General features: G+C 44.2%; 7 protein-coding genes across 7 annotated transcripts; 4 read left to right on the top strand and 3 right to left on the bottom strand.

The window, feature by feature from the left end:
* Positions 1–19617: 19617 nt before the first annotated feature.
* Positions 19618–19941, top strand: LOC306941920 (BET1 homolog; the record flags this gene model as incomplete). Its single annotated transcript, XM_079527558.1, has 1 exon — positions 19618–19941. The coding sequence occupies one exon, from the start codon at positions 19618–19620 to the stop codon at positions 19939–19941; it is 324 nt and encodes a 107-aa protein (XP_079383684.1).
* A 6286-nt stretch (positions 19942–26227) lies between these two features.
* LOC306942240 (electron transfer flavoprotein-ubiquinone oxidoreductase, mitochondrial-like) lies at positions 26228–28099 on the bottom strand (the record flags this gene model as incomplete). The annotated part of the gene is made up of 1 exon (XM_079528028.1): positions 26228–28099. The coding sequence occupies one exon, from the start codon at positions 28097–28099 to the stop codon at positions 26228–26230; it is 1872 nt and encodes a 623-aa protein (XP_079384154.1).
* A 598-nt stretch (positions 28100–28697) lies between these two features.
* LOC306941919 (superoxide dismutase [Mn], mitochondrial-like) lies at positions 28698–29381 on the bottom strand (the record flags this gene model as incomplete). The annotated part of the gene is made up of 1 exon (XM_079527557.1): positions 28698–29381. The coding sequence occupies one exon, from the start codon at positions 29379–29381 to the stop codon at positions 28698–28700; it is 684 nt and encodes a 227-aa protein (XP_079383683.1).
* Positions 29382–29735: 354 nt separating this feature from the next.
* LOC306941918 (small ribosomal subunit protein mS37-like) lies at positions 29736–30122 on the top strand (the record flags this gene model as incomplete). The annotated part of the gene is made up of 1 exon (XM_079527556.1): positions 29736–30122. The coding sequence occupies one exon, from the start codon at positions 29736–29738 to the stop codon at positions 30120–30122; it is 387 nt and encodes a 128-aa protein (XP_079383682.1).
* Positions 30123–31288: 1166 nt separating this feature from the next.
* Positions 31289–31816, bottom strand: LOC306941917 (NADH dehydrogenase [ubiquinone] iron-sulfur protein 4, mitochondrial-like; the record flags this gene model as incomplete). Its single annotated transcript, XM_079527555.1, has 1 exon — positions 31289–31816. The coding sequence occupies one exon, from the start codon at positions 31814–31816 to the stop codon at positions 31289–31291; it is 528 nt and encodes a 175-aa protein (XP_079383681.1).
* A 6436-nt stretch (positions 31817–38252) lies between these two features.
* On the top strand, positions 38253–38903 carry LOC306942125 (vesicle-trafficking protein SEC22b-like; the record flags this gene model as incomplete). Its single annotated transcript, XM_079527854.1, has 1 exon — positions 38253–38903. One exon carries the CDS (start codon positions 38253–38255, stop codon positions 38901–38903), a length of 651 nt encoding a protein of 216 aa, XP_079383980.1.
* A 1655-nt stretch (positions 38904–40558) lies between these two features.
* LOC306941916 (choline-phosphate cytidylyltransferase B-like) lies at positions 40559–52227 on the top strand (the record flags this gene model as incomplete). The annotated part of the gene is made up of 2 exons (XM_079527554.1): positions 40559–42081; positions 52224–52227. The coding sequence occupies 2 exons, from the start codon at positions 40559–40561 to the stop codon at positions 52225–52227; spliced, it is 1527 nt and encodes a 508-aa protein (XP_079383680.1).
* Positions 52228–69951: the final 17724 nt, after the last annotated feature.

The following is a 69951-nucleotide window of genomic DNA, read 5'->3' as shown; positions in this document are numbered from 1 at the left end:
AGCTAGAAGTAAATAAAACAATGTGTGGATTAATGATCATTAAGTGGTCTGACGGCTGATGTTCGTCCAAGGGTCGAGCGCAAAACCGCTCTCTATTTACCTAAGGGATAAATCAAAATTATGCGACTGTATCAACAATAGGAGCTTTGCTTCCCATGAGGGACATGTTCGGAGAGATAAATCATTGGCGCCAAAAAAAGCAAACGTCTCTGAGTTACACAAGGTCCCTACTGTCTAGTTATCTGGTGCTGGTCCACTCCTTGACGGTCATAGAGATGACAAACACAGGCTGATTAAACCATTTAGGACTGAGACCAGATTCTATACAAAACGTCTTCTAAATTTTGACAGTTTTCTGAAAAAAAATCACATGTTTCTATATCAGTGGTTCTCAAACTATTTCATGTCAAGGACCCCCAGGACTCGGAGTTATGTGTCATTGGCCGCGGACCCCAGTCTCAAAATGTGTTGTTTTCAGGGACCTCCCTGAAGCAAAGATTTGAGTTTGAAGGCGTTCACTGGGAATGAATATAATACTCAAAGATTTGTGCTACATGTTCACAATTTTTCAAAAAATAGCAGATCTACAAGCTAGTAGCGCGGCACTCGCGCATAAATGCTTACAAACATCGAAAGGGGTTCCCGTCCGGAATGTATTAAACCTGGGTTTTGCTGTTTAACTCTCAGCTATGGGAAGGGAAGAAAAAAAAATCTACTGTGGGATTATTATGTCAAATGTTGAGTAATCTTTAAAAAACAAAACATATGATTACACAAAGGGATTTGCTCCCAAATAAAAACACAGTATCCCACAGATCTTGATTTGGAATGCATTCTATAACAACAGCGCTCGCCTCCTCAATCACACCTACAAACTTAACATTTTAGTTTGTTTGTTTCTTTGTTCAGTTTTCGCATATGCTTCCCCCCCCCCCCCCCCAAACTAATGTGTAGTTGGTCGCGGACACCCATATGAAAATATTTTGTGCCTCATAATTCTTAAAATGCTTCAAGCATAATTCTAAATATATTTTTATACGTCAAGATTTTTTATTTTTTTTAAGAGCAGATGTCTATATGCCTTAAAGTTGTAAAACTAAAATTGAAGTCTTATATCAACACATTTAGCTGAGGACCCCCTGGAACCCTTCCATGCGGAGACTCTGACCTCGGCAAAATTCCTAGAATAAATAAAACGAAAAAAAATTAGATAAAAACATTTAAAAAAAACCTAAAAAAACAAGGACCCTGGGAATATACCAGATCAGATATGTTACGTATGGTCCAGCAAAAAATATTAACATTTTTGTAAATCACAAAAAAAAGGGGGTCACTGACTGCAAGCGTTCGCACTTGGACGGGGCCGGTGTCTCTATTTTTAGTGTACGGGGGCAAGCGCTTAACGTTTCCTATCTTTCAACAACTGTGTTCCATTGGCTTCTCCCCCCCGGCCCGGAGCTGCATGCTCGTACGTACACCCAGCAACAGCTGTATCCGGTTATAGGGGCCGACATGCACGGAGCGGATTCCAATTGACTGTTGCATTAGATTTGTCTCTCCCTGCAGCTCCCATGCTCCCTCCCCCACCCCCTCTGTTCACATACAAAGTACTCACTTTTTTTGAGTGGTGCAACCACTCCCTTACGGAGCTATTTGTGTGGGTGGGTGGGTGGCTGGGTGGGTGCGTCTGAGCACGAAAACGGCATGGTTGTTTTTCACCACCTGTGCGCAACCTAACACACACACAAACACACACGCACATATTAACTGTATATATGGTGATTTCAGGTGTGCCAGTACAGTACAAGGTACAGTAGAGGGACCCCCACACGGCAACTCTGTCATTTCTCAACCGTTTCGGACGCGGGGCGGCTCGCCGCAATCGGCCCGGCCCCATGGGTGCGTTCCTGTGGGTCTGGAACAAAAGTACTCATTGTGCAGAACGTTTCTTTCATTTGAATTTTCGCACGTATCAAATTTGTTTTGAAAATTGCAGATCTACAAGCTCACAATGCGTCGCATGGTGACGCGTTGTGAGCCTTGTAGATCAGCTATTTTCAAAATGGCCGAAATGTGTATAGGGCTGCAATATGGTTAATGCATCTTTTGTAATAATAATAATAAACCAAATCTACAAGGTAACTAGTAGGCCTAACTAAAGTTGACTGAAATGTAATGGAGTGGAAGTAAAAGTACTGGACATTTTACATACTCAAGTAAAGTACAGATACCTCAAACTTGTACATAAGCAAAAGTACTTAGTTACTTTACACCACTGAACATCGTCGATGTCGATTATCGTTGATTATCTCCATATTTTAACTTTATTCTTTTTTTTTCTCCCCGTAAATAGACGCCCTACTTAATCACACTACAGCCTCACTCAAATGCAGTAGCAGATCTGCAAGATCGAAACGCGGCGCGAAGCAAGGCGTTTTCAGCTTGTAGATCTGCTATGCTTTTGATCCCTTTGAATTTGATCAGTGGTGAGTGGTGGAAAGTAACCATAGTATCAGTGGCGTGCACAGATAGACACTAGGGGGTGCTAGAGCACCCCCTGCCCTTTTGGCAATGTGCCCTTTTGAAAAAAAAAAAAAAAGAAAACATTTTTTTTTCTTTTTTTTTTTTTTTTTTTCAAAAATAGCAGACCTACAAGCTCGTAGCGCGCCACTCGGTGGCGCGCTATGAGCTTGTAGATCTGCTATTTTTCAATAGCTAAAGCATAACATAATGCTAACACCAAAAGGGGTTCCCGCCCAAAATAGATTAAGGCAACCGGCCGGTTCCACGCGCTGCACAAGGTGCCCTTTTTTTAACTTGAGCACCTGCCCCTCTAAATGTCTGTGCACGCCACTGCATAGTATTGAAATTGTGGGATACTTTATATTTATACTCTACTTACTACATCTCCGAGACAAGTATTGTAGGCTGCTTTTTACCCAATACAATTATTTGACAACTCTAGCCTCGGAAACCCAGACGTTTTCAATTTTCATTTCCAGCAAGACTACTATAGTTACTTTGCAGATTTAGATGCATAGTACAAAACATACAATAAATCCTTTTAATTTGAAAATAGCTGATCTACATTGTGGCCACCATAGTTTATTTGCAATAAAGTTGGACAAATCTGAGCACTTTTACTTTGGCACTTTAAGTATATTAATGCCAATATGTTTGGACTTTAACTCAAGTAACGTCTTGAACACAGGCCTTTTGAGAGAGAGAGAGAGAGAGAGAGAGAGAGAGAGAGAGAGAGAGAGAGAGAGAGAGAGAGAGAAACCAATTCTTCTTGTGACATGGACACCTAGGCATGACAAGCCTGACCCCATGTGGATTAAAGCTGTAGTACAGTTGAGGCCACTGTTGTTATGCTGTGTTGAATCACATGTTCATTTTCAATTGCATGTTTCATATCGACTATTAAGAAGAACCTTCCACTAAAGAACAACTATTTGCCATAAATATAATGAATTAATTTCTTATATTCAGTCATCCAAGGTTGAAACCATAACAGCTCAGAAAAGATGGTTATATAGCCAGCTTTGTAAACTTAATAGTTTGATAGATTTAGCAACTTTTCGAGTTTTTTTGCAACCCCCCCCCCCCCCCCCCCCCCAACCAACCTGGTTATTATGGTTATTATTAAAATGTGAATCCCTGTAAATCGCTGGAACATGTGACGCGTTTAAAATCTAAACACCAGTTTGTATTAATTTAATGACAAATGTTTGTTTATGGATATAAAATACAGTAGAACACGAGCACACCTCACGAGAACACCTAGTGTTCTAATTCTAAACACTAAATGACTGACTTTGATTGCCAAAAAACTAAACACATTAAACATTTATATTTATTTACATTTATAATCTAAACACTGTGACACATTTAAATAGTGTTACAAATAAGTGTTTAGAACCTCCTAAAGTTTAGGAGGTTCTAAACACTTATTTGTAACACTTTTTTAAATGTAATTGTGTTCGCTTATAGATTTGTTTGTTTATTATAGTTGTAGACACTAAATCCAAGCGTTTAGGACCTAAACGCTTGGATTTAGTGTCTACAACTATAATAGTTTATATCAGCCCTCGGGTTTATATCAACTGGCGGCCCGGGGGCCACATGCGGCCCCCACCTTCACTTAATGTGGCCCTCGGGTTTATATCAACTGGCGGCCCGGGGGCCACATGCGGCCCCCCCCTTCACTTAATGTGGCCCTCGGGTTTATATCAACTGGCGGCCCGGGGGCCACATGCGGCCCCCACCTTCACTTAATGTGGCCCTCGGGTTTATATCAACTGGCGGCCCGGGGCCACATGCGGCCCCCACCTTCACTTAATGTGGCCCTCGGGTTTATATCAACTGGCGGCCCGGGGCCACATGCGGCCCCCACCTTCACTTAATGTGGCCCTCGGGTTTATTTTAACTGGCGGCCCGGGGGCCACATGCGGCCCCCACCTTCACTTAATGTGGCCCTCAGGTTAATATCAACTGGCGGCCCGGGGGCCACATGCGGCCCCCACCTTCACTTAATGTGGCCCTCGGGTTAATATCAACTGGCGGCCCGGGGGCCACATGCGGCCCCCACCTTCACTTAATGTGGCTCGCAGGTTAATATTATGTTAAAACATTACTTCAGTCTCTATTAGTAGCTTAATGACTACTATTAAAATGTTAGTCTTTTTTATGTCCATTGTATTTGCATTTATAAGTTCATAGCGTTAACATAAGTATAACTAAATGCATATTGAAATGAAATAAAAAGGTTACTTTTCAGGATTCCAATAAAAAATTATTCAGGATTTCAATTCAAATATAGCAAAAATAGCCGATCTACAAGCTCAAAACGCGGCTATTTTTGCTACGACATAATCTGCAATGTGGCCCTCTGGAGTGAGTGTGGAAATATAGTGGCCCTCTCCATCGTAAAAGTTGCCCACCCCTGATATACACCATTAGCGTTCATCAGTAGCTGCCACAGTACCATGCATAACCATTCTAGGAAGTCTACACAATTATACAGTTTCAGCTGCATGCACACAATGTCATTCAGCAAGTTGTACAAACAAATGGTTTCCGCCTATAGCAACGTCCGCTGACAATTGGCTGAGAACACTGGTTGTCATTGGTGCAAAGTAACCTTTACTTAAGTACTGTAATTAAGTAAAATGTTGAGGTATTTGTTACTTGAGTATTTCCAAATGTCCAATACTTTTACTTCTACTCCACTACATATTAGAGGCCAATATTTTTTTATTGTAAAAATGCAATATTAATATTTAATATTGCATTTATTTTTTGAAAACTTTAGTTACTAGTTACTTTTTTTAGTTTTTCATTATTATTATCGTATTGTGCCGAATATAAGATGACTCTGATTATAAGACGACCCCCATTTTTCAAGACTCATTTGTGGAAAAGGAACATGTCATAATACGTCCCAGTTTTTTAGGATATTTCCATTGGGGGGGAAAAAACGTAGTATTCAGACCTATTCAGACCAATAGGGTAATTTATTATGATAAAAGATACATTATCTACTTCAGCCTTCATGTACATTTCGGAAAATAGCCATAACATAGATCTGCTATTTGAAAACTCGAAAAGGGACATTCTGCATAGTGAGTCTACTTTTGGTACATTAAGTACATTTTTATGCCAATACTATTTTTTTAGTTGCATTGAGATCCCCATAGGGCGATTTTGTCAGGGGAGTGGCTGTATCATATTTGATACAGCCAGTTTCTGGAGAAAATGGAATTAATGTGGCCGCAAAAGCCTTGAAACTACATATGAAGGCAATGTCGCTGCTAATATACGTCACGGCCAGCTGTCAACACATTGTGTTCCTGAGATTCCTCGTTGACGTAAGCTCAGCTGGTGGTGACTCGACTCGTACTAACCACGAAACATTAAATATCAATAAAATAAAAATAAAAATAAACGTAATTAACATTCAGTTTCTGTTGTGCGACGGGCAGATGCAGCCACCCCCCCCCTAGCCGGAAATGTAGTCTCTGGGTTGTTTGACGCGTTTGTAACTCTTTTTTTGAGTGGTGCAAACCACTCCAACAACTGGCTTTGTTAGTACCCGTGTGTGTGTGTGTACGTGTCCGTGCAAAGGTGAGCATGGTTGCTATGGTTAGTGTGTGACGTCACTGACATAGCTTGCACCACTCAGTTCACACGGGTGTGATTTTTTTGTTACTCTTTGGGTATATTTGTACATTTCCACATTCAGTCGATGCTTCATAACCATATGAGTGAAAAGGCCGGGGTGATCGGTTTATTTTCCAAACACAGTTCTTATATGAGGCGATCTAAAATCCTCCTATGGAGATTACAATGCAAATAAAAAGTAGACGAACCTGTGGATTGACGCCCTCTACTGACAGTGACGTCAGGACGTCGGTGCTCTATAAGGTCGGTGTTATACTGTATGCACCATGCCCTTTTTTGTTTTGTTTTTTATTTGATGCAATTGTGAACAATAGCCATAGTATGATGATTTATATCCATTGGCCAATCGTACGGTTCACTGCAGCTCAACAGTCAGTGTGAGATGTCTATGAACTCTGCGTTTACAGGCTTGAAGACCGTTGACTGATTGATTGATTGATTGATTGATTGATTGATTGATTGATTGAATATTTTATTAGACAAAAGAAAAATGCAAACAGCACAATGTACAGTCAGGCATTTTGGTCCAAAGGGATTTCCGAAGAAAGACCTTGCGGTCTTGTTTCCATTCGGGTCCCATGCACTCACACACATATAGTCATGAACTAGAATCTAAAACAGTAATTAGTCACCTCCTCTCCCTCTGACCTGCTGACAGGTGAACTTTTAGGTCTGTTTTAAAGGAGGCCAGTGATTAGCTTGTTTTAAGGGAAGGGGGCAGGGCATTCCACACCTGAATAGCAGTGCTACGGAAGGTGAATTTACCCATATTTGTTTTGTAAGTGGCTGGCACCTGATCATTGTTTACGCTACCTCTAGTTTTGTGGCTGTGGGTGTCGCTCACTTTTTTTAAGTAATCAGTGAAGTAAATGGGCACTGAGGGGCATGGAGGGCATAGTTGCGTGTACAATTTTGAATGTCAGACCCATTTTCAATTGTTTGAGCCTGTCTTCCACCCGGAGCCAGCCAATCCTATTTCAGATGCTCTGCATATAGGTGGGTCATTGGTCCCAGGCCTAGAAGAAGTCGAATTAGTTTGTTTTGGGAGATTTGGAGCTTATTCTTCTGTGCCTTTGAGATGAGAACCAGGATGTGCAAGCATAGTCAAAAATGGGCAGTATGAGTGCTCCAGCTAAAGTCCTGAGAGCCCTTTTGTTAACAAAAGAGGAAATTCTGCCCAGGAATCTTGTCCTTTGATTTACTCTTTTGACCTGTCAGCTTATTGTCAAGGATACATCCTAGATATGTAACCTCTTCTTTGCTAGAGATTACTATGTTGTCAACTTGGACCTTAAAATCATGTACTTTAATCCTACTAAGGGAACGGTTGGACCCGAAAAGGATGCATTCCGTTTTACCAAGATGCAATGAGAGTTTGTTATCGGTAAGCCAAGTTCGGATTTTCGTGAGTTCACTTCAACCTGCTGCTTTTTGTCTTCTCCCGATATCAGGAGTGCTGAGTCGTTGGCAAACAGGAACAATTTGCAATTACACTCATGTTGTTAATGTATAGTAGAAACAGTAACGGTCCTAGTATGCTTCCTTGAGGGACCCCACAGCTCACTGGGAGGGGTGAGGACATGGTTCCGTTTATGTCAACCATTTGTTCTCTTCCCTCATCCACCCTAAAGATGTGCTATCAAAACCAGTCACCCTCAGTTTTTCCAGTAGGATCGAATGATTCACGGTATCAAAGGCCTTTTGAAGGTCCAGCATGACCATGCCGCAGTATTTGCCTGAATCTACCTCATGTTTGATGTAGTCATTCAAATACAGTAGACATGTGTCAGTGGAGTGCGATGTTCTGAAACGAGATTGAAATTCGAACAGCAGCTTGCGTTCTAACTGCTAATTTGCTCGTAAATTAGTCTCTCTATGACCTTTGAGGTGGAACATAGAATGGAAACAGGGCGGTAGTTGCCCATATCTAGTTTGTGTCAATTACATGCTCTGGTAGGCTGTTCCATTGTGATGGAGTCAACTACATGCTCTGATAGGCTGTTCCATTGACTGTGATGGAGTCAACTACATGCTCTGGTAGGATGTTCCATTGACTGTGATGGAGTAAACTACATGCTCTGATAGGCTGTTCCATTGACTATGATGGAGTCAACTACATGCTCTGATAGGCTGTTCCATTGACTATGATGGAGTCAACTACATGCTCTGATAGGCTGTTCCATTGACTATGATGGAGTCAACTACATGCTCTGGTAGGCTGTTCCATTGACTATGATGGAGTCAACTACATGCTCTGATAGGCTGTTCCATTGACTATGATGGAGTCAACTACATGCTCTGGTAGGCTGTTCCATTGACTATGATGGAGTCAACTACATGCTCTGATAGGCTGTTCCGTTCCGCCCCCGGACAGCAGTTTAAACCCTGTTTTACCCTGCTGCAGTTTTTAACCAAGTGGAAAACAACAGGCTACAAAATCAGTCTGAAGCTAAACGACATATTTTTGAACGATTTTAGCGATTTTACGTTGGTACTTTGCGAATATTTTGATGCGAATATTTTAGTGCTTTTAGTAGAGTACAGGCTTTGTTTGTTGCTACAGCTTGTTTCTTGTAACATTACGTTATCGCTACTTTGCATTATGTAACTTATTTTCTCTTCAACTAGAGTTGGACCAGATTTCCCGCGCTGAACATGTATTACCATTGAGCTAATAGAGCCTGCCTGCTTGCTCCAGGGGTTAAATTGAATATTGAACCTTTAGGTAAAACATTGTCAGAATCTGTGTCTAGCAGGTGAGACATGACCTTTTTACAAAATTACATTTAATTCATAAAACAAAAAATCTGCTGCTTTAATCCATTCTGGGCGGGAACCCCTTTTGGTGTTTATAGCATTATGTTATACTTTAGCTATTGAAAAATAGCAGATCTACAAGCTCATAGCGCGGCACTGAGTGACACGCTACGAGCTTGTAGATCTGCTATTTTTTAAAAATCGTGAAAATGTGGCGCAAATCTTTGAATATATATGCTTTCAGAGTGAACGCTTCCAACTCAAATCTTTGCTTCTGGAGAGGTCCCTGGAACAACACATTTTCAAATGGGGGTCGGCGGCCAATTACATATCATTTTTGGGGTCAAAAAATGATATCAGCTCCACTGATACAGAAACATGAGGTTTTTCAGAAAACTCTCAGGATTTAGAAGGCTTTTTTTTTTAATTTCGACGTCGGGACGGTAAAACAAAGTGCTTTCTTCTTCCACCACTGCTTGATGGCTTTCCCAGACGGATGATATCAGCAGTATCTTTCTTTGGTGGTGGGGTTGGTCATCGTTTTCCCCCCGGTCGCCCCCGACGTGTATACACACACACGGACCCGGAGCCCGCTGCCGCAATCAGAGCAGCGTCTCCGCGAGGCCCCCCCTCCCCCCTCCTCTTGGCTCTGTGCTCCGGACCCCCCTCCCCCCCAAGCCGTCATAACAGCCGCCACAGAGACCCCTGTGACGGACGGCCGGTTTACACGGCCCGTCAGGCATTAACAGATTTGATCCGTAGGCCTATTGGAAGGAGAGGGGAGCTTTGTCAAGGGGCTATGGGGGTGGGAGCAGGTATGGTCGTGTGTGTGTGTGTGTTGAGTGTGAGTGAGTGTGAGTGTGTGTGTGTGTGTGTGTGTGTGTGTGTGTGTGTGTGTGTGTGTGTGTGTGTGTGTGTGTGTGTGTGTGTGTGTGTGTGTGTGTGTGTGTGACTGTGACTGTGTGTGTGACTGGTGTGTGTGGCGGAGTCTCGTGCCAAGACTCCTCGTTGATTTGCAAGTCATGGTCAAGACAGAGTTCAGTTCACGCTATTCTCTCTGATTTAAGGGGTGTGTGTGTGTGTGTGTGTGTGTGTGTGTGTGCACGCACGTGTGCTGGTGTAGTCATATTCCATGAGCTCATGTGGCATCCTTGGGAGGGCCGAGATCACACAACCCCACCTTCTCTGACACACACACACACACACACACACACACACACACACACACACACACACACACACACACACACACACACACACACACACACACACACACACACACACACACACACACACACACACACACACACACAGTTCAGTTCAGTTGTAACATGGTTCGGCTGTAAAGCCATACATTATTGAACCTTTTACTTATATAAATAACGTGACTATATGTCATTTCTTTTGCACATTACAGCTAAATGCCTGCTCCACAGTGTGCTGTTGCTAGAAGTAACAGTTCCCTGATATTTACATTTCCCTGTCACTTTGGTGTGCGTAATACTTTCTGGAATGTTAGCTGATATTGTTTTGATCTGCACATTAAGGGAATCAATCATGTATTGATTAGAATTGTATATTTCACACTGGATCACAAAATCACTTTGATTTCGACTATAGTTGAAGATTTTTCCCGTTGACTGTATCTGTAACATTTACTATAAAACCACTCTTCATTCTTTGGCTATATAGAAGTGTCTATTTGTACGTCTCTAAATGTTTTGATGAATTTAACAAGGGTGGACCCTCTTGTAAACAAGTGTAATGCTTTATTGGGTCGTCCACTCACAGTTAACAGTCTTTGCATTGAGTTGTGCTTAAAAAATGTACTGTAATTCTGCAAACTGTTAATAAATATTTCAATCAATCAAAAAAAACCTCTACCGTTCTCCATAACTGTTGACCAAATAAATTATCACCAACCTTAACCCAATACTATTTAATGACATTACTTTAATGATCGCTGATGGCACAATTATTGTGCGAGTTAATGTGCCTTACAAGTGCAGCATTGCACTCGGAACATTGTACTTTTTAAGTTTTAAGTAACTTTAGTTACTAGTTACTTTGTATATTTTTATTATTACAAAACATACATTCTAAAACGGGTAGTCCCAAAACTTGATTCTGATTGGCTGGTTACCGTCACGTGACCGGTGTAAATTTCACCGATAACCCACACCTTCAATCACGTTATATAATTCGCAGCTGATTCCGCATCTCTGTAGCTGTACTGGGGAAGGGGAGCGCTTGATTGCTTGCAAACCCATGCCGTGCGGGCGTCTAAGCACCGCCCGGCTCATATGACTGTGAATGTGTGGCTCCAGGCGGCCCCGTAAAGACATCAAGCGCTATTCTCCCGTCACATAGCCTACTTGCAGCAAAACAAGGAAGTGATGTGGCTCACTCTGGTGGCGCAAAGCGTAGCTATTAGGTTAATATTGCTATATGTTTGTAACAGTTTTAGAAAAGCAATAAGCTACGAGAGGTCTCAGGTTACCGGATATTTTACAATGGCTGGGGGCGTAGGCAGACCCGTGGCTTATTGCTTTATTAACCACTTCACCCGTATACATTTGTGATTTAGGCCATTTGAAATTAGCTGATGTACACGCTACACATCATACATGTGCATGGCGTCACATGTATGTGTAGCTGGTACATCATTTTATACATTAGAAAACTTGTGAAATAGGACCTTCGGCATAAAGAGTACTTTCTACTTTTGGTACTTTAAAGTACATTTTGACACCAATACTTTAGTACTTTTAGTAAGTGAATTTTGAATTCCGAACTTTTAGGCTGAGCTCACACCTTTCATGCAATTCTGGTGCTCGTTGGATGCATGTTGTGTAGTGTCATGGCCGCCCAATGTATTTCCAATGGAGGTCACATGGTTTGACACAACATTGTGTTGTGTGAGGGGGAGGGGCGTTTCAACTGTGCCCCTCCCCCTCACACAACACAATGTTGGGTCAAACCATGTGACCTCCATTGGAAATACATTGGGCGGCCATGACACTACACAACATGCATCCAACGAGCACCAGAATTGCATTAAAGGTGTGAGCTCAGCCTTACTTGTAAAACTACTTGAGTATGTCTTCATTGCAGTATTTTCCTTAAGTGCTTTTACTAAATAAATTAGTAGTACATTAAAGTAAGTAGGATGGATGGATGGATGGATGGATGGATGGATGGATGAATGGATGGATGGATGGATGGACGGACGGACGGCAGCAATGGGACGCATTCTATTCATTGAAGCCACCCTTTGATGTTTTATGAACTGTAAAATAAAAACGGGTCAGGCACCAGTGTACACATGTAAATATTTGACTTTTTGGTTTCCAGGTGAGTTGAAGGCGAGGCCACGGGGCCTGTGTTTAGAGATGGTCCCGCGGACAAGGGGCGGAGGGGGATACAGAAACCCAAATAACTCTTAAAGAAAGAAAACCTTTTGATTACAGTCATCTCCACTGACCCCAGAAAAAAGGGGGCTGCTGGTGTTGGCAGCCGCTAACCCGTCTAATCTCCGGTTGCTAAGTGAGTAATTGGAAGTGAGGGCTTATGTATTTTTGTAATGAGCTGACAGCGTATTTCCACAGCCCTGCCCAAAAGGTTAGCCTAATCAACGTGGTCATGCCGGTTCTCTTCTCTCCCCGGCCCCCCGGTGACAGCTCTCGCCACAATGGCCATGACAAAACAAATCGCCGCGAGCGAGCTAGCGCGCCTCTGCGAACGCCACGCCACTGAAGGGATGTTTGTATACATCTCTCTCTCTGTGTGTGTGTGTGTGTGTGTGTGTGTGTGTGTGTGCGCGTGTGCGTGTGCGTGTGCGTGTGCGTGCGTGCGTGCGTGCGTGTCTCATTTGGGTGGGCTTAGAGCACTCATCGCATCAATATCCATCTCCACCTCTTTGGATGGGAAGCCAAAGCTTGGTCTTTGACTCAAAAGCCAATTCTTGTCCTGTTGATTCTATAATGATAAATATGTGTGACTGTAGCCTATATATGTATATATATGCTATATGTTGGAGTTTGTAGATGTGCTATACAGTACCTTTGCTATATAGCTTTGAGTAAATTGGAATCCAGTCCAAGTTTTGGACGTCGCATGCAAGGTTTCCACCCGATAGAGACGACGACATTATGATAGTAATGCGAGAGGGCTCCGTTGCTTATGGGATCACGAATGCAAGAAGAAAAGAAAGAAAGGAGGTGAAACGCCAAAAGGAGGGGCAGAAAGTCAAGCGATACGAGGGCGATCCTGTCTCTTAAATTAGTAATTCAACCTGACGGGGGACGGGGGACGGGCTACGTGGGAAATCATCTTTGGCAAAGGACTTGCCGGATTAGGCCCTATCTGCACTTTTGGGGCGAACATCCGAACCCCCCCCCACCCCAGAAAAAAACCCTTTCGCTCCCCGCGTTGATCCGCCCACTGCCGACGGACTGGGGGGCCGACGGAGGTGCACGCCTGCATGGGAGGTCATATACTGTAGATTGCTCAACGGAGGTGTTCCATTTAGAATGCCAAAACAATTTCCCCGCGAGCCGCTCGACGTCTTCCCGGGGAAGACCTCTCGCTTCCATTTCTTCACCCTGCTGCCATGCATTCCTGACACGCGACACCAGTGAACCCGCGCTAACCGCACGGGCGCAGGCAGCGCTGGAAGACGTATATAGGCCCAGACTCGTGTTTTCTTACTTCAGTAAAAGTAGGAGTAAGAGACCTGCAAGCATGTCCTGTTCAAATGTTCAACGTTCAATCATTTGACTCGAGCAAAAGTACAAAGGTGTCGGTACTCCCCCATCAAAATACCCTTACATCATTTCAGAAATAGTCGTCAAATGTGTCAAATTGTCAAACGTGTGAGCTTGTATAGGTCAACTTAATTTATATAGCACCCTTCATACATAAACGCAGCTCAAAGCGCTTCACAGGGCAGACATAAAAAATAGCCTCAAAACATGTGTTTTTTGTGTCCATATCACTACGCCCAAAACATCGTTCCATGTGACAGAGGGGTCAAAGTTGAACGGAAGTTGCGCTAATATTTTAGAAATAGGTCAACGATACAAATTACGTTAGTTTTGTGAATTAATTTACTTTTACTACGTGGCCCCCTGTGTAGTGCACCCCACAAAATGACCAGAACTACTTAATATTTCACCAAAACCAGAGCAGAACTCCCACCTAGGGCAATCAATTAATAAGAGTTGCAACCACTATATGTGACTAAATTTGACTGATGGACTGCCATTGGATTTTTTTGATTTGATTTTGATTTTTCATGTCATATGAAAGCAGGGAATCATGGCTTCAAATTGACATATTGGTTGTTCAGTTTGACCCACCAGTTTTGGAGATACCACCGAGTGGCGCGCTACGAGCTTGTAGGTCTGCTATTTTTGAAAAATCGAAGAACGAAGAAAACTGTCAGGATGTAGAAGACATTTTTTTGAAGATCTCAGGTCAAAATGGGTTTTAAGTGAATGTACTCAGTTACTTCTTACACCACTGGTTTTCCCTCCGCGTGTCCTTGTCTGTGCCGAAATGTGGGCCTGCATTGGGGGGGGGGGGGTGGGGGGGTTCTGACGGGCCGCCCCGCTCCGGGCCAGGCAGGGCCTGGTGTCTTAGTGTCTGGTATCTGCTGCGCGGGGCGCCAATCCATGCGTGACCCATGTAGCAATATAATCAAAAAGTCAGCGCTGTGTTTTATACAACCAATCAGAGGCAATCAGCGTGAGCTGTGTGTGTGTGTGTGTGTGTGTGTGTCTGTGTCTGTGTGTGTGTGTGTGTGTGTGTGTGTGTGTGTGTGTGTGTGTCTGTGTCTGTGTGTGTGTGTGTGTGTGTGTGTGTGTGACACTATACTATACTAGTGAGGGCCAAAGGTCCCCACAACAACAGGTATAGTTCCAGATTTGCGAAATACAATGAATAAATTGTGAGGACCATTTCCCTGCAGGTCTTAACTAAAAGAACATTTTTTTGGTTTTTAACAAATAAATAAATGAAATAAAATAAATCCAGCCTGGGATTAAGATTAGGAAATTGGGTGTAAGAAAATGCAACACAAAATGTTTTGTCGGCGTCGCATACTTTCACAAACGGCATCCCAAAATGCTGTTGTCCTCACAAGTATAGTATAGGGTTAACCCATTTTGGGCGGGAACCCCTTTTGGTGTTAGCATTATGTTATGCTTTAGCTATTGAAAAATAGCAGATCTACAAGCTCGTAGCGCGCCACCGAGTGGCGCGCTACGAGCTTGTAGGTCTGTTATTTTTGAAAAATCGAAGAACCACTGACACAGAAACATAGGCTTTTTCAGAAAACTGTGCGTGCGAGTGCGCGCACGCACGTGTGTGTGTGTGTGTGTGTGTGTGGGTGGGAGGTAGGCGGGGTCACCTTGGGGCCCCCGATCGTGTATGTTACCCATGGGTCTGCGCGGGGGTCCCCGACGCTCTGTTTGGATTGCCGTGTTTGGATAGCGCAGATTGGTTTGCACTTAACCCTGTAATATATGCAAAACAACTCTCCTGATAGGGGTCTTTAGGCCCGGCCCGTCGGCACCGCGCTGGCAGCTGCCGTAAACGAGGCGAGCACCGCGAGAGAAATGGCGCGTAATGAATTGTGACATGGGTTTGCCGAAGGGGTCGCATGTGTGTCACAACAACGCGCGCGCGCACGCACGCACGCACGCACGCACGCTTATAGGCACGTAACTATGCCTCACTCGTGTGAAATTAACTAGCAGGATATGAAAAATGGCAAGCAGATTTACAGATGCTGGTCACAGGGTCAGTTGTTATATATGTGGGACTGTGTGTGTGTGTGTGTGTGTGTGTGTGTGTGTGTGTGTGTGTGGAGAGAGAGAGGGAGAGAGAGAGAATACATATCAATTATACTGTACACCACACTGTTTATAAGAACCCAAGGCCTAACAGGGCCTCCGTATTAGCGGTGATTTACGTTCACACATGCTCACTGCTCCACGGAGCGTGGCAGACACTGAGTGACAACCGTTTTCCTTAAAGCTGTCCTCCGCTCTCGACAGTGATAAATGAACGGAGCACTGGCTAAAAATAATGAACCCCGCTTGCCCGCGAGGCACGCTTTGTTGTACACAACCCCAAATCCTCCGCTCACGCGTACACACTTTTGTTTCAGTTGGACGAGCAGCTGGAGCCATGATGCGGCGAAGGACTTGTCGCGCATCTCTGGCTCTGTAGCTCCATCGGTTTACACAGTATCATTACTGGCGGGGCGGGGCGACTGTGGCTCAGGAGGTAGAGCAGGTCGTCCAATGATCCGTGGGTCGGCGGTTCGAATCCCGGCTCCCCCTCCTCCTGTCCACATGTCGAAGTGTCCTCGGGCAAGACACTGAACCCCAAATTGCTCCCGATGTGCTGGTTGGTAGCTTGCATGGCCTCCGCCGCAATCGGTGTATGAATGTGAAGCACCTTGGATAAAGGCGCTATATAAATGCACTACCATTTTTATTTGATTAAGAATATCGGACAAATGAAAAGGCCCATAGAGGGTATGCGCATGCATAAAGTGAATGGCAGATCGAGTGGCAAAGTGAGTGACAAAGTGAATTTAATGTGGTTTAAAGTAATTTAATGTCAATCGGATAGAGGACTTTTCTGTTTGGATGTGAAGGCCAGAAAGTGTGTGTGTGTGTGTGTGTGTGTGTGTATATATATATATTCTTTTTATTTTTTTATTTTTTTCTCTCAATTTTTTCAGTGCGTTCATGCATAACTTCCAGGTATGACGATGTCACGTCACGCGCATATACCCTCTATTGTGTGTGTGTGTGTGTGTGTGTCTTGTCTGCCCTTGTCCCTTGGACTACCTCCACGAAAGCATTGAAGACTCTAATATATTACCATAACCGAGCATCAGATGAGACCCCCCCCCCCCCCCCCCCCTATGTAATAAGCAGTTGTGTTGTGTGGTTTTCGTACACTTAAACGCTGGCCCGGCCGCGTCTGCCAGGTCCACTCATGAAACTTAATACAAGTGTGGGCCCGGCGGGGAGATCTGGGGGTTGCAATGCAAGTGATGTCATAATCAAACGTGGCTTTGGTTTCCACCATGCAGAGTTCAACAGCACCCTGAAGCTATACCCCACGTGTCACTGCAGGGCTCAGAGGAAATGTAAAGTACAACGAATGCACTCCTCAAACCGGCCCGGGCCCGGGCTATAATTTACATCTCTTCTTAACCTTTTTATTTTATTTATTCTTTTGCCGTTTCGATAATTATTTGGTTTCCATGCACTGTGATGTGGGGGGGAAACCTCCTTTAACCCATTTTGGGCGGGAATCCCTTTGTGTTTTAAGCATTATGTTATACTTTAGCTATTGAAAAATTGCAGATCTACAAGCTCGTAGCGCGGCACCGAGTGCCGCGCTACGAGCTTGTAGGTCTGCTATTTTTTTTTAAATCGCAAAAATGTGGCGCGAATCTTTGAATATATGTTCAAACGTTTTTAACTCATATTTTTGCTGCTGTGGGGTCCCTGGAACAACATATTTTCAGACAGGGGTCGGCGACCAATTACATATATTTTTGGGGGTCCTTGACATGAAATAGTTTGAGAACCACTGACATAGAAACATAGGGTTTTCAGAAAAATGTCAGGATTTAGAAGACATTTGTAGAATCGTCCTCAGGTCTAAATGGGTTATTGGGGGGGGATTCCTGTTTTGGTTGTCCTTTTTGGGGTAGTGGGTCTCCAATGTGTTTGTCTCAGGGCACGCCTGTAAAAACAATTGATTCCACGGCACCCCTGAATGACATTGTCATTCCTTACATTTGTGTCATATTACAGTACGTAAATATGTCAATCTTTCCCCCTAAGATTACGCTGGGCAAGACCTATACGCTGTAGACAGGGGGGGGGGGGGGGGGGGACCGGAGAGACCGGAAGTTGCAGGACTTTGGCGGAAGTGACGGAAGTGACGGAAATGACGTTGATGCTTTACAGATCCGTTTACATTCTCCGCGAATGTTGTGATATCGGTCGGGGAAATACATCTGACGGATGTTCCGGACCGACACCATCGTCGATAGTGTCTCTGACTTCTAGTTTGTGACCAGGCTTTTCTCTCTGCAGATGACTAAGGCTGGGACCGAGGCTAGGGCCTAAGACAGGGGTTCTCAACGTTTTTTGGCCGGGGACCGCCGGAAATGCTTTGGCAATGTCTCGGGGACCCCCGCCCCTAGCCTGGTTAATAAACCAGACCGAATCAGCAGTTGGCAAAAAAAAATTGCCTACCAGCGGATTACGGTCTGGCGAGGCTCAGTAGCACGCCTCTTTCCTACAACCGAGAACAGGTCGGACCAATCGGGACACGGTATGCAATATGGGCGGGCTTTGGTACAGTGACGTTCAATGCTTGAGACTTTTGACTGACAGTAGCTCTGACCAATTGCGTCAAAGAGAAAATGTTTGAACCCGCCCCCCGGGAAATGAAATCCAAGTGGAGCCAGCCCAGACTAATATACCGCGACAGTGTTGTGTGATATTAGTCTGGTTTATTAGCCAGGCTACCCCGCCCCGCCCCCTCCCGACCCCCAATATAAATTGACTGCTACAATAACCTTAATAAATGGAGACAATTTTAACTGTTTCTCAGCATCTGGTCTGGGTGGCTCACCGGGGGTCCAAAGGGTCCGCTATGTGGGTCTCTCAGTCCGAGAGTACAATGGATTACTCCCAGGGACCGCAATCCTGTATAATCCACAGTGTTCATTTAACTCTGGGAGTGCACAAATGGAACCTGGCTGATGGACCATCCACAGGTCCATTTAGTTCCATTTGTACACTCATGCTGTGCAGATGTACTTCAGGTTGAGGGTCATTGATTAGTTCAGGGGCTTTGGCCGTGTCTCGTGACCCCCGCCCCGCCCCGCCCTCCTCCCCACCCCCAATACAACTTGGCCGCTACAATAACCATAATAATAGTGAAAATACATCATAAATAAATACTCATTAAGGATTTATTAAGTTTATGCATGTACTATGTGTACTGTAAACTCTTCATTTCTCTTTTCCAGCCATGCAGTTGGGGGGGGTCGCCAAATCTCAAACCCATTTGATGTGTTTGAGAGAACGATTGGACCAAGAGGACGTTTTCAGTGGCCTCACTCGCATGTTGTTGCTGTCGTGAGGAAACCTCACTGATTTTTTTGCACAAATCAGTGCTATTGAACACCCTTTAAATCTGTGTGTTTCGAAAATATTGAACCAACGGAAAGTAGTAAAAAGTGCTTTGGACAAAACCTCTTAACTCCCTTGGACCCTCAAACTGTCTGCTAAAGCAACTAACTCCACCACCTCTCTCCCTCTCATGGAAGTAATTGACAATATATGAAGTTACAACACCAACTTTGATGAGGCAGTATTGCTTTGTTTTAAAATATAAGGAGTTATGTAAGCATTAAGGTCCCTGCACACAGAGCGCGTTTTTTTTCTTCTGACACCTGGAGGCCACTCTGGAGCCGCGTGGACCTCCATATTTGGGCAAGGCTGACGTCACATTTGATGATGCAAGATTGAAGGCCGCTTGGCTTATAAGCTGGTGTCAGAGGTATACGAGAGAGTGTCCTGTATGTTACACGCCCGGTTCTATGCCGATAATACTTCCACATAAGTCAAGATGAGGCGCGGGGAAGGTTCAGTGGACTATGCCGCGAGTGGGAACAACGTCTACCATGACGTGAACGAACATTTAAGAGAGGATCTCAGTTCCAAGGTCACCGCTCTGAAGAGCCTGACGATTGACATCGGAAGGGAGGTCAAGCACCACAACAGGATGCTGGAGGAGATGGACACGGACTTTGACTCCGCAGGGGGTCTGCTGGGCACCGCAATGGGCAAGGTGAAACACCTGGCCAGACACAGCCCGTCCGTGCACCTCTGCTACATGGCGCTGTTCAGCCTCGCCGTCTTTTTCGTCCTCTACTGGTTCATCAAACTATGATCGGTCGGACGCCCGCTGCCTCTGGCCTGGTCCGGTCGCTCTCAAACGACCAGGATTCCAGGGAGACCCCCAGGGGGTCGGCCTATAGCTTTTCCCAGGGAGGAAGGAGCTTGTGATTGGGTGAGACGGGCTTGTCAGTGGGGTAAGAAGCGCTCCGCTGTGTTCAGTATAGGGAATTACTGTTCTGTGTCTATCTATCGGGTTGCAACTCGAACAGCTCCGAGTTGGCGCGTCTCCATCGCGGTCTAAAACTGTACGGCGAAAGTCCCACGCACCCGGGGAGCAATAGCTAGTTTGCGTCCTTGAAGGAGTCCCTGGGAGTCATGAGCAAAATAATTGATTGTGTGAGGAGCCAAATGAGCACTTGGTTGGTTTGTGTAACTCTAACAGTGTACTCTTTGTACAATTTGTACTCTCTCCGAGTTTTGAGTGTCCATGACCTAAAGGTCACTCAAGTGACTACTGGCCAATCACAGCGCATCTTTTCCGGGACTTATCAGACCCCAACATGCGCTCTGTGACGCACACTCATGCTTCCGCGGGGCTTCGCAAGGAATCTCGGGATTTTTTTGCCCTCCCTTTGAGCACATACGCTCCACAGAGGCACATTCAAAGCAAACAAACAGAGGGTGCTGTTGTTTTCCCCTTATTTTGCCAATGGGTTCCCTTTAACTGGGGCTCCTCGATTTGAACGGGACTGACACCCACTGCCCTAGTCTCACAGCCAATCACAGATCTCCAACTGATATGTCTGACGTACATTCATTGAATGGGCTTGGACAGCGGAGAACCACTGGTAACACATCTACTACTTCGGAAACCAAGCCCGATAGTATATCAGGATTGGTTTTCAGTGGTTCTAAGTGTTTTATTTACTTCAAGGACCCCCAGGCAGTTTGATATGCATTAGGCCATGGAACCAGCTCCCTCCGTGGCTTTGTTGTTTGAGTGTCCGCCCTGAGACTGGGAGGTCGGGGTTTGAGCCGGGTCATACCAAAGAAGAAAAATGGGACCCAGTGCCTCCCTGCTTGGCACTCGGCATCAAGGGTTGGATCGGGGGTAAGTCCCTGCGACATACTAGCGTCATGTCCAGGGGGTGTACTTGTGCATCAAGCTCCCTCACGCTACAGAAATAGGAGATGGCTCCTGCCCTATTGAGGATATGCACATAGCTGCCATCTTGCCAGCAAGGTGCTACCTACAGTAGGTGCAACTTCCCATAGACAGCCCATTCATCCAAACAGGAAAGTCCTATTCAATCGTATTAAATAACGTCAAACTCACCAACATTGCAGCTGTACGAAAAGCTTGAATTATCGTCTTTCTATCTGCAAAGTGTTTGTTTCATAAAAATCCACTGTAGACCTGTTATGAGCTACTTCCCTGTCAATAAATTCCTTGCAGATGATTATTTTTCTAAGTGTCAGGGTTTGGAAGCACTTGTTATCATTAAAGCAACCTCCCACTGCCTCCTGCATTATGTGCACATTCAAAACAGTGAGTGATAGTCAACGAGCACTTCCAAACTGCAGCACTTAACCCCTTTATTGCCCTTGACGGTATTGACATAGTGAATTGATTAATCCATCACTACCGTTGACATTATTGATGTAAATTGTTTTAAGTAATGTAGCAACTTTTAGCATTTTTTGCTAACGGCCGATGTCCTCCAGCTAAAACCAGCCGAAATCCTCGCGTGCACGCATGCAGTCTTTATGTGCATAGCTGCTCAAAATCCGATATTCGAGGCTTGATTGGCTTAGATATGAAAATAAACAACGATCGGATGGGACCGGGGACAGATCACTGTGTAACAAAGTGCAGAAAGCTAGCGGAAGTTTACGCCTGTTTAACCGGAAATGAGGGCGGCCCGATTCGGTCAATTTGGTCGCCGTGTGTGCATATCATCAATGGGCCTCATGGCTTGGCAAGGCTTGCCATGGGATGGTTCCATGTGTACACTACACTCTCCGAGTTACAGATCCGTAACTTCTCAAGGACCCCTGGGAGGTCCTCAAATCCCAGTTGGAGAACCAACTGCTGATACCATCTGCTATTAAGGAAGGTCCCAGAAGTCTTTGCATTGATTCTGTGAAGCTGTTTATATTTCATACATTTCTGTATTGTTTCCACTGGCCGAAAAGCTGCCCACCTGACGTTGGTGATCATCAGTGGTGGGGGTTGATGCCCTGGTGCTCCCCCTCGAGGCGTTTGACCCCAGAGCGGTCAAATCTATATACAAGCCAAATAGCCAATCGATTTGGACACTGGGATGGATCCCACGGCACAATGCACAGCTGTCTCACGGTAGATTTAACAGCGGGGGCGACAGCCCGGCATATATTCCCGGAAGTGCATTATTTGTCTAGAGGGACCTGCATGGCAACTACTGCTGGCGATAGCAGGTGAAGAGGCGATAGTCACAGTAACAGTGGGCGGAGAAATTTCGCCCCAAAAACATGAAAATATCTTTTGGGTGACGACGTCCGGCGGTAGCCGATCAAATGCGTGTGTTGCTTTGTTTACCCTCCACCCAGAACGCTGGTAAAACGTAGGGTAAGGCGGTTTGGTCATGGACGCTGTCTAGGGCTCGGACAATAGCCGCGCTAACAAGATCCATGGGGTTGTACCACAATTTATTTTAACCCATTTAGACCTACCATCGATTCTACAAATTTCTTCTACATTTAGACCGTTTTCTGAAAAACCTATGTTTATGTCAGTGGTTCTCAACTTTTTTCATGTCATCGACCCCCAGAATTATATATATTTGGCCGCGGACCCCCATCTGAAAATATGTTGTTCCAGGGACCCCCCCCCCCCGGAAGTAACGATTTGAGTTAAAAACTGAAACTCTGAAAGGCTATATATTCAAAGATTTGAGGCACATTTTCACAAGCTCGTAGCGCGGCACTCTGTGCCGTGCTATGAGCTTGTAGATCTGCTATTTATCAATAGCTAAAGCATAACATAATGCGTAAAACACCAAAAGGGGTTCCCGCCCCAAAATGGGTTAAACCTGAGGCCGATTCTACAAATGTCTTCTAAATCAGTAGTTCTCTCTTTAAAGATTTTTTCAAAAATGTTCAAAAATTGCAGTGCAGCACAAAGAGACACACTGTGAGCTTGTACATATGTGCTATTTTTGAATAGCCAACTGAAAATTAAAGGAGTGCATATACTGTAGGTGTGATATAACATTTGAGCACATACCCACAAACACGATAATCATTGTTTAATGATCGTTGACTTTCTCCCATCCTATGTCCATGGGCTTCTTAGAGAATCAGAGAAATGAAACGTTGCACATCATATCAGCAGCATGAGAGATGGGTACATCCCAGTGCAGTTGATGCAGACCGCGGATGGCTATTCTCCATAAGCAGACCGTGGTCATCTTACCATATAAGTTAATGGCAAGGTGCTACCTAGGTGCAACTTCCAATGGCAGCCCATTCATCCAAACGGAAAAGTCCTATCTAATTGTAACGTCAAACTCACCAACATTGCAGCTGTAAAAAATCACACCCGTGTGGAGTGAGTGGTGCAACCGGAAGTTCCAGACCCACAGGAACGCACCCAGGGTGCCGGCCCGGTTCCGGCGAGCCGCCCCGCGTCCGAAACGGTAGAGAAATGACAGATTTACCGTGTGGGGGTCCCCGGGGGGTCCCCGGAACATCCAGAACCCCAGGAACACGCCTAGGGGGCCGGGCCAGTTCCAGCGAGCCGCCCCGTGTCCGGTAGAGAAATGAGGAGTTAATGTGGGGGTCCCTTGCGCACAGGTCGTGAAAAACAACCATGCTGTTTTGGTGCTCAGACCCACCCAGCCACCCAATTATGTTACAACCCGGCCTAGGGGTCACCAGGTGTAACACAAAAGTGGTCTCCCTCCTAACTAGTTCCCAAATACAATCAGTCAACACCAGTTGAAAAGCCAAAGTACAGTGATTTATTTTAGTTACAGTTACATCAAATACATGGGATAAATTACCTCAGGGTGGGCACCTGTACAGAACATTACTCAACTAAAAGAAAACCTATGCTTACCTTCTCCAAACACAAAACAAACACAGGTATCTCACCTAACATCAACTAAAGAAACACTATAAACAAGGAAACCAAAGGAAAGGACACCCACCCCTACATTACCGGGAGTAAACCATGTTGACAGTGAAACTTCCTAAAATACTGGTAATGGCTAACTAAAAGCACTACAAAAAACAGACTGGTGTTGTTGTGGGGACTGGCATGGAGGAAGACCTCTGAAGGTAGGCAGCTTTATACTCCAGACCAGGAAGCCAGGAGCCAATCACCTGTGAGGTTCCACCACTCAGCCAGTCACACTCAGCAACCACTCATTCACCAGTCACACAAGCTGGTACTCACTCAGTCACTCACTCAATCAGTCACACCCACACACACACCAAGAGGGAAGAAACCTACACATATGACCCATGGTCATAACACCTCCCCCTTAAGATCAAACATTTCTCCTAAGAAATATACATCAATACACATAGCTCCGTAAGGGAGTCAAAAAATAAGCACAATCTTTACAATACGATTTTCTTTTTGTTAAATGGCAGATATACATGCTTGTTGATCTGCTGTTTTTGTGTAGCCAACATTATTAACAGGGCGCAGTGGAGTAACTAAAATATTATTTTTTCTGGTGGAAAATAAATCCCTTTCTGGCCAAAAAGTCCATGTTATATGTGTGGTGGGGGGGCTCAGAGTGCGTCCACTAAGGAAAGTAGGCTTTCTAGTTACACAAGCCGCCTTTGTATTGGTGAGTAGCAAAAACGTTATTTATATTTTCGCTTACAGACGAGAGAGAGGCTGGTCTGCATTTATGCGAGCCCCGGAAATCGACAGTAACATAGCTCTAAATGTGACGGCATTAGAGCTATGGACCAGAGCTACATCATCATACATCATCACATTCCGGCCAATCACAATTGGCTCACTTTCCTGTCATTCCGGCCAATCACTCTCGTCTTCAATTTTCTGCCCTCCCTTTTTATCCTCAAAACAACCTTCCAGCATCGGAGAACAACAAACAGCCGGTACCCCGTCCAGAAATGGATTTTTATTGTTAATTTGATTTATTTGATGGACTTACTTGTGATGAATGTTTGGAAAAGGATGAGAATGAGTGGTTATAACAGCCCAGTGTATTTTTTACTTTGTGGTACGACGTATAGCGAAAACGAAAATAGCCGATCTGCAAGTTCACAACTCGTTGCCACCGCAACACGTTGTAAGCTGACAATGACTTAGTTGCCCTCAGACTGAACTAAGAGCAATAGAGAAGAGATGGGTCTTATATATACTGTAGGTTTGATTACATTATTATTATGTTCAACGGTGGGGCTGGACTTAATGCAAGATGATGGGGTGATTGTTCCAGAGTCTGTGGACAATAACAGAGGCCCAGTCACCTTTTGTTTTAATGTGTGTTTGGGGAACTGAAAGGAGCTTGTCCACGTGTCATGTCCAGGAGAGGACATGAGACGTGCATACATACTTTTCACAAGTAAGAGTATCAAATGTCAATAGCACACCGGAGAAATACTGTTGCAAGTAAAAGTCTGGTATTCAAAATGTTATCGAGTAAAACTTCAAAGTCATATATATATCAAAGAATAGCAGCCTATTCATTACGCAGAAAGTCCCATTGCATGTTTTCAAATGTATGAAATATAAAATAATTGAAAATAGCAGATCTGCAAACTCACAATGGTGCCACGCATTGTGAGCCTGAACATAACCATATATATATATAGGGTTTATAGTGGTTTAATGTATGTTGTGTAATAATAATCCAAATGTACAAAGTAACTAAAGGTTTCAAATAATTGTAGTTAGAGTAAAAGTACAATATTTGCCTCTGAGATGTAGTACAAGAAAGTATTACTGGTAATACTGGATTATTACCAATTTCTTCTACTAGATCTCAGAGGCAAATATTGGGTTATATACTTTCCACCACTGCTCATTCAATCTCATGTCGACACCTTTGGCCACAATGGTCAGGTAAGGTAATCCTCTAGTAGTCCGACCCCATATCTTGTCATATGAACGATATAAAAATATAAAAAGTGTGAAGTGAGTGGCGCTCTTATCATTATACATCATCATACATCCTCTCATGAACAACTTCATTTATGTGATTGGTTGGTTGAATTTACGTCATATTTGGCGGACATTTGACCTAATTTCTCCTTTCATTGTCTGGCAAATATCGAGACGTGTGGGGACAAAAGCGGCATCTCAAAACACCACATCACAAGCCGTCGTAGGCCGGCCCTCCACCGCCCTCTGGGGGGACCCAGTTGATGTTCTGACTGGGGTCCTTGATGTCACAGGTCTTGCAGTGGACACAGTTCTGAGCGTTGATCTGCAGCCGCATGCCGCCGCCCGTCTCTGCGGGCACAAACTCGTAGACGCCTGCTGGGCAGTATCGTTGTTCGGGTCCATCGTAGACGGCCAGGTTCCTGGCCACTGGAACGCTGTCGTCCTTCAGGGTGAGGTGGGGCGGCTGGTCAGCCTCGTGGTTTGTGCCGCTCAGAGCCACGGAGGACAGCAGGTCAAAGCTGACCGCCCCGTCCGGTCTGGGGTATTCGACGGGGGTGCAGTCTTTAGCCGCTCGCAGCCGAGCGGCGTCCAGACCGCGGTGTTTGAGTGTCCAGGGTTCTTTCCCTCTGAAGATCCAGTAGAAGATCCCGGTGTAAATCATCCCTCCGTACAGACCAAAGTAGTTATGGAAGGATGGCCTGATGTTCCTCACGGCGTGCAGCTCCTTCCACACCCACGACTTCCGCAGGTTGTCGGAATACTCTGCGACGTGGAGTCCAGCCGTCTCTGACGGGAGGTCCTCTGTGACGACTTTAGGGAAGACGGCCTCGGCAGCGAGCATGCCACTCTTCATGGCCGTGTGGGTTCCTTTGATCTTTGGGACGTTCATGAAGCCGGGACTGCAGCCGATCAGCAGCCCTCCGGGAAATGACAGCTTCGGCAGAGACTGGAGCCCTCCCTCGTTTAGGGCTCTCGCGCCGTATCCGATCCTTCTGCCTCCCGCCAGGGTCGGGGAGACGGACGGATGGTGCTTCCAGCGCTGGAACTCCCTGAAGGGGTTCAGGTAGGGGTTGGAGTAGTCCAAACCGACCACGAAGCCCAGAGCCACCGTGGGCTCTCCTTCGTTGAGGTGGTATAGGAAGGAGCCGCCGTACGTGTTTCTGTCCAGGGGCCAACCCACCGAATGCTCCACTCTGCCCGGCCGCCATTTCTCCTCATCAATCACCCACAGCTCTTTCAGGCCGATGCCGTACGTCTGTGGTTCACAGCTCTCTCTCAGGCCGAATCTTTTATAGAGCTGCTTGGCCAGGTGTCCGTGGCAACCCTCGCCGAACAGTGTTACTTTAGCGCGGAGCTCCATGCCTCTCTCGAACACGTGCTTTTTCGGCGAGCCGTCCTTGGCGATCCCCACGTCGTTGGTGGCGACCCCTTTCACGCTGCCGTCCTCGTGAAACAAAACCTCGGCCGCGGCGTAGCCCGGGTACAGCTCTACCCCCAGCTCCTCCGCCTGCTTGCCCAGCCAATGCACAAAGTGCCCCAGCCTCACGATGTAGTTTCCGTGGTTGTTCATGGGCAAACCGGGCGGTATGGGAACGGGGATCCTGTATTTCTCCGTCAGGATGCTGAAGATGTCCTCCTTCACGGGGGTGTGTAGAGGAGCCCCCCTTTCCTTCCAGTCGGGGAACAGTTCGTCGAGTGCCGTGGGCTCCAGACAGGCTCCGGACAGAGTGTGGGCTCCGATATGGGAGGCCTTCTCCACCAGACACACCCTCAGCTCTTTGTCGTGTTCCCTAGCCAGCTGTTTGAGTCGGATGGCTGCCGACAGGCCAGCAGGTCCTCCGCCTACGACCACCACATCGTACATATCAGAACACCTCTCCATCTCCGTGCCCTCCCATCGCGGGTCTTTATCTCTGGGGTGGATCGTGTAGTGTGTCGTAATGCGTGGGGTCGCAGCTGAAGAGCGGGTCCGTTTGTGCAGAACCGTGCACAGCTGTGGAGTGGCATGACCAGCTATGACCGTTTTCAGGGTCCGAACACACCTGTGGGCATGAATTGGATATCTGCTGGCTAGAAACATGACACTTAGTGTGTCCGCCACGGTCGAGCAGACTCTGTTAAAAGATGAAGCCTTTGGTCTACATTGTGCAATTCTCTTTATCAGAGTACTTGGAGACCAGTATATGACGAGTACCGCCATCTATATGATGTCAGCACTATGATATCAGTACTACGACAGAGGTTTGGGTCCCGAAACCATGATGCCATCCATGATGTATAACTCCAAAGGTGGGTGAAATATCAACAAATGTTGCTCCATTGATTACAAAAGTATAATTCTAAATGCTCATTGACTTACATTGTACGGTGAAACAGCTCTCAAAGTCACACTATTTGCCCGTAAACATTTTAATGGTTACGTGTTCCTGTTGTCTATGTTTTCTGTGTGTTGTACATTATGTTCCTTGTTGTTTTTTTAAATGCAATGTAATGCTTGATGTAATTTGCCTCGTTTTGATCAATATGTCGTATCAGACACCTTGTTTTTGAGGGGCATGTGCCCAGCTTTGTGTGTTGGCTGAGCACGGAATGTGATGTATGATGATGTATGATGAACGCCCCTCACTTCACACAAGTGTGATGTTTTTTGTTAAATAACAGTTCAAAAAACTATTATATTATAGCTTGCCGCAGGCCCGGAGACGCTCGCTAACGTTCTCCCAGTTGATGACGTTCCAGAGAGCTTTGACATAGTCGGGCCGGACGTTCTTGTACTGCAGATAGTAGGCATGCTCCCACACATCCATACCAAGGAGGGGAATCAGACCCGTCGTTCCCTGCAGAGGGTCCTGGTTGGCACAGGCGGCGATGCGGAGCCTGTCACTCTCCTTGTCGTAGCCCAGCCAGCCCCAACCCGAGCCCTGCACTGCCACAGTGGCAGCGGACATCCTCTCCCTCATCTTCTGGAAGGAGCCAAAGTCCCTCTGGATGGCGTCCATCAGCTGGCCCCGTGGCTCCCCGCCGCCGTTCGGCGAGAGGTTCGTCCAGAAGATGGTGTGGTTGACGTGGCCTCCCCCGTTAAACCTGAGTGCAGGCTGGAGGGCCACCTGTGCGGTCACGTCGCCCTTCGCCAGCGCTTCCCGGTACTTCTCCTCGGTGACATTGAGGTTGTTGACGTAAGTGGCGTGGTGCTTGCTGTGGTGGAGTTGCATGATCTCGGCACTGATGTGTGGCTCCAAGGCCCCATAGTCATAGGTGAGGTCGGGGAGCATGTGCTTCTGCCTTGAGGCGGAGAACTGGTGTAGTGTTTGGCTACACAGGCTGGCCGTGCTCCGACTCATCTGATTGACTCTGGAAAGCATGTTTGTCATACAAAACAGTAAACCGCACTGCAGAAAAGGCTATTACTCTTTAGACTAACTCATGATTTTTTAAACTGAGCGCCTCAAATCTTGTGTCATCAACATGACGCGTCAGTCTTTCCCAAACAGAGAGTACTCCATATTTGGGCAAATCTGACATCAAATAATATGATGTCAGTCTTAACCATACATAGAATACTGACATCAGTTCAAATGACATGAGTCCAAACAGAAGATACTGCTTGGCTTGAAAGCCGAGTACAATGTATTGCATCTTCTGAGGAAATTGGCCATCTGTACTTTGTATTATTCAGTATTAGCATCCATCTATCTGTCGTGTTGACGGGTTGTAAAATGGCCATGCAGGGAGGAGGCATTGCCTTCCAGGAGAAGGTCAGCCGGTTGCTGAGCAGGCAGCATAAAAAGCCTGTCCTGAAGCCCAACAGGCCGCTGGTCCTGAAAGATCACGTCGCTGATCGTAAGCCGGAAAGGGGAGAGGCCTCTTGCGTCACAGAGATGTCCGCCATGCTGGCCTGCTGGAAGCAGAAGAGCTTTGTGGAAGCTCTGTGCGCCACCGAGATGCAAGCCTTCCATGTGTGCGTTGAGAAGGCTCAGGCTCACAAAAAAAGGTCTGACTGGGAGCAGAACGTCGATGGCTCTCACAGGGGACGGCGGCGCTTGTCCTCCCAGCAAGCAACGGCACTGCTGAAGAGATACCCCAACATACGCACTGAGATCTAAGAGATACCCCAACATACGCACTGAGATCTAAGAGATATCCCAACATACGCACTGAGATCTAAGAGATACCCCAACATACGCACTGAGATCTAAGAGATACCCCAACATACGCACTGAGATCTAAGAGATACCCCAACATACGCACTGAGATCTAAGAGATATCCCAACATACGCACTGAGATCTAAGAGATACCCCAACATACGCACTGAGATCTAAGAGATACCCCAACATACGCACTGAGATCTAAGAGATATCCCAACATACGCACTGGAATCTAAGACAGTGGTTCCCAACATTGGGTCCAGCAATCCTTGGGGTTGTGAGGGGTCTGTTTGGAGGTAGTACCAGGGCCGTGCAGAGAGTGTTAGAGAGGGGCAGGGCTAAAATCCTGTAAGAGGGCACATTTGGACAAAAATAGCAGATCTACAAGCTCACAACGCGTCGCCCTGAGACGCATTGAGAGCTTGTAGATCAGCTATTTTCGGTGCACAACCCAGCACTCTTTAGCTAGTGGAGATGCAGTGTAACGGGGCCGTTTCTCTGGCCCAGAGTAGCAGGCGCTGTGATACTCGCGGTCGGGTTTTTCCACCACCGACCGAGAGAACAACAACCGGTCAAGACACCACACACAGCAATTTGTCACTGTAACATGCGATTACGGATATTTGGCTCTTCAAAGTAAGTGTTACACGCGATAAAACCCTGGCAGTACGCTATTAATTAATGGCGGCGGATTAAGAGTTAGTATGTCGGAACAAACATGCACCGTGCAAACTCACAAGTCGCATTGTAAAGCGCTAAGAGTTTGTCGTGAGCTTGTAGAAACTATTGAGCTACGGTATTACAAATTTGACTGAGCAACTTCCGCTTGTAGTAGTATCTACTTTGACCCAAGTACTGGACTGAAAATTATATTGCTACTGACAAGTGTCTTGACTGTGGTCTTGCGGTTATTTCCCCAGCCCAAGCAACAATAAAATAGTTAACAGAAAACAGATACAGTTTACATAAATACCTCGATTTATTTAACTATAATGTCTAAAAAAAACCTAGTAGCACTGATTAGAGCTGTATACTGTATGTGGCGCGAAAGTTGTCCTGATGTCACATTTGCGACGACATGACGAATCTTAATAGACTAGATTAGATCGTCATCGCCATCGGTTTACTTAGCAGACCTCCTGGTTCTCTTGTCCCAGGAGAAGTTCGCCGAGTAGGACTTCACCCTGGGCTTTGGCGTTCTTTTCTCCGTCACGTCGTAACTCCACCCGTTCTTCTCGGCGAAGGCGACGGCGTCCTCCTTGGACGTGAACGCTAGGAGCACATTGGATAAGGGGTCGGCCGTGGAGGCCCAGCCCATCAGAGGGTTCTCCCAGCGCTCGCGGGTGTCAAAGTCCACGTGCCACCGACCGGTGTTGTCGATTCCCGACTGCATGGCCGTCCTGGTCGGCACAAAGATGCGCACCTTGCGCGTTCCGACGTGCTCTTCTGGCACGCCCGTCACCGCGGCGATGTCCAGCTTCTCGTCCGCGGCAATGAGCCGCCGCCTGTCTTTTCGTTGTCCGGGGTCGTCCGCCAGCCTCCCCGCCGATGTGCTGCTGGTGCACCTGGTGGGGATCGGGAACACTTTCCTTGCGGCTGCGTTGATCGCGGACATGTGTCCCACGCCTAGACGTGACAGTGAGTATGCCATGATTATATCCCTGGCTGGTGACGGTATAGCTTAGAAATATATCCTGTATCCATCACTGCAGATTCACTCTCAATAAAGGATTTCAGTTTTTAAGCCAAACCGCATAAGATGCTCTGTCATCAAATATAACGTCAGTGTGGCCCAAATATGGAGCTCAACATGGCTCTAAAATGTACTCCGCTCAACCATATGGGCTTTTTAGGGGCGCTATAGCCCCTCCTATTCACAGGTTTAATGTTTGTCTTTAGTTCAATGTTTGGGGAAGGGACAATTTAGTCATAATGTGCCTCATTACGTCATATTGTCTCTTTATTGTTAATGGCGTTTAATGTTTGTGTTGGCACCGTTTGTGTTACATCACCATTACATCGCCTAATCAACATGAGTTAGACTTTAATATATTATCGCCCCTCAATTTCAGCATTTAACTCCCATTTCATTTTGTATGGTTACAATGTGGTTATATATTCATGTAGAAATGTATCTGAAAGAAATGAACCACAAATCTGAAGTTTTTATATTTGCAAAGATTTTTCCAAACAGTAGTAGTATGCAAACAGAACAGTGAAAAGTATGCAGAACAGTACATAAAGTAAATATAATAGCACCACAATAAAATATAAGTTAATTACTTTGTGGTGCTCAGTGAGCTAAATTAAGTATGGTGCATATGTATAATGCACTGCAGCACAGCTCAATTAAAGTGACTCATTGTCAAAAATAAATGGTTTGTAGACAGTGTATTTGGGTACTCCATTGTTCAATCCATGATCTGGATTACAAACTGAAAAAGAATAAAGTCTCTGTAGCACTTGTTCTCCTAAGTATTGTACTTCATTGACTCACCACATTCATTCACCACAACGCACGCAACAGAAACATACAACATGTTCCCCTAAATCTTTCTGTCGGAGGCAGTGCCGTTTAGATGCTGCGACAACTCCGTTCACTGTTTATTCATGGAGCTGCATGACTCACTGAACGGTATGTTGTCGTCACTCTCTCTCTCTAAACGGCTCTGGTCTCGAGGCTGCGCTTCGCTCACCGCATGTCACCGATCAGCGCTCGTTTCTAAGCAAGATGGCGGCGCCCGTCAGTGTTGTTATTATTGCAAACTAGTGGTTCTACAACGATTCCTACGTGGATTTTATTGTTTATAACGTAGCATGAGGTCGGGTGCGGCCATGCAAAATGATCGTGTCCGTGGATTATTGTTTTACCGCATTTTTCACGGTGTATTATTATTACTGTAGCCTACATGGTGAGTACAGTAGTGTGTCCCGTGGATGCAGAGGTTGTTGGTTTGTTGCATTCCATATTTATATACTGCGTTTGTAATCATTTTAACTTTAAGCATTCATTCAAGCCCTTTTGTGTATATGCACAAGTACAGTGGTGTCTAGAGCTCTTCAAACTTAGAATAAAACATTTTGTACACATCTGCTTAAATCATACTATTTGCTTTAGTCCTGTGCCATCAAGAAACATCAGTGACACAAACACAAAATCTGCAATACTGACATGACCCTAAGGATCCCGGAAATGCATAATTTACCTATAATATTTCATTCGTATGTCCTGCCTGCTGTGTTCGTGAATAAAAAATGTCTGGAGCAAAGTGAGTTGCGAGCCCCTGCTTCTGACTGATGGTGTCAGGCCATCGGATGTGGAGGATCTTCCGCAGGCAGCTGTTAATGAAGACCTGCACTTTCTTGTTGTTGGCAGCTGCAGTTCTCCATGTCACCGCATAGGAGTACAGCCTTGACGTTATTGTTGAAGAACCTGACTTTGGTGTTGGGAGTCAGTTATTTGGAACTCCACATGTTCCATAATTGGACGAATGCTGCACAGGCTTTTCGGATCCGAGCTCTAACATCGGCGACCTTGCGTGTCGATCGCACTGCCTAGGTATAGGTAAAGACTTCGACTTCATCCAATGCCTCGCCGTGCTATGTTGGTCTTGAGGATCTTGGTCTTGCCTAGTTGCCTTTGTGGATGTTGAGTCCCAGTTGTGCTGAAATGGCTGCCACGTTGTTGGTCTTCCCCTGCATCTGTTGTTGGGTGTGCGACAGTCGTGCCATCATCTGCATAGTCCAAGTCGTCGAGTTGAATCCAAGGTGTCCGCTGAATTCCGTACCTTCTCTGTGCTGTGGAGGTCTTCATTATACAGTCAATGGCTAACGGGAAGAGAAGGGTGAGAGCAGACAACCTTGTCTGACCCCAGTCCTCATTTGGAATGCCTCTGTGAGCTTCCCTCCATGGACCACCTTGCATGTCAGTCCCTCATAGGAGTTCCTGATGATGGAAACGATCTTGGCCGGCACCCTGTAATGTCGGAGAAGCTTCCAGAGGGTCTCTCGGTCTAGGCTGTCAAAGGCTTTCTCATAGTCCACAAAGTTAATAGGGGGCGAGTTCCACTCTATCGACTGCTCCACAATGATGCGCAGCGCTGCAATCTGGTCTGTGCAGGATCTGTCCTTGCGGAAACCAGCTTGCTCATCACGGAGTTGTGCCAATTCTAATGTGAAGACAATGACTGATCTATCTTCTAGACTGGTTGCTTCAGTAAAATCCAAAGGAATTACTGAAGTCAGGGAGTCAACCAAAAGGAATGTAAGAAAAAAGGCTGGAGACCGAGTTTGGTGGAGCCCTGCATATCTTCCCTGATGATAATGGTAAACTCCTCCTACATGTATATCCAGATAACATGTCCATGACGGAACTGGTCAAATTAAACCACAACCTGAAAGGTATTGGCGTTAAAGATACTATAGCCAGAGCAGCCATTAATTCTCACCCATTTGGCCCGTTGCCATGGGCACTGACAAAGGCTGCACTTGCTAGAGAACTGGAAAATAATGTGTCTCCAGCAGAAAACGTTCCAACCCCATCTGCTTGCATCATCGATGGAATGGGCATCGTTCAAAAACTCAATGGTGACAACTTAACATTTAAACGGGTGGCAAAGTCACTTTTGATCCGGGTCCTCCAGGAAGGTGCACAAAGTGAACGAATTTATGTTGCTTTCGATGTCTACCGCAAGACTTCAATCAAGGATGCAGAACGAGTCAACCGGGGTGCAGACGCAACACTCAAACACAAGCACCTTGTTGGTGGACACTATGTATAGCAGTAGTAAGGCAGTGGCGGAAGTTCCTTTGCAGTTCCTCCAACAAGAGCAGCCTTATCAAATTTCTGGTCTAGGAATGGAAACTTCTGCAAGGCAAAGTCCTGTACATGACCTGTGAACAGACGTGTTGCTGGCTGACAAAGGTGTGAGGAATTACCAGAGTTGCACTCCACTCCACTCTATGGTCCTCATTCACAACGGCGTTTACGCTCATAAAGTGACGTTACGTGAGCGGAGCGTGAGCGGACAGGCATTTACGTGGATTCCCACATTACGTGGGAATTCATGAACTTGAACGTGAACTTGACGGTGACGTGGGTTGGTCGGAAATTCCGTTAAAAGCTGCGCCAGCTCTCATGGTCGTGTACGGCTTGCGTAGATTTATTCAGAAGGCTTTAGTCTTCATGCTGAATCAATTAAAAGTCCCCAAATCGCAGATAAAATATGTAGGCATGTGTCCAAAACATTGGTCAGCACGTAAAAAAATGATAGCTTATATAAAAGCCAAGTATCACTTGTATGCCTAAATGCATGCATTCTAGAGGCAGGTTAGCCTAGAGTCCCATACAGAAACTGCCCCCGAGCCCGACACCTTTTTATTTATTTATTAGGATATTTCTAGCATGCGCGATTGCGCTGCTCACTTGACAGCTTTCTACTCGCAGTGCAACGCGTTGTGAGCTTGTAGATCGGCTCTCGTGGACTCGCGCTGCATGTTAAAAAACAAACTCACAATAATAATAAGAACATACACTTATCTGCATTCTGCACTGTACGACTCCAACGTTGTTTAGTGTAGTAATGCCTGCAGTAGGCCTATTGAAATTGTTTTGTTACGGAGCTCCTTTGACTGTCGGTGTGTGTGTGTGTGTGTGTGTGTGGGGGGGGGGGGGGGGGGGGGGGGGGGAGAACAGTCCAATCTGGGTGAAATTCACATTGGAAAATTAATATAACGGCGCGGTGAGTCCGGCCCGGACAGAACAGATGATTTCTATGGTTCACAGACATGCCGGTCTGACAGACAGACAGCAGTCACGAGGGCTAATTAGCCCTACCAAAAAATAGAAGTCCACATTATTGCATCAGCGCGTGCAATTCGGCCAGTCATAGTTTTAAGCCAGTGCACCTTAATTAATTATAATACGGGGAATTTATAGCTAGGCTGTATAGGCTACTACATTGATCTCATCATGAGATCAATCAAGTTTGGTGCCAAATGTCCCGCGAATCATTTTAATATGAGGAGGCTACCCGCCGTATATGGTTGAAAATTTAAATAGCTATAGGCCTATGCCTACGTGTCCATGATCAGAACAAATCCATTCTCCACATGGCATTCAGACAGATGACAGTGAGATCATGATATTAATCTATTCCCCGCATGAATCAATGCAGCTCTGATAAAAAAAAGTAGGCCTATCGGGTATCTATTTTACCTCTGCAGGCGAGTGTTCAATTGTTCTTTTTTTTTATTTTTTATAACCCTGCAGTGCATTTATCAGTAAGGGCTTTTATCATTGCCGAGTTGTAATATAGCATTTGATTTGGTCGTGTGGTGAACAGTACAAATTAACTTCTTTCTCATTATGTGAAAGTAACTGTAATCAGTTAACTTATTAACGTTCTGACATTTAACAAGGAGTGAAGCAATGCGTGCCAAGTTGGCAAGTTTCGTTTATAATTATATACATAACTCGCGCTGTTTGCTTGAAGATCTGTCCGTGCAGAGACCCGCCTGTCAAAATGAACTGCTCTACAAGCTCATCGCGGCTGTTGTATATAATTTAAAGCTCTGTGCAGTCTATGATGACGTATTTCGATATTTCCTGTTGCCTTATATGGTGTGGGATGGGCGTGGATGTTCCTTCTAACCAGGCGACACCAGGCGAATCGCTTGGGAAAAATGCGGAAAGGCTACACTCTGCGATCCGCACAAATGAAGTGATTACACCAGCTTCCCTGAATAAGACGGGAGCAAATCGCAGCGTGATCGGACAGAGAAATACGATGATATTTAGTATCTGTTTACGCATACGTTACACTCTGGCGTATTTCTCCTTTGTGAATGAGGACCTATATTTCTACTATGTCTACCATTATTAATATCTTACATCCATGGAACTGGTGTATGTATGTATGTATGTATGTATGTATGTATGTATGTATGTATGTATGTATGTATGTATGTATGTATGTATGTATGTATGTACATACATACATATAGAAAAATGGGGGGGAAAATGGCACATGATTTACTGTGATTTTTTTTTAAATTGAACACTGAGTGGGGAGAGTTAATGCACCGACTTCAAATTTGACCCACACCAGGACTTGACATTAAGGCTTAAGGCAAACAAATCTTGTGTGACATGTCCCACACCACCATAGGGGGAATGCAGTGCCCGGTGTCGAGTCCGTTGGACAGCCGGCTGTCCAGAACCAGCACAAAAGCCTCTGCCCAGGCTCTGGACAGGGCCTTAGTTAGCTAATAGATCACACCTGATCACCCCTAGATCTCCATGTATGCTTCTGGAGTTCGGAATACATTGTTTTCAACGGGAACTGCCCATAGATCCGAAGTCCCGTTAGTCCGAACATGCACTGCTCCCGTGCTTGCGGTTATGTTTAGGTTAGGATTAGAGATAGGGATAGTAATTTCGGAACAAGGAACCTTCTGACTAACGACACGGCACCGTTTTCAACGAGGGCGGCGCAAATAAGAGCTATTTTAGGCATGTGTGCAACATGACAACTGTTTTAAAGTATTGTACAGTGACACTTAAAGTCTCTGTAATGTTTATGTACTACAAAACAATCTAAAATAAAGGGATTTTAAGATCATTAAAGCCGGGCTGTTGCCCTGGGTCCAATTCATTTCTGCCTACTTCCGGTCCAGGACTTGTCCCTATTTGTTGTCCCCATTCTCAATAGAAGTCTATGTAGAAGAGCCGCCATTGGACTGGCCCCATGAAGTGAACAAAGTCTGGGACATGCAAGTTATAGAGTGACATGTAGGGTGATGTCTAAGAGTGATGTCATTACTTCACAGTCGTCTATATAAGTTCAGAGCGGGCATATAACTTTATGAACGTTGAAATACATAATTGTGCATAACGGTGCATGACTAGCACTACTAAGTGTGCTCATTTTCATTCACTGTCAGTTTCCAGTTTCCATTTGCTTTCCCGTGTGATCAGCTATCTTGTGAGTCTGCAAGTCTGCGTCTGGTCCCTTCAACACAGTCCCATAATAAGTTGAATTTAAAGTCCTTGTTCTGACTGATCAATTAAACATTCCAACACAAAGATGATTTTTCTAACAATGGTAGCCCGTGTGGCGGATGGACTGCCGCTTGCAGCATCAATGCAAGAGGATCAGCAGTCAGAAAGAGACCTCCAGAAATACCAGAATCAAGCCAAACAGCTTTGCCGTAAACTCAATAGCAACAATTCCAAACGCTACAACACGCTGGAAGACGGGGTGATGGCCTTCCATTACGTGATAGAAGAAGGTGTGTGCTACTTGGCCTTATGCGAAGCAACGTTTCCCAAGAGCATGGCCTTTGGGTACCTCGATGACCTCCAAACGGCGTTTCATGACAAGTACGGAGGGAGAGTGCCTACAGTGTCACGGCCGTACTCTTTCATTGAGTTTGAAACGTACATCCAGAAGACAAAGAAGTCCTACGTCGACAGCAGGGCGAGGAGGAACCTCGGCAGCATTAACACGGAGCTGAAGGATGTCCAGAGAATCATGGTGGACAACATCGAGGAGGTTCTGCAACGTGGGGAGTCTCTGTCTGCCTTAGACACAAAAGTCAGCAATCTGTCCACCCTGTCAAACAAGTACCGCAACGATGCCAAATACCTCAACATGAGATCTAACTACGCCAAGCTATCTGCCGGTGCTCTTTTCATCATTACCCTCGTCCTCTACATACGTTTCTGGATTCTCTGAGGGAGAGAGGGGTGATGAGATGGGGGTGCATACTTAGTTTAGACGGGGTTTGCATGTTCTCCCCGTGTCCCCTAGGTACCCTCACAAAAAAACATGCCGTAATCCACCCAATGGAGGGAAAAGGAACTGGTTGGAATAACGTGTTCCATCCACAAGCTTCGTCCAACTGGGGAAACACCGCCATGTAAGGTGAAAAGAAGCGGCTTGGACTCTCATGCATTGAAGGCAGCATGAGGTCAGACCGTTGCACTCCCCAGGGCAGAGGGAGTGTAGCGCCCAAGGTTACATTAGACAATTGACACCGGGTGTTTTTTGATTTGCAAAAATTGTGAGATAAAACATTTAAAAGAAATAAATAAAGGGGTAATTAGGGAGGAGCGAAAGAACCAGTGTCCTTGGAGTGGACAGAAGTCATGGGGCAGTGGGGGGCTCCTTTGAAGAGAAGCGTTTCCTAAACGATGAGTAAATATCCTTTTATTTTTGTTTTTAAATAACTACTTAAAAAAGTTATGTAATGTAATTTTACATAACCTTTTTAAATTGTTATTTGAAAAGTTTACCAATAAAAGTATTGACTTTGAGAATTTCTGGCATTTTCAAAAATATCTAAACGATGCCATGCATTTAAAACATGTGAACATAGCAGATCTGCAAGTTCACAATGCATCACTTTGATAATGTGGTTATGTAGGTTTGGGCCCTGGGGACACAGCAAATCTATCTTCTGGGTCTCGAGATGAAAAGTTCAAAGGCTCCATACAATAATTTAAATTGAAAATCATGGTTCAGCATCCCAGTACATCATATTGTTGCTGTGCTGTCATATTACTTTTATATTTGCCGTTCCGCATACAAAGCAAGTCCAAAGTATTGGTTAATTTCAAGGACACCCAGTTTGGTGTGCATTAGGCCACGGAGGCCCATTACTGTATGGGTACCAAATAGTTCAATTTGTCCCACCTTGAGATTAGAACCACTACGTGTCGCAATACGCAAATCACTCCAACTTATAGTTGGAAACAACAACACAGACCAACCAACCAAGGCCCATCTAAAATCAAATACTTGTACAGGAATGTCCACGGATGTCTCCTTGTCGTCTCCCTTGGGAGGATCTTCTCGGGACATGCCCTGAGTATGGACAGAGAGGGCCCGGGTAAAACAGGGACCAGATGGGAGCATATCTCCACGCCGGCCTTGGAGCGCCTCAGGATCCCCCAGTATGAAGTAGCTAATGTGGCCCGGGAAGGGAAGATTCACTGCTGGAAATGCCGCAACACAATGCACTTATCCGGAAGGGACAAGACTGTATCGAGATCACTGACGTCATAGATGAGTGTGTATAAGTTACACAAATCTGTTTCTATCCATCTCTCTGTCTTGTCAGTCAGTTTCGCCCAAATATAGAGATGTCTGACATTATAGTACTGACATCATAGATTGCCCAATGATAATGGGTCTCTGGAAGTGCTTTGAGTTGGACCTGATTAGAAAGAAGGCCAAGGACAGATTTCCTGCCAAATTTACCACCGGTGTCATTAGTCACCACACCATCAGATAATGGTTACAATAAAGTTGAGCTTTTTAAGTTGAGTGCACTGATAGGAATAAGGCACAGCAGAGGTAAGTATAAATAGGGAACCGGAACACTTGTCATGAGTATAAAGAAGCCGGCCAGTTTTGCAAAGGCTTCAGTCTTTGAAGTGGACGTGCCTCTTGACAAGCTGACCATTGCCCAGGCGGAGAGGGGCACTCCAGCGCACCGGCCGGTACGGGTGTACGCCGATGGAATCTTTGACCTTTTCCACTCGGGGCACGCTCGCGCTCTGATGCAGGCCAAAAACCTATTTCCCAACACGCACCTGATTGTAGGAGTCTGCAGTGATGAACTCACTCACAAGTACAAGGGCCTCACGGTGATGAACGAGACGGAGCGCTACGACGCGGTGAGGCACTGCCGCTATGTCGATGAGGTGTTGTGTGACGCTCCCTGGACCATCACCACGGACTTCCTCAAGAAGCACAAGATCGACTTTGTGGCCCATGATGACATTCCGTACACTTCCGGAGACTCGGAGGATATCTATAAACACATCAAGGAAGCAGGAATGTTTGTGGTCACCAGGAGAACAGAGGGCATCTCCACATCCGACCTGATCGCTCGTATCGTCCGAGACTATGACTTCTATGCGCGGCGTAACCTGCAGCGGGGATTCACACCCGAAGAACTAAATGTCGGATTTATTAATAACAACAAGTACCGGCTCCTGGACCAGGTGGACAAGATGAAGGAGACTGTGCGAATGGTGGAGGAGAAATCCAAGCACCTTGTCCACAAGGTGGAGGAGGAATGCCACGAACTCATCCTCAAGTGGGAAGAGAACTCGCGGGAATTTCTCGACAACTTCCTGGAGCTCTTTGGCCCAGATGGGCCAGAGACAAAGTCAGCAGCGAAGGGTGTACCACGAGGCCCACCAAGCCAGAGACCACCTGGGTGCCCTCCAGCCATACGTAGAGGACGCAGGCCAGTGTCGGAAGGGAGGCAAGGGGAGGCACGGGTCAGGAAATGCAACGCCCACCAACTGGTTGTGGGAAACATCCCTCATGAAGTGGACAAGGCTGAGCTCACGGAGTTCTTTGAGCAATTCGGTGTGGTGCTGGAGCTCAATATCGCCAGTGGCGGGAAGCTCCCTAACTTTGGCTGTGTGGTATTTGACAACTCTGAACCGGTACAGAAGGTACTCAGTAAGAGGCCCATAATGTTCCGTGGCATCTGGCATCTCAACGTGGAGGAGAGAACTGAGTTGGCAGGGGAGGGATTTCCACGTGGGCCACACACCCATGCACGGAAACATAGCTCTGGCTTCAGACGGGAGGAAGACGAGGACCCGTCTCTGGCAAATGAAAACCCTGAACCGCCTGACAGGCCTGGATCGGAGAAAGCGGCGGAACCCGCAGTCGAGCAACTGAATGTAGACCCCGCTCCCGATCCAGACGCTGCAGCCTTCTACGAACACGCGCGCTGGTCAGAGCCACCATGGTTCCAAGAGGTCGAGGACGAGTCTGTGGCGGCTGCCAACTCTGAACTACCAGCTGAGGCTGAAGAAGAGGCGGAGCCTGTTGACGTGGAGCCAGAATGGCTATCAGTCCAACAGGAGGATCCCGCAGAGAGAGCAATGTGGGTTCCAAAAGGCTCCTCTGATATGATTGTGTATTGTACCGTTTTTATCTTCATTTCATTTTTAATTTTGGTTTACAATTCATTTTAGATTCACAGTTTGCCAGTTCCAATTAATTATTTTTTTGTTAAGAAAAACATAGTTTAGTGTCCATATCAGTTTCAATATTTATAGCGTGCCTTCGAAGGCTAGCCGTGTATAAGAGGGTTGGTCTGTGTGTGAATGTGTATCCGGAGCTAATCTCACTGAACCGATCAGCACGACATATCTTGTGATTCCACCCTTTTTTCCACGTTTCATATGAAATATTTTTTGAAATATTTAAATCGTATATTTTATAATGGAAACCTGTGGGACTCGAATCGGCTGAAACTATGGCGACAGTGGCTCAGGAGGTACAGCGGTTGATCCCCGGCTCCTCTTTTAGTGTCGAAGTTGTCATAGCCTAACACAGAGGGGCCTATCTTCGCTATTGTCCGAGGTCTCATTCGGTACCCCTTGCGCCCCACAAGGGTGTGTGTGTTTGTGTGTGTGTGTGTGTGGACCTGCACGGTTCCATTTGCACCCCATGTGGTCACCGGACCCCATGTTGAGAACCAGTAGTCTAAATACATAATGTTATTGCGCCAATTTTGCCCCATGTGGGGATGTGTTGGTCTTAAAATCAGGTGTGGTCTTGAGCCATAACGCTACAATGCTATTTTTCATTAAAGTATTGTGGTCGTGCTGGCTTTTTCATGCGTATGCTCGGAGGTATACATACTAGATGTTTGATATGACGTAATTAAGATATGTTTCAATGTCGGGTTGGCTGTCGATGGTGACGTAATTAGGATATGTTCCAGTGTCGGGTGAATTAAAGGTAATGTCTGTATGTATACATGTATGTAATCTTTATTACGTCACCATCGAAAGTTATACCCCGGCATTGATACATATATCTTCATTACGCCACACTCAAAATCAGTATACCTCCGAGCATACGCATAGAAAAGCCAGCCGACCCCAGTATAGTACTTTAAAACTTACATATACATACGTACGTACGTACATACATACGCACGTACGTACATACATACATACATACATACATACGTACTTTCAACTTACATGCATGTATACATACATACGTTACCTGTTACCCAACCAATATTGAAACATATCGTAATTACGTCACCATTGACAGTCAGTTATAACCAGACTTTAGTATTTAAGTTCAATGTTTCACATGAGATTTGAACGTTCGTAGGCACTCGACAGAGTGCAGTTCTAGTTACTTGCACAAGCAGAGCGCGCAAGTATTGTTGTCGTGCTGGCTTTTGTATGCGTATGCTCAGAGGTATATATACTAGATGTTGATGGTGATGTAATTAATATATATTTTTCAATGTCGGGTTATAACTGGCTGTCGATGGTGACGTAATTATAGGATATGTTTCAGTGTCGGGTGAATTAAAGGTAATGTCTGTATGTATACATGTATGTCAACGGAAACCTATCTTTATTACGTTTTTGAAATCGTACGTTTTTGAAATCATTTTATGATTGGTCCTCACTCATTATAAGATCTCATTGGTGGGCTGTGGATAGTCCTAAAAAAATCACACCCGTGTGAAGTGAGCAGTGTTGGGCAATATTAGTATATTACTTAGGAGAGTAATATGTTTACTTTATTTTATTACTCCTTAGAAAAAGTAATAATATTACATTACTTATTACTTGGAATCAAGAGTAATATATCAAGAGTAATACACATTACTTTATATTACTTTTCAACCGGGGGCCCTTCCACCCGCTAAAGAACACAATCTGTTTAGCCAGCTCCTTTTACAACTGAATCCAATTCATTGGAATAAGAAGTCTCCAATCAGCCAAACTGAATAATTGCAGGATATAAAACAAAATATCCAGCAGTCTCTCATCAGTCATTTTCAGCTGCATATTCCAACAATCTGAACTGCACACACTGGCTGCAAAATCTCAAAACGGACAGTATATTGTATACATAAACATTGTTGGGCAATATACAGTATATATACAATACAAAAGGATTTTCTTCTGTGGGAGTGGGATGGGACAGGAGTGGAAATCCACTCCCGTCCCGTGTCAGCTTCTACCTTCTATTAGACACCCTTGAGTCGTTTTTATGTGCAACAGTGTTTTAACTTTGTATTTAGGGTTTCTTCCTGGAGGCTAAACCCTTGACAGTCAAACGGGCCAATGAAATAAACAGTAATATAGTGACATCATAATATCAGCCCCTCCCCTAACCCCTCCCCCTTTATCATACAACTACAGCTGTGGATGCGCTTCAGTTCAGGTGGATCACCACCCATCACCACCCACCAGGCAAACCAGGCATACTTAATGAACTGGTGGGCGTGTCCACATAAAAGCATGATTTTAACAAATACTGTACACTTTTTGGAAAATGTTTTAGGGTGATAAAAAATTGTGGCACTCCATCTTTAAGATATTGCATACAGATCTCAAACCTTTTAATTTCAAGGGCCCCCATAACTCTGAGAGTAAAACCAAATTGACCCCTAAGAGTCCCATTTGTACAGTATCAGAGTTTAAAGTTATATAAGGTTCCATTTGGTTCCATTTGTAGTAGTACACTCTCGAGTTACAGACCTGTAAGGGTCCATTTGTACACTCAGAGTTACAGACCTGTAAGGGTCCATTTGTGTCCATGTGTTACACTCTCAGAGTTACAGACCTGTAATGGGTCCATTTGGTTCAATGTGTTACAGACCTGTAATGGGTCCATTTGGTTCCATGTGTTACACTCTCAGAGTTACAGACCTGTAAGGGTCTGTAACTCTGAGAGTGTACAAATGAACCAAATGGACCTAAACGGGTCCATTTGGTTCCATTTGTAGAGTAAAATTAACATTGATTTTACAATATAAATTGGGCGTCCCAGAGATAGAAATGGCATTCAATTATCCATATTCAGACCGCAGCCATCTTTCCAGCAAGGTGATACCTAGGTGACATAGAGCCCATTCATCCAAACAGAAAAGTCCTCTCTAATTATATTAAACAACGTCAAAATCACCAACATTGCAGCTGTAGGGAAAGCTTGAATTATCCTCTTTCAATCTGTAAAGTTTTTGTTTAATAAAAATCCACCATAGACATTTTATGAGCTACTTCCTGTCAAGAAATTCCTTGCAGATGATTATTTTCTAAGTATCAGAGTATGGAAGCGCTCGTTATCAGTAAAGCAACCTCCTGCTGCCTCCTGCATTATGTGCACATTCAAAACAGGTGGTACGCAGGGCCGTTGAGTGATAGTCAACGAGCGCTTCCAAACTCCAGCACTTAGGAAAAAAATCATCTGCAAGGAATTTCTTGACAGAAAGTAGCTCATAAAATGTCTACGGTGGATTTTTATGAAACAAACACTTTACAGATTGAAAGAGCAAGCTTTCCCTACAGCTGCAATGTTGGTGATTTTGACGTTGTTTAATATAATAAGAGAGGACTTTTCTGTTTGGATGAATGGGCTGTCTATAAAGTGTCACCTAGGTATCACCTTGCTGGCAAGATGGCTGCGGTCTGAATATGGAGAATGGGGGTCCGTAGACTAATGCATGTCAAGCTGGGGGGTCCTTGAAATTAAACAGGTTGAGAATCACTGCTAGAGCCATAACAATCTTCTCTTGGGGAGTCTCTGGCATATCTTTTCAAATGGGGTCCGCGGGCTAATAAAGTGTCAATCTGGGGGTCCTTGACAAGAAAAAGTTAGGGAACCACTGTTGTAGAGGGTCTATAGAATAGATAGATGTTGATAGTATTAAGTTAGTAACCATATTATTATTATTATTATTAAGGCTAACAGGTTTGTATTCTGATGGTAATCATTGCAATAGAGCAGTGATTCTCAAAGTTTTTTTTTTAATTTCAAGGACCCCAGTTAGGTATGATCGGACCGCCATGACTTTGACAGTGTACAAATGGAACCAAATTAACCCGTAAAGGTCCATTTGGTTAATAGGGCAGGCACTCTAATGGACACGGGCGGGCGATCTGCCCGAGTTTATCCTGAGTCACCAAAGCCACAAGTGTGTAGTATTGTGCTTGCTGAGAGTTGTGCTGCTGGTGGTGGTGGCAGGGGAGCCTCAGGATCTCCTTTGTAGTAGTGTATTCTCATAGCAATCATTGCTATAGATCGTTTTCCCTGTAAAGGGGGTCTCTTCAGCTAAAAAAACAAACAGAAAACCATATGACTCTCAGGGTGATCTCACTGGGGGAAAAACTGCACGTGATTATTTGTTTAAGAACTAACAAGGAACAATAAATGCAAAGATAAATTCTGGATGTGGAACTTGCCAGCTGAAATAGCTCTACCCAGCCCCTGACGGACTGTAAGGAGGCTTCATTAACTGACCATTCACGTAGCGCCCGGCTTCATTGTCTTCATTAACAGGCCAATGAAATAGCCTCCCTGATCCTGACTGGACGGGCAGCTATCTTTATTTTTTATTGCGAATGCATTGAGAGATTACTATGTAATCCAGGCTGTCTGTCTGTCTGTCACGCTGTGACACCACCCGCCCGCCACCAGGGGGCTCAGATGTATCACACACAATAGCACGTACGCACACACACACACACACACACACACACACACACACACACACACACACACACACACACACACACACACACAGTAGAAAGAAAAAAAAACCTTAAAAAAGAAAACGTAAAAGAGAAAGAAAAAACTTTAAAAAAAAGTACGTAATTCATTCTAATTGTTTTTTTTCTTTTTTAATTGTTTGAAATTTACGAGCTGCGTTTGCTTCCCGCGTTGCGTACGTGTGTGGCAGTATGCGTGTGTGTACAGTTGTAATGCACGTAACTCGAGATCCGTTTGACCCACCGACTTCAAATTCGACACACGCGTTCCACACCCCCACAGGGAGTGCAGTGCCAGGTATCGAGTTGGTCGGACCCACGCTTCTCCAGAACCACCACAAAAGGCTCTGCTCAGGCTCTGCCAGTGGGCCTAATGAGGCCAACTCCTTTCACCTGGGCCAGGCTCTGCCAGTGGGCCTAATGAGGCCAATTCCTTTCACCTGGGCCAGGCTCTGCCAGTGGGCCTAATGAGACCAACTCCTTTCACCTGGGCCAGGCTCTGCCAGTGGGCCTAATGAGGCCAACTCCTTTCACCTGTGCAATTTCCAGCCTCTGCCTCAGCCAACTGAGGCTCAACCAATCAGGCTCTGCCAGTGGGCCTAATTGATTGCCAAATACACTTTTCAGTGTGTAGTCTTCACACACAGGCACATACACAGACCTCCATGTGGGACACCGGCTGACGGGTGCTATGACAACATATATCATTAGGTTCCCAAGTTGCATCATTCCAAAGTAGGCCGGTGGCCGACTGCGACGGGCACGTACAGGTCTAGTTTAATTAATTATAGGTCCAGCAAGCAAATCATGATGGTCTGTTTGTGGTCAATAGGCCACAATAACATTCCGATTTTATGTGTTGTGTTTTTTATGACATTTTGGCCAGGACTTTTATATCTATCTCAACCTCTGCCTGATAGCACACATGCTAACAGTGATGACCACAACAACAGCAGCATTTGATGACATGTTACCATAGCAACGTACAGTGTGCACAGACCACAGGTAAGGTGAGTTGTTTACCACATAAGGGCAGAGGCCAAGGGTGAGGTTTCAAACCCTTCAACTCCCAGGAGAGAGGGGGGGATGAGTCTTCCAAATTAAAAAATGTACTATTATGCGGCCCAGCTACGATACGTAGGATGTTGGTGTAAACCAGATTATATAGCAAAATGGAAATATATGGAAAAGGAATTTGATAAACAACCCATACAGAATATTATAGAAAATGAAACATCGTTTTGACCCAATCACCCCTATTTACACGAGACCATGAGACCTGGTTTAAAATAGTTAAAAAATATAGGTTAGAAGAGGATGGGCTATAAAGATTTTAAAGTGGATGACATTGATAGTTCATTTAAACCTGCAGGGCAGGATAAGGGATTTAAAATATGGAGTAATAGAGGAATGACGGCATGGTGTGTTGGACCCATAGAGTATATATATAATAGAGCCTGAACTGGCGCGAAGCTCCGCCCCCCCAGCTATTCATGTCAGTGGAAGTTGCTCAGTGGCGTTTTGAAGCACCCGGAAGACTGCCGGAAGTCCCTCCCAGGACCTCAACTTTGAGGTCCTGAGTGACGTAGGGCAACCGAGCGCTCAACGTTAAAGCCCAGCTGCACGGGGTTTCCCGGTCATGAATCCACGGGTCCGCCTGTAGTCCCTCCTCCTACCACTAGGACCCAGAGCTTCAACGTTGGAAAGTCTGCCTGCCCCCTTGGTTGGACCTCTGCTTGGATTGGTGAGTGCCATGCTGCGACGTATTGGAGCTTGTAGATCTTCTATTTTCTGTGTGTGTGTAGTGCACCATCATTCACCAAAATATAAATGAAGCTGACTACGTTTGACTGCGCTCTGTGTTGTAGTCTGCTCTAAACGCTTGTGCTAGACAAATAGGCTAATAATCAAATCTCGAAGCTTGTAGATTGGCTATTTTCACATCGCTGATTTTGATGCTATATTAACACGTGTTTTGGTGACCCCCCATGACTGTACTAGCTCGCACAACACTGCAAGCTTGTAGATAGGCTATTCATTTCCACATAGCTCTGATGTGTATAATTTGTATAGTGGCTTGTTGATTTTGATGCTATATTAACACATTTTGGGGACTACTTGGAACTGACCCCAGGGTCCCCTGACCCCAATCAATATTTTCAATGGGTCTGACTCATAGCCATGGCAATAAAAAAAATGCATGGGCCATTCACCTGAAGATAATGGCTAACTAGGCAGCCTATGTTCTTGTTTGCGGTTCACTAGTAGTCCAGTAATAATGTAATTTGACCTCTAACTAATTGCAAAAAAAACGAACTCAACTGATTTTGCATCTTCAATATATCCTGAATAACAGAAAGAAAGTTGCCTGGAATTGTCTGAGGGGAAAGTGTTGAAAATGGCCTGTACAGTATGGCCACCATTGACATCCTATTATAAGGCAATATTTTCTAAATGTCCTTATGCTTTAAGTAGCATGTGACATATCAAACTAGGTTGTTGTCATGATGCTGAAGCCATTCCAAGCATTAGTTCTGCATAAAAACACTCATTGGGCTAAATTTGGCCATAGCAACTTGCCAAAATGTAATGAGGTCAGCACATTTGGGCAAGTTGCTATGGCCAAATTTAGCCCAATGAGTGTTTTTATGCAAAACTAATGCTTGGAATGGATTCAGCATCATGAAAACCCCCTAGTTTGATATGTCACATGCTACTTAAAGCATAAGGACATTTAGAAAATATTACCTTATAATAGGATGTCAATGGTGGCCACACTGTACAGGCTATTTTCAACACTTTCCCCTCAGACAATTCCAGGCAACTTTTTTTCTGTTATTCAGGATATATTGAAGATGCAAAATCAGCTGAGTTCGTTTTTTTTGCAATTAGTTAGAGGTTGATCCTGTATTTTCCATAGATTTCCTGTACTATAGGCCCTAGTGAACCGCAAACAAGAACATATACCATTTGTGTGTTATTATATTATGTGTAGGCCTTTATTTGTAGCTGTGTGTGTTCAGCATGCTGCCAACTAGTGTAATATTTAGAGTTGATGCTTTGGGCGGTTCTTTATCAAGACACTGCAACACTCATCCCTATTTTAATATTTTCTGTATTGACATGCAAGTACGGATGGTGATGTCAGAAAACAAGCAGTTGTAGTCGGTACATTCTACATTGCTAGAATCAGGGTTCAAATCCCTGCGCTGCTGGCTGTCTCACCGTTGTATGTTTAAAAGGAAATGTGCTGGGCCATGGCTCAGTGGTCCAGGCACCTTGGCTGGCAATCCAGTCTGGCAGTGTCCCGCGGGTTCGACTCCCGATCCCGACGGCCTTTACTGCATGTCTTTCCCCCCATCTCTCTCCCCATTTCCTGTCAGCCTACTGTCTGTCCCTCCATAAAATATATAAAATAAAGGCGAAAGCCACAAAAAAAAAAAAAAAAAAAAGGAAATGTGATCACTCAATTCATTGTCACACTGTCCAGTTAACAAATGAACAATTTCACTGAAGCTGTTGACAACTGTCTCCAAAGAGGCTATGTCAGGTCAGAATAGACAACAAAGCACCTCTAGATGGTCTTCCACCATGTCTTCACCTCCTCCTAGGACACTATAGGACTAGACTAGAGGGTGATGTTTAAATGTCCAAATGTCAGGAAATTGCAGTGGCTCAAACCCTGTCCATATAAAGTTTACTTATATTAATAATAACCTAACATGGTTCATATATTTGATATAGTAATTAGAATTGATTTGCCTCCTGTGTGAATAGGATGGGATGTGTACGCTTCTGTATTTTAGTGTAAGTCATAATGGTGGTACTTGAATTTGATTAAGTGATATTTGATAGATTTGTTATGACACAAGTCAATAACAATTGGCACATTTAATAATGAGCTACAGAATGGCCTACACAATACAGAATTTGATTGCCTGTTAAGAGTTTGCATTCATCTAATTACTCTGAAACAGATGCCAACGACTGCCGTTCACCACTGTCAATGTCTACTGTCATTACCATTAGTTGTGGTATGATCTCTGCCATAGACAAACATACAGTTATCATTCTTGGTGTGGAGGTATGGGCCTCTACACTTTACATCACACTTGTCATTGTGTAAAATGATCTAAAACACAGCATGAGCACCTCTTAGGGTCAGGTTACTTTTGGACGAAGCGGGGCTCGAACTGGCGGCCTTGTGGTCCATACTTCCCCTTCTCAGAAACGACTGTTGTGTTTAAAACATTTCAGTGCTTTTTGAAACTATTTGGATAAATGATCGCTTCCAGCAGGATTTTGCATGAAGCTGAATTAGAATTGCATCCATTACAGTGGACATGTTTGCCTGAAAAGGAATCTTTGAAATGTTTCATAGTTTTAGAAAAATAGTGCTTTCAAATTTGAGACATTTATGATGGGGCTCAATGGCAGGTTATGGCACGTCAAAAAATCACTTTCACCTAGAAACTCCATTCACACTTTTTATAATTCAGCTTATTGTGGAGACAGATGCTGGAACTTGGAAATGGAAATAGCACAAACTTTGGCATGCTACTAGTCCTAAATACTTAGACCTAAAAACCCCATTCAAACCTATTTAGGTTCATCTTATGGTGCACATGTTTGCCTGAAAAATAATCTTTGAAATGTTTCATAGTTTTAGAAATATAGTGCTTTCAAATTTGAGAAATTTATAATGGCAGGTTATGTCACGTCAAAAAGTCACTTTCACCTAGAAACTCCATTCACACTTTGTATAATTCAGCTTATTGTGGAGACACATGCTGGAATGTTTTACTTTGAAATGTTTTGTACTTTCTGAGTTATTTAACTTAAATGCCCAATGCATTCTCAATGGCAATAGCACAAACTTTGGCATGCTACTAGTCCTACATACTTACACCTAGAAACCCCATGCAAACCTATTCAGGTTCATCTTATGGTGGACATGTTTGCCTGAAAAATAATCTTTGAAATGTTTCATAGTTTTAGAAATATAGTGCTTTCAAATTTGATAAATGTATAATATACATTTAAGGTTATGGCACGTCAAAAAATCATTTTCACATAGAAACTCCATTCACACTTTTTATAATTCAGCTTACTGTGGAGACACATGCTGGAACTTTTTACTTTGGAAATGTTTTGTAGTTTCTGAGTTATTTAATTGATTAATAATTTAATTAATAATTGAATTGAGTAGGAATTTCCATTGCTATTTTGTACAGATGCATAAAACGAACGCAGCACCTGATTCAGGGTTTCAGCTCCGTATGTGTCAAAGTCTGTTGACATCTTATTTTCAACTAACCAGTCTCTTAAAACCTTCATAGCCCATTCAGTGCTTCGCTTTGTGTTTATTTCATGTCTGCCTTCTTCAATTTTATCGACGTCATTGTCATTGAGCTCTCTGTGTCTTTTAATGTCTCTGCATGGTGTTGTCTGGCTTTCTCCGTGCTTTCCTTCTCTTTTCTTTTTCTCTTTACAGGTGACAGGTCAGCCATTAACCAGGAATCTAATGTTTCATCTTCTCCAAATATGTTAAAATTAACTTTAAAGGCGTAGTGAAACGGAAATGGTGGACATTTTATTTTGAAGTTTCAGACGGTCTCAAGTTGAAACACCGCTATGAAGTTTCTGAACCAATCAGAGCGTCGCATCCCTTCAGGGGATGGGACGGTAGCTAGGGACGGGTAGCTATGCTACGCAGGACAGCGTGTGGCGTTTGTTTACAAATCAGATAGTCAGCCAGCTTTACCAGTTTACACTTAATGTGGCTTATTTCTACCCTATAATGTTTTCAGATACATTTTTAGCGTGATGATTAAGTTGAAACCGAGTAATACACTCTCTGGATGTTATCTTGAATGGGAATAAAAACGGAAGATGTCTGTAATCAGTAGCAGCTGTGCAGCCTGTGCTGGACGGATGCGGAGATATGGGGAATTAAACTGGTGAGCTTCATTTTTATTGGCTTTGATCGATGTTGGCCTCGACACGTCATCACGCAGCACGTTTTCGTTTTCAGGAAGTAATAATTTATGGACTTTTGATATAAAAACACACAAAAATGAGAATTTTCAATTTGTTTTGGCATCCATTGTTAGGTATGCCCATATGATGACCATGGATATGGTCTAAAAGTGTGAAAAACGTATTTTTCATTTCACTACACCTTTAAATACATCGTCCATTTTGTGTTCTGTGGAGAAGCAGCGATAGTAAACAACAACAAACTGTTTGAAAATTGTAGCGGCCGGCACCTCTTTATGCGGAAGTGCGGATTGATATGAGCCGAGGCAAGCTTTGATCAAAGCTGGCGTTGATTAGCCATCGGTGTGATATAGAGCGGAGCGGTCATTATCATGAGATAACTCACCGCTGAATTAAGCGATTGACCAATCAGAATCAAGCATTCAACCAAGCCATGTAATAATATACAATATTATATACACAGATTGCATTATTAATACAAAAACTAAACTTGTGATTTTCATTAATAAATCATATCATATAGCCTACGCCTGAAAAAGACAAGAAAGGGATCTTCAGTCTAACTTATGAGCATTAACATTTAAAAGCATGCGTGAGCCCTACTAAAGCAAAAACATAATGAGTTGGCTCCCCTCTTATCCAAAGATAGACAATCTACAACCTGACGACGTGTCACGAATGTGTCTCACTGTGACACTGCATCTTCATACGACTTAAAAATAAATAAAAAATGCTCTTATTGTTTTTTCAAATGTACTTTCATGTGTTATTTTTGTTCTGTCTTGATATCTCAATGCTTTGATGTTTTATGTAAAGCACTTTTTGTTGTTGAAACGAACTAATAAACTTGCCTTGCATTGCCTTGCTTGAATGGATATGCATAATCCTTTAATGTGGCCTATATCTCTATACACTCACTTTCTCACTGAGTCTCAGTCTGATAAACATCGTTATAAGCTTTTCATAGAATGTTTGAAGAGATCTCTGTGCTGGTTATGGGCTGAGTTACAATAACCAGTGGTGGGGAAAAGTGCTCACATGTTTTACCTAAGTAAAAGTATCACTAGGCCTACTGCAATGTATAAAGTACTCCATTACAATTAAGTAAAAGTATGAAATTAAAAATCTACTTGAGTAAAAGTACAGAAATATTGGTATCAAAATGTACTTAAAGTACCAAAAGTAAAAGTACTCATTGTGCAGAATGTGCAATTTAAAGTTTTCAAAATCTATTGAAAGTAGCCGATCTACAAAGCTCACAATGCGTCGCATGGACAGACTGGTACACTGATGTTCTGGCGCCATCTAGTGTCCATCAGCAGACACTGCGTGATACATGATGTTATGGGTGTAATTTGTAAAACTGTTTCTAAGAGTTACATTAATTAAAGTCCATAGTGGTTTAAATCCGTTTTATTATCTTTATTTAAAAGTTAAATTAATTAAAGTCCATAGTGGTTCAATCGGCTTTATAATCACATGCAGCACAATTACAGCTAAAGTGAACTGGAACAGTTTGGAGGAGTACCAGCCCTGATAGCTCTGGTCCATAGCCTTCTACTGCTTCTACGATTCTGCCCTGCAGTATAAGGCTATGGGACTTTCAGTTTTAAATCTCAAATTGAAATCAGACCAGCCTCTCCTCTTTAGCATATATTTTAAAAGAACGTTTTTGCTACTCACCAAAACCCTACTTTCCTTAGTGGACGCACTCTGAGCCCCCCACACACGTATAAACGGTACTTTTTGGCCAGAAAGGGATTTTTTTTCACGCACACACACACACACACACGCACTCACCAGTGTTGAATTCTAGACATGGCAACTTGCCTGATAGCCTCCAACTTCATCAGCACTGTGCTAGTGTTGAAGTGTCTGTCTGTCTGTCTGTCTGTCAGACTATGGGAGTATGGGATTGTTTTGCTTCTTTTTTTTAACCCACTATCACTAAACGTAACACCTGCCTGTAGAAGAAAAAAATCACACCCGTGTGAAGTGAGGGGCCGCTAATATATTCTAACTCATGTTGATTAGGTGATGTAAAGCAAACTATGAAACGCTTTGGATAAAAGCGCAATATAAACGCACCATTCATAGCACAGTAGCACTCACAAACCTTCTTAATGGTCATGTTTGTAGGGAAGAACAGGGAAGACCAAGTAACTATAGTAATTATCTGCATAGCTAAACAAATACATGTATTATGTTCAAGAATGATATATGATTATTATTATTTTACTTTAAAATATTGATATAAAGATGATCTGTCTTTCAGTAGTAATGTTGCTTCCAAAGTTTTGGAAAACGTCAATAACTTAAATCTTAAATAATCCAGTCCCCTTTTTCTTATTTCTTGCGTTTTGAGACACCACCATTCTCAGTTTCTCACTGTATGCTGTATAAATCAACGTTATTATTGTTCATATTCATTGCATTTTGACATTACAGGACTAGCAAATCTGGAGCATTACACTGACTCACCAACATGAAACAGGTGCACTTTCTATCAGTGCAGTCAAAATGCCACAATCTATAGGGCCAAAATGACATGGTTGTAACATTGCATTTTGTTTTCAGAAACGCCCAGTGTATTATAATAAATACAATAAAACAGGACATTTTAAACATTTACTCGTGAAACGCCAGCAGCAGATGGCTTAAGGGTGACATTAGTGTTAGGAGTGTAACGATATAGTAACTGTATATCGAAATATCGATTTTAATTTAAAAAAACTCAAAGTATATCGAAATGGAAGCAGCAAATATCGTATCGTTTGACTTTGTATCGTATCGTTTTGCAATGGAAATAATCGGTATCGAATCGTTTTGCAATGTATATATTACAATTGTGTCAATACTAAGTATTTGTGCATTGTATTTAGCAATTTTAAGAAGAAAAAGGAAAAAGATGGGTTTAATTACTTTTCCATTCCATATCGCTACACTTGGTCGATAAATGTGTGTATTCTCTGTGTTCATGTCAAGCCGTGGGTTTGTCCACGTGTTCAAATACAATGTCCATCTATTTGCCAGAGAACCACTGTTTACTTATTTATATCCATAATAATAAATCTTTCCCCTAAGAAACCTGCACTATCCACAAGTTTCACTTAATGTATTTGCTAATTAGTTACTGTATCGATTTTAAATCATTGAATCGTATCGCCATAATGAACCAATATCGTCCACGTATCGTATCGTCAACCATGTATCGTGATACGTATCGTATCGTTGTTAAAATGTATCGTTACACCCCTAATTAGTGTGCATTTGAGACATGATACAACTAGCATATATGGGGAAAGACAACTCTACAGGCCAAGGTCAATCAGATGTTATGGCTGATAATGAAGCATTTGGGTTACTTGCAGATTAAGATGGTACTTAATAAAGTTTTGATTGTATCCTTTTGCTAGTCATTGCCTACAGTAGGGCCTACGCATACTGTACAAACTACAAGCTGAAATGGAATACAACATTTGGCATTCAAAAGCAAAGATTCAAAGGCAAATTAAATGACGTCATATACTGTACATAACAGGCACTGGAGACAGTAATGGCTCATGGTTTAATAAATATATATAATTAATACAAATAGCTAATTCTCCAACAGAGCATCGCAACTACAATGCAAAGACACAATTGTCGCAAGATTAACCCCTAATGTACACTATTATGTAAAGGCATGCTGGGATAATGATAATAATTAAGGCAAGAAATCAAAATACTATAGAATATAGAAGCCACAATGGGTGTCAGTCGTCCCCAAAACATGTTTAGTTTGAGACCCAAGAGAGAAATTTGATGTCTCGCTGGCTGGGGCCCAAACTAGTGAAAATAGCAGATGTACAAGATCGCAACGCGTTGTCAGCAGTGTTGTCGTCAAAATCTTGACGATAAATGATCATCGACTACCTTTTTTCACCGACGAAAACTAAATGGAAACTAAATGAAAACTAAGCTACGATGACTAAAACTAAGACTAAATATACTGACAATTTCATCAACAAATATAAACTAGACTAAAATGTTAGGAAGTGACTAGTGGACAAGAGATCCAGTATAAGTCATTTTACACTTTGTTGCATTCATGCTGAAAATAGCAGATCGGCTATTTCCAGTGTAAAATCAGCCATTACGACGGCATCAAGGGTCGCGAACATCCATTTTAGTTTAAACTAGAAAAAGTGCCCCTCGGGGCACAGGTCTCCACCAGGGCAGGTCAGGTTGTGGCCTCCTGGTGGCGCTATAATAGGCCAATGTGAAAACGGTGCCATTTCTTCATACGCCTTTGATGGCAATTGGATGATTTGAGGCATTTTGTTCCAAAAATGTGTTTTGCAAAAATCAACCTGTCGTTGGCGCTATAACAGGCCAATGTGAAAAGGGTGGGATATATTCCTCAGCCTAGTAAGAAAATGTGTGAAAGATTTCACGTAAATTGCACGCTGCGTTCATGATTTGAGGCTTTTGTTCAAAACGGGACAATCTTGCAAACTGTGAAAGCCAATTATAGCCAATTAGGATGGAATATGAAATATCGGACAGATCTGACTTGCGCACATGACCATAGAGATACTGTGTAGCGATTTGTGAGATTTTTGGACAGAATCTGGAGGAGTAATATCAAAAAATGTGTTTTACAAAAGTCGGCCTCCTGGTGGCGCTATAAAAGGCAGATGCGGAAAATGCAGGTCAAAGGTTTGTCCTTGGCCTCTAGGGAGTGTGCATGCAACGTTTCACGCAGATCGGTGCAGTTTTAGGTAAAACATGTGAAAAGCTGCCTCATGGTGGCGCTATAACAGGCCGTTCTGAAAAATGTGGGGCAGAGGTTCATCATTGGCATGCAGTGAGTGTGTGTGCAAAGTTTGGCATCGACCGGGTTAACGGTGCCAGAGATTAGCTGGTAACAGACGGACGGAAGGACGGACACACACACACACACACACACACACACACGGACGGAGTGCAAAACATACTCTCTCCCCATGCCTTCGGCCTGGTGGAGACAACAACTGTAGATTTAGTCGACTAAAATGTTATGATATTTAGTCGACTAAAACTAGACTAAAACTAAATGTGGTGTCTGCAGACGAGCACACACACATTATCCACTTGAACCCTCTCCACAGCAGGGGTTCCCAAATTTTGTCATGACAAGGACCCCCAAATTGACACTAATTAGCCCACGGACCCCCATTTGAAAACATATGCCAGGGACCCCCATAAGAGAAGACTTTTACAGCTATAGTAAAACCAGTTTGATTTCAAGGACCCCCAGTTTGACATGCAGATTAGTCTACGGACCCCCATTTAATGGCATTTCTATCTCTGAGACCCCAATTTATATCGTAACATCTATGTTAATTTAACTCTGAGAGTGTACAAATGGAACTCTCAGAGTTACAGACCCATAAGGGTCCATTTGGTTCCTAATTATCATTTAGCTGGGGACCCCCTGGAACTCCCCACCCCACTTTGGGAACCACTGCTCCACTGCAGTGGTTGTCTGTTCACAGTCCATTATGCCATTATACTGCATGTCATGCTGTTTACAAGTTTGTCCACCAGGGGGTGCTCATGTAACACACTTCTAGGTTTGCTCATGATCAGTTTTAGCTGTCATGTTAGCAGTAGTCTCTCGAGACAGACTGTTGACTGGCAAAGAGGGCGCTTTTTTTCCTTTATTGTTTGACGATGGGTTCTCAGATTGTGATAGCAGTGACAGTGGTGACCCTGCTGATGTTCTACATAAAAGAGAACCAGAAAACCACAAGGTGAGTCTTAACTTAGGGCAGCGGTGGCCGAACGGTTTGCGGAGCGGTCTTGTTATCGGAAGGTCGCCAGTTCGAATCCCCGGACCGGCACGTTAAAATTACCACCGCTGAAGTGCCCTTGAGCAAGGCATTGAACCCCTACCATGAAATGTTCTATGAGCAGGGTCTGGCTGTAAACAAGCATCTCGAGCTTAGTCCATTCACCCTGGGTAAACAAAGAACTTTGCTTTACACACACTTGTAGGACTGTGCATGCATAGGCTACTAACATACTGTATGTTAGTAGCCTATGTAGTAGCTATTTATGTGTAGGCCTATGTTACATACACATAATAGCCCTGCCTATAGTCCTGAAGACTAAGCCAGGGGGACTGAGAACAAAATGCATTTATTTTCAGTTAGAATGAACACATGTTTTGCATATATTTTCCAGTGGCCCCGGCCTCCATGCCTGCAGGAACCCCCCTGAAGATGATGGAGAGGTGAGTATTATGATTATTTCTGATTCTTCATATTTCTTTGCTCTGGTGTAACGTGTGCGCTATTGTGATGTTTTCACTCTGCATTAACTGTTTTCGTGTTGCTTTGAATGAAAATGTGTTTAACGAGGCTCTTTCATGGCCAAATATGTTATCTATGTTAAAATGTCAGTTTAGTTATCGTAGCAGCTTGTCTCCTGCTGCTGCTGTTGGATGCGTTTGTGTTCATGGTAACCAATGGGAGCTTCCTCTACTACACACAACACATTCTGGAGAGAACATTCTTAATTTTCAGGACTTTTGTCTTTATTTCAAAAGGGTCAAAGAAACAAACATTACATTATATCATCAATTCAACTATTTAAAACTATGAATAGTTAAGTCACAACCGTCGACTTTACAGTAATGAAGGCACATTCAGTTCCAATGCGCTTTTGAAATCAATGGACTTTGAATGGGTTTCATGCCTTCATAATGGACTATACAGTATACCAACTTCAATGAGGTGTTCATCCAACAATAGAGATAAGTAACACGAGAAAAGGATACAATACAAAGTAAAGTTGCTTAACTGTGATTTAAAAAGAATCTTGAAATCTTAAAAAATAAATCAAAGAACAAAAACAAGGTAATATATCACATACATAAAAATTGTTATCATGAATCATACGTAAGCAAACAACCTAACAGTGGAATATCATTATAATGAAGCTATGCGTATACACTATAGAGTGCTACTGTATGTCTGCATAAAATGCTATCTAAGTTACATAAGTTGAGACTAAGCAAAGGAACAATAACCTCCTATTTACACTATGGCTTACTGCTCATAACAAACACTGTTCTGTAAAAATGATATAAACAAAACACATCATAAAATGGAGGGATTACACATTAGCTTGAATGATAATGCAAGATTATTCATAGTAATACCCTAATCGCATAAAATATGTAAAAGTAACAATTGTATAGCAACCACTGACTATAGCCCTTCATCAAGTTGACTATTTTAATTCTCCTACACAACTATTTAAGTGTTGCTGTTGCCTGCTTGGAATATTAATTCTCGGGGCATGGTCCCATAATCTTCTACAGAGGAACCACAGAGAGCATCCTGACTGGATGCGGTCACTGCCTGCATAGGCGGCGGTTGAGCCTGACGTTTGGGACGGCTAATATTTGTAGTATTATACAGCGCCAGCATGGATGACTGACATTCAATGAATTGATTTAACCATGCCCCCATAACAAGCTAAATAACAACGCAACAAGGCTTCCGTTTCAAAATCACATCTTCTGTCTGTCCTCGTTTAGCTTTGGTCTGTGTGGACTGGGAGGAATTATTTCTATTTACAACCACAAACACCAGGTAAAGTACAGTACTTGTTCTTCTGTCTGTCTGTTCCTGTCAATCTTTTTTTCTTTTTTTGCCCCTTTTTCTCCCCATTTTCTATTTACAACCACCAACACCAGGTAAAGTACAGTACTTGTTCTTCCGTCTGTCTGTTCCTGTCAATCTTTTTTTCTTTTCCCCCCCTTTTTTTGACCCTTTTTCCCCCCAATTTACTCATTATGCCAATGTATTGGCACATTTCTGTACATTGTCACAAGCTCACCTGGAGCTCCTACCGGGAGGATGTAGAGCCTTCATCTTACTCCTCTCACCAAACACTCCCTGCTGACAGGAAGGAATACTCTGTAGAATTATGTGCAGTGACTATATATATATATATCACCCTCTCCGCCCGGCTTCTCTACCCCGAACATGGGCCAAATGTGTTCGTGTAGATGCTCGACAAAGCCAGATGCATTGTGGTGGATTCGAACCCCCAAAGACTCCGCAATGGTGGGCACACATACTTTACTGTGCCACCCGAGCGTCTCAAGGGTCTATGGGGCCTGGACTCCAGTCTCCTCACTGGGTCCAGCTTCAACAACTACTTGTTGATCTATCTCTTCATACTGGTGGTATTCTGTCTCCTCACTGGGTCCAGCAGCTTCAACAACTACCTGTTGATCTATCTCTTCATAATCTGAGTCTTCTGCCTCTTCAATGGGGCCAGATTCAACAACTACTTGTTCATCTATCACTTCATACTCGAGGTCAGATTCAGAATCAGAACCAACAACATTATAATACTCGATATCAATGTTCTCATTTCCGACATTATAATGAACAGTCGCAGTGTCCCACACTCCTGCATTATGTCTTCTGGTGGCCTGGAGAAACACAGAAACACCCAACGTTAAGTCACTGAATCATCATCTGCCTGAGAACCCTCCTATCTCTCTATTGTTTGTTTGTATATGAAGACACTTGAACTCTGGTTTAACTGTCATTTACATTCCAGTCTTGTGTTGTGTAAAGATGTATTACCTTCCAGAGACAATAGAGGGCGATGGGTACCAGCATCAACAGCAGCAGCACCACTGTGACTGTAACTTTGATGCTGTTGGTCGGAGGGACTGTAGGAGGGACTGTAGGAGGGACTGTAGGAGGGACTGTGAAAAAAAAAAACATCACCATATCATGTAAGAACATTATCATTTGATAAACCTTCATGTTTGATTGAATCATTCCTGACGGAGATTCATATTGTGAGTTTAACCCATTTAGACCTGAGGCCGATTCTTAAAAAAGGGCTTCTGAATCTATGTCAGTGGTGCTCAACCTTTTTCATGTCAAGGACCCCCAGAATTATCTGTATTTGGCCCAAAATATGTTGTTCCAGGGACCCCCCAAACACCCCCCCGCCGCCAGAAGCAAAGATTTGAGTTAAAAACATTCACTCTGAAAGAATATATATTCAAAGAATTGAGCCACATTTTCAAGATTTATCAAAAATAGCAGACCTGCAAGCTCGTAGCGTGTCACTCGGTGACGCGCTACAAGCTTGTAGGTCTGCTATTTTTCAACAGATAAAGTATAACATAACGCTTAAAACACCAAAAGGGGTTCCCGCCCAGAATGGTTTAAAGGTCATTTCATTCAGGTTACCTGTGACGGTGAGAGAGAGGATGTCGCTCTCAGAGGAGACATTGTGAGAAAACACGTTGGTGTGATTTAAAACAACGTCGACGTGATAAGCACAGCTGTAATTCCCTTGGTGGCCGGGGCCTGCTTCGAAGAACAGGAAGTTGGCAGAGTGATTGACAGCTGGCTGGGTGTGGTTGTGTGTGCTGTTGACTCCAGTGAAGGTGAGGTGGAAGGAGCCGTCTGGGTACTGTGGCAGGATGGAGCAGCTGATGCTGAAGTTGGAACCTTCCAACACCTGCTGCCCCTGCTGCTGGCCCTCAGAAACCCCGTTTAGAGACACCTGCTGCCCCTGCTGCTGGCCCTCAGAAACGTTTAGAGTGGGGAAGACGCTGATGTTTGGCTTCAACAGAAGATCTGTAACAAGACACGAGTGATTGAATTATAGTACAGCAGATATTTACATACAGTATAGAGTAGCCAATGAGATGGGACCAAGATTAGAGATCCAACATATTGTAAGGCTTTTGTATGGCTTTTGCTGAAATTAGACGATGCAAAAAAAGTTATTTTAAATTAATTCAGAAAAAGAAACATCCTGTTTCTTTGCTGTAGATAGGTAGGTTAAGTAAGTAGGCAAGTAGACGGACGTCACTGTTTGTGTTACCTGAACAGATCACCTCCAATGTGACAGTGGAATTCTGAGACAGTGTCATTCCACACTCCCTCAGTGAAGACTCGGTTCCAACACAGTCAGCTGTGATCCACCACACAGGTTCAACCGTTGAAGCAGGACTCCTTTGTGTTGAAACGTCAGAGCCACAATCCATCTGCCTACACACGACAGAGGATGACTTCAGGTTCCAGTCGGACTGACCATCCACGGGTCTCCAGTCTCCCTGGTGTTGCATCTCCAGTACACCGCTACAGTTACTGCTTCCTCCCACCAGCCTGACGTCATCAGGCTCTGTACAGAGACAAGACCGTTACAAACCATTTAGAGCAGACATGCCTTGTGAGCCGAAAGTGTTCAGTTCTCCCACTCCATGTTAATGGATGGTGGTGTTCTGTTAACAGATGGTGGGGATCTATTCCTAACACTGTCTAACACTAACACATGGTGAACTGTCACTCCCAAGACGGCAAACGGGTGACTTCTTGGAACGGATTTGACCAAACGTCAAACTCAAAACTCAAAGTTTGAGCACGGAATATGCACGGAATATGCAACTTCCGTGCAACTTATATATAACGGGTGTCCCTGGCTGTGGCACACCCTCATGCCATGCTCAGCCAATCACAGTGCATAATGGGAATAATGGCACACCTTCCAGCCAATCGGCCAACCACATCGCCAATGTCGGCCATACATGGTTAATTTTGCTGCAATTCCGTCCTCAAAGTTTGGCGGCATAGATGGTAATTTTCCCTCCTCATACTTTGAGGACATTACTAAAATTATTAGATTATACCTGAGCAGGTGAGTCCAACAGTCTTGTCAGGTGAGCAGGTGGTGTTTCTAGTTGAGTCTGAGGTTCTACAGTCCAGGAGAACAGACTCGTCGCCTTCACACTGGAACTCTTTGGTCCACATCGAAGCGTTCACTTCTCCATAGAGCGCCCCCTGGGGGACTGAAGGAGCCCCGCAGCCAAGATCCCTACAGACCACCTTTGCGTCCTGCTGGTCAAAGTCATCTTCACACACTGAGACCCACGACTGGTTAGACTTCACCTCCAGTCTGCCTGAACACACACTGGTCCCATTCACCAACCTCACAGACTCTGGAGAGAGAGAGGGGGGGGTGGTTGTCAACGTACGTTTATCTTATTAATGGCAATTCTTGCAACATGTTTCAACACGCACGCGCATGCACGCACATACGCACGAGTTGTGCAGGTGAAGTGGAGTCCACATTATTGTAATAGTTGAGGTCACTGTTTATGTGTTTTACCCGAACAGAACACCTCCAGTCTCTCAGTGGAATTGTGAGACTCCTTTGTTCCACACTCCCTCAGTGAAGATTGAGATCCAACACATGGAATCTTCCACACAGGTTCAACGGTTGCATCAGACCTCCTTTGTGTTGAAACAGCAGAGCCACAGTTCAGCTGTCTACACACTACAGATGATGACTTCAGGTTCCAGTCATAAATAGAACCCGCTGGTCTCCACTCTTCCTGGTGTTTCACCTCCAGTATACCAGAACAGTTACTGGTTCCTCCCTCCAACATGACGTCACCAGGCTCTGTACAGTGGCAAAATGAGGCAAATACTAAAATAAAGTACTATTACTTTCATTGTTAAATAGGAATCCGAATTGCAAGTATAGTTGGTATTTTACTGTTTTATCTCAGGCTAGCAATGTCATTTTCATGTTTTAAACTAGAAATATGTGCTCCTCTGAGCACAGGACTCCACCGACAATATAGTAGAGGTCAATCTTAGCCAATCAGGATGACATATGAAATAATGGACAGGTCTCCCTTGATGACATGACCATAGAGGTAATCAGGGCAGCTGATGGCCATTTGGGTGCCCTAGGCATAATATATTTGTGGTGCCTTGTGCTTTGTGGTGTGGTGCTGGATTACTTCTTCAATTCGACCAATTCCACAATTCAATTGGACTACGGTGGCAGCAGGAAGTACAAGGTAATAGCCTAAATAGCTCCAGTTTTACCACCTTGGTGATTCACAACCATATGCTTATATTGGATGTGATTTCTCATCCCATCAGAATCAAAGTAATCACAGACATGACAGTGTCTGCAGCTAGAGTACATTTCACTCACTGCACAGGGAAGTGAATGATGCCAGGCTGCAGGTGACCACAAACCAGTCACATTATGTGAAATGTTCTTTTCTAGTTCTGATTATTATTACCTGAGCAGGTGAGTCCAACAGTCTTGTCAGGTGAGCAGGTGGTGTTTCTAGTTGAGTCTGAGGTTCTACAGTCCAGGAGAGCAGACTCGTTGCCTTCACACTGGAACTCTTTGGTCCACATCGAAGCGTTCACTTCTCCATAGAGCGCCCCCTGGAGGACTGAAGGAGCCCCACAGCCAAGATCCCTACAGACCACCTCTGCATCCTGCTGGTCAAAGTCATCTTCACACACTGAGACCCACGACTGGTTAGACTTCACCTCCAGTCTGCCTGAACACACACTGGTCCCATTCACCAACCTCACAGACTCTGGAGAGAGAGAGAGAGAGAGAGAGAGAGAGAGAGAGAATTTTAATCAAAAACAAATACATTACACTTTTCCAGGACTGCTCCGCTCATCTCTGAAATGCCATTTTTTTACGAGTGGGGGATCTTAGTTGAGATCATTCAAGAATACATTTTCCAACATCACTACGCACAAATAAGGAGTTGTCTAAATAACTCATTTTTGTGTATTCAGAATTCCTAACATGTCTCTGTAATGGACAGTCAGGACTCGGTAACCTATTAATATGTGAGCATTTTGTTGATGGTACTTTATTTAGTACTTCAGGTTAATACAAGTAAAGATGTTTGTGTGTATCAGAACACAAGGGAGGTGTGTGTTCTGTGTGTCTGTGTGTATCAGTTTTGGTGTCTCAGGTGAGGCACAGACAGACAGACAGACAGACCGACAGACAGACAGAGTCACCTGAACAGGTGTTACCTGAACAGATCACCTCCAGTCTGTGGGCTGAAGTATAAGACGCATTTGTTCCACAGTCCTTCAGTGAAGACTCAGAGCCAACACAGGGAGATGTTATCCACCATACAGGTTGCTTTGTAGAACCAACCACTCTTAGTGACGAAACAGCAGAACCACATGCTAGCTGTCTACACACTACAGATGATGACTGCAGGGTCCAGTCAGAATCATCCACTGGTCTCCACTCATCATGCTCATAATGGAGTTTCATCTCCAGTTTTCCAGCACAGTTACTGGTTCCTTCCACCAATCTGACATCTGTACAGAGACGAAAGGAAGCAGTAAAAAAAGCAAAATAAAAAAAATGCATTACTTTCATTTTAAGTAGAGTTTTAAGACTCTACACAGTCTATGACACGCAGTGGCTCAGGGGTAGAGTATCCGGTAGAGTAGCCGGTTCGATCCCGGGCTCCCCCAGAGTTAGTGTAGGTTCTAAGTAGGTTAGACACTAACTCTGCCATCGGTGTGTGAACGTGTGTGTGAATGGGTGAATGTAATGCACAATCTATGTAAAGCACTCTGGATGAAAGCACTATGTACAGTAAATGCACCATTTACCATTTAAAGCAAATCACACGCATGTTGAAAAGAATGCTAATTAAAGTTTGAAATGATAGGCTGCTGTCATAGCACATTGTGATGTAGGAGGAGGAGGCAGAGGAGATGGGTCAGGTGGGTGTGTCCACATAACTCATCAATTTTAACACATACTGTACAGCAGCGCTACTCAACCCGCGGCCCGCGGGCCCCATGCGGCCCCTGCTTCATGTCTATACGGCCCATCGTGGTCATTCCAATGAAATGATAGTTTTTGTACTTTCAGTGTGGGGAAAGCATTTGCAATCGTGATGAGATTCAGCTGATATAGGAAAGTGACCTGGTATGACTGTTCTAGTCTATTTTGCGTTGTTTGTTTCATTAACCCATTTTGGGCGGGAACCCCTTTTGGTGTTTTAAGCATTATGTTATACTTTAGCTATTGAAAAATAGCAGACCTACAAGCTCATAGCGCGGCACTCAGTGCCGCGCTATGAACTTGTAGGTCTGCTATTTTTGAAAAATCGTGAAAATGTGGCGCAAATTTGGAATATATTCTTTCAGAGCGAACATTTTTAACTCTAACTTTGCTTCTGGGGGATCCCTTGAACAACATATTTTCAGATGGGGGTCGGTGGTCAATTACATATAATTTTTGGGGTCCTTGACATGAAATATTGAGCACCACTGATACAGAAACATGAGGTTTTTCAGAAATACCTAATTATTTTAATTTCGACGTCAGGCCTAAATGGGTTAACACAATCAGTGCCGGAAGTCCTTCAAAATAGGAGCTCTGGGGTGCCGGAAAGACATGGCCGCTTTTACTCGGAAACCCATGACCCGGAAACAATCCACTAAAACAAGTTTACTTTACATAGCTAGCTTACATTGCGATCGTTTTAGTTTATACGATATATGATCCAAAAAGCGTTCATATTTTGCGGGAGAGACGGATGAGGAGCAGAAATGAAGCGCCAGTATATCGATCCGTTCAACACCACGGAGAGCGCCCTGGATTAGGAGAGACGAGTCATTCTTTCCGCCGCGCTAACGGCTAAGTCAATGATAAGCTAACAATTGCCTAGAGTGTAGCATACGGTAGCCGAAAGGCGAACTGACAAATAAAAAAAGGAAAAAAATCAGAATATTCTTATCTCGCCCTGTATCATTGAGGATGCGCTAGGACGTCCTCAGACGTCCTATGTACGGGTCGATTGGGACCCCTAGGACGTGTGGCGACATCCTATGTACGGAAACGGTTAATGTACAAGTATTATTTTTGTTTGAGTATATTGGCTTTACTGCATCATTGCACTGCGGTTACAATTTGTTCTAGATTCCTAGTGTTCATTTAAAATTAGATATTCCTCTAAATCTGGGTATAGTAAAAAAGAATCAGGCCACAGCTCTCCTGGTCCCTCTGCACGTCCCTGATTACCTGAGCAGGTGAGTCCAACAGTCTTGTCAGGTGAGCAGGTGTTTCTAGTTGAGTCTGAACTTCTACAGTCCAGGAGAACAGACTCGTTGCCTTCACACTGGAACTCTTTGGTCCACATCGAAGCGTTCACTTCCCCATAGAGCGCCCCCTGGAGGACTGAAGGAGGCCCACAGTCAAGCTCCCTGCAAACCACCTCTGCATCCTGCTGGTCAAAGTCATCTTCACACACTGAGACCCATGACTGGTTAGACTTCACCTCCACTCTGCCTGAACACACACTGGTCCCATTCACCAACCTCACAGACTCTGGAGAGAGAGAGAGAGAGAGAGAGAGAGAGAGAGAGAGAGAGAGAGAGGTAAAGGTAAAGGTAACAGACAACAGACGAGAACATGAGGACACACACACACACACGCTCGCTAGCATTGACGCTATTCACACACACACACACACACACACACACACACACACACACACACACACACACACACACACACACACACACACACACACACACACACACAGACACAGACACAGACATGAATCAAGGGATGGACAGACCTATGGGGACAGACGGACGGGGACAGACAGACAGACAAGCCAGATCAATTAAATAGCAGACTGTACAGATTACTGTTATTGTTGAAGTATTGTTTGTGTTACCTGAACAGATCACCTCCAGACTGCTGTAAGATCTGGCAGACCTCATTGCTCCACACTCCCTCAGTGAAGACTCAGTACCATCACAGGAAGATATAATCTCCCATACATGAGTATAATCAGCAGAACTCCCTTGTGTCGACAGAGCAGAGCCACAGTCTATCTGCCGACACACTACAGATGCTGCCTTCAGGTTCCAGACAGACTGAGACTGACCACTCCCTCGTCTCCATTCTCCCTGGTGTTTGATCTCCAGTCTACCAGTACAGTTACTGCTTCCTCCCACCAACCTAACATCATCAGGCCCTGTACAGAGACAAGTGAGAATACCGTAAGTACAGTCAAACAAAGTACTATTACTTTCCTTATAAAATAACAATCCTAACAAAGAGTGTTGATTGTTATGTCAGGCTATCGAAACCACATCCTTGTGTTTGTTTTCTGTTTTTTTAACTGATTCTGTTCTATTTTCACCATAATTTCTCATGTTGTTTCATTTTGTCTTTTGAGGGGCGCTAGCCCCTCCCACGTCCCACGTCCAGTGTCCACAGTTGTTGTGTCATAGTGTCTGAGCAAATAGACAATGTGTCGAATTTTACGTCATGCTGATGTGCCCCTCACTTCATTCACATGGGTGTGATTTTTCAAATAAGATTTTGGTTTGTAAAGCATGTAACCTTTGTCCTATTTTTGAGGGACACTAGCCCCTCCTATGTCCAGCTTTGAGTGTTTGTGTAAACACCAACATTGAAGACAAAAGTGTGTAAACACAAACATTGAGGACGCAAATTGTGATTGGCCGGAATGTGATGATGTATGTTGATAAGAGCACCCCTCACTTACACACGGGTGTGATTTTTATTATTACCTGAGCAGGTGAGTCCAACAGTCTTGTCAGGTGAGCAGGTGGTGTTTCTAGTTGAGTCTGACCTTCTACAGTCCAGGAGAACAGACTCGTTGCCTTGACACAGGAACTCTTTGGTCCACATTGAAGCGTTCACTTCTCCATAGAGCGCCCCCTGGAGGACTGAAGGAGGCCCACAGTCAAGCTCCCTACAGACCACCCCTGCATCCTGCTGGTCAAAGTCATCTTCACACACTGAGACCCATGACTGGTTAGACTTCACCTCCACTCTGCCTGAACACACACTGGTCCCATTCACCAACCTCACAGACTCTGGAGAGAGAGAGAGAGAGAGAGAGAGAGAGAGAGATCATTTTAATCAAGAACATTAATGAGTGGGGATCTTAGTTGATTTGAATAGAACGAAGGCGTGAACGAAGTATGCCATTGTTACAGGAGGCTATTGATCTGTTATCAAGCTAGGCAAAGCAGTAGCCATGCAGTGGGAAATCAGCTTTCGATGGGCACAGTCTAAGATGAAATAAAGATTACTTTTGTGAGGCAGGTTGTCACAAACCCCCAGTGAATGGGCTCCAATTTTGACAACCCGCGCCCTGCCAGTCAATAATCAGATCCAGTCACCAGTGATTATATCAAAATACAAACCAGACCTGCCCGTTGTTCGCCCTGTTACCCATGATTACATGCAGTAAATAGCCTACAGCCAGTCACTCAATTTAAAACTGTGTTAAAATGCTTTTAACACAAGACTGCAGCCGTCAACCATAGCGGTACATTCAGTGGTCAAGTTCGTTCAAAAATCTA

This window comes from Electrona antarctica, assembly GCF_951216825.1.
Source record: "Electrona antarctica genome assembly, chromosome: 18".
NCBI classification, from domain to species: Eukaryota; Metazoa; Chordata; class Actinopteri; order Myctophiformes; family Myctophidae; genus Electrona; species Electrona antarctica.
This window is presented reverse-complemented; position numbering and strand designations above follow the sequence as displayed.